Raw genomic sequence first — 72,089 nt, 5'->3', positions numbered from 1 at the left:
ATGAACACCGATGTCAAGAATCCCGGGAGTGAGTTAGGGGAGTCAGCCCCACATTGGAAACAGATGAAGGGAAAAAGCATCCTAAGGGATGTAAATTGGAGACAAGCACCACAGATGTGATGGGTGAGCATATTATAGAGTAGAACCTTCTGCCTGGGGGAGGTAGGGGTTAAGATTGGCACTCTGGAGAAATGAAAGTTGGAAGTGGGGGGGCATCCCAAATTGTGCTGGAATACAGAAAGAGAAGGGGAGCTCAGTGTGCTTAGAAGAATGTATGCGTGGTGTGTGCAGGATCTGACACTTGTGACTGAGGGTCAGAGGACAGCTGCTGAGAAACAGGTTACAAGTGCCTTAATGCCTTGCTCTGACATGAGATAGAGAAACGCCAGGGAGATGGGATTCATCTCAGTGGGGTCAGATAGGCTGGAAGGCAGGGGAGATGTGGAGACACCACTTCCCCGGCTCTGCCCCCTGCCTCCCTTCACTCCGCTGGGTGCCCGTAGCTCTGCAACCGGCTCTGCTGAAATCACAATGTGGAATTTTACCACTGATTAATAATGAGGTAAAAGCCAATTCCACTGTGCTTTCTTCCTGGAGCAGCAGAGTTCAATTTTGCCTACATTGCTTAGAAGCTTTGGGCCACCTCCGCCTTTGCACATCATACACCCTTTTTTTATATTTATAAACTGTGTGATATTTGCATATCTTTACCAGCTTCCCTTCCTGTCTGGCTTCAGATATCTCATCTTTTATTAGCTGCCAGCTGTGGCTTTGCTATTTCATCATCTTCTCCTATTGCCCCACAGCCAGCAGGAACACCTTCTAATTTGTGTTCTACCAACGTGAAAGCAAGAGTCACCTAACAGCCATACTCTTATGATCTGGAGAAGCACAGAAACATTTAGCAATAGGTTATTGAGTTGATTCCAGCTCATTCAGTAGCAACTGGAAATTTTTAGTGTTTGCTGATGGGCTGGCAGCTGTGGGGTGGGACACTTGAGGCTCTTCTCCAGTTGCTAATGGACAGATGTCCACATCATAAGAACACAAAATTAACATTTTTGCTGGCAGGCTCAGCAGGGGACACATTCAGTGGGCAGTGAGGCTGTTTTTACCATGGGGCAATGCTCACAGAGAAGCCCAAGAGTACTGGAATGAATAATTTACAGACCACCTCCCTGTTTGGCTTGTTTTGGGAATGAGAACATTCTGTACTGGCGACTGCAAGTCTTGTTTTGAATAAATAGTGTGATGATGGAAGCCAGAGGGGATATTGCTGGATGTCTGAGACAAACTAGTGGGTTAATGAGGTGTGAAGAATTGTCATAGTTCTCTGCACCTCTTCTTTTTTGTTTCTCATACCTCTGCAGACCCATTTCCATATCTCCTCAGGCTCCTTGACTTTATTCTATTCCACACCATCACTTCCACCATGTACAGTAATGCTCCCTTCAAACATGGAGAATTATTTCACTTCTTTATTTAATACTGCACCCAGCAAGAGCTGGCATAATCTGGGAGGAAATTTCTATAAGACTAGAGAAGTGGATGATAAACCACGAAGTGGGTGGTAAAGATGCTGGATGGGATTCCAGCCGTCGGACTCCTGTGGAGTGGATCCTGTGCCATAAAGATGAAATGTTACAGCAGAGAAAACCACTGCTACAGGTGAAGTGGAAAAGCCTGGTGGTCTGTTGCTTGGGCAACTACCATGAGTCTCTCAGCAGTAATTTGACCCACATATCCTTATTTTTGCTTATCTTATTTTCCTTGTTCTTCTGACATGTACAGCTGGCTCCATATTTTCCATGAAGGACAGTATTTTCTTTTACAAAGATAGCAGGTGCAAGAATTCAACTCAGCCAAAGCCAAATTTTAGCATTAATATTTAAAATTGCAAATCTTTATTTTCATTTTTTCTAGACTTTTACCAATCAATATTGCTTTAAATTCTTATGTAAAATAAGAGTAACATACAGTAGCGTATTACTGAGGAGATGATGTGAAAATACATGTTTTGAAAAATTCTATTCCATCATCTTTCTTCGCCATAGCAAACTGTCTTAGAGTATTTTTTCACCATTTTTTTCTATATTTTTATTCTAAATAGCTATTTAAAATCATTGTCCTACAGCTGACCTTAAAAAGTAGGATAACCGGATATTTTGAATATTTTGTCATTTTGTGGCTTCATCATCATATACATTTAAGAAGAATATATCATGCAGTACCAAAACCAGTAAAAATATTACACAAAGAAAACAGAATGTGTGACATATAACATCACAAAAATGTCTCGATATTGAAATGGAAGTGTTGAGACTGAAATCAAAGACAAAATTGGTTTTATGCTTTTAAGTTACCATATTGCAAGCATAACAGAGGCTCCACAGCTCAAAAAGGCTGTAAGCTGTGACACCACCTGCCACCCCACTGCGGTGGGAATCTCTCAACCCAGCGGCTGTGTGAGCATCATCAGAGCTGGGCGTTCAACAACAGACACTGGAAAGTTGTTTAATTACCTTTATGTGGGTGTTAACAGACTCTACATCGGCATCCACCAGGGATGCTCCAGTGGTCCTGCCCAGTCTCTGTCAGTGCAGTCAAAGGGCAAACATGGTGCTCAGTTCAGTGATCTCCAACCTCAGCAACCTCAGTGTCTGCTGACCATGGGGGATCTCCTCCTTCCCACACAGCGTGGGATGCAGTGCCCAGGGGTACTCCATGCTCTGGCAGCACTCGATGCAATTTTGCTCCCTCCTACCCCATTTCTGCATAGCCATGAAAAAAAATTACCTCAGTTGGTCAAACCACTGCTGCATCAAGAAGTAAATTTTTAAAAACCACTATATTTCTTACTTTAGAAAAAAACCTCTTTCAAAGTGTATGTTCAGTTGACTATAAAATATGCTGTAAGACCTCTGACAGGTTAACATGCTATACTACTTACTGCAATCAGCTGCGACAGGAGGCACCTTTAATCAACTACCCTGCAATTATGCTAAGGTTTCTACCAAATGACAAATCCCAATTGGCTGGGTCAGAGCCCTGCCCTCCTAGACAAGACTAATTAGTTTGTCCACTCACCTGTTCATTCATTCCAGGAAGCCATGGCCTGTGGAATCAGGTAGGTGAGTATTTACTGCTTATTTTGATGTTGCTTAGATTTTTACTATTTTGAAATTTAAATCTCAGAGAGGGAAGGCAAATTTCAGTAGGGCTTTCCAGCGAGATTGTCAGGAATCACGAGGTATAGCAACCACTATTATGAACCATGTGTGATACTGTTACTTATTTTTCTTTTAGTGTGCTTTAACTTTCTTTTTTTCATTCCAAGTGATTCATTGAACTATTACACACACAAAAAATTACTTCCTATATAGCCGTCATAGGTACTGAGTAAAATCTATGTCACCATACCAATCAAATTGCTACAGTAATCTTACTTCAAATAACAATTGTTTCAAACTTTTTCAGTTGTTAACCTAAGCAAATTTTCTCAGGAAGTGGGCATATATAAGAGTAGACTAATATTGATTTTTCTGTTTCTTTGGGAGTTTACTGGAGTAAACATAGGGAGGTTTAATAAGAAGTTGTGAATGCTTCTAACCAGGGATGAAAGGCATATTAATGTTTTCAGCCTTTCAACTCTGGTAAATGATATGTTGCTGTGTAGTAGTTATTTTTTATATGAAGCTATGGATGGGCCAGGCAATCTGCAACATATCCCAGGCAAGAGGTTTGAGTCAGAGTTGCCTGTGAAGAACTGAGCACATGCTGGGCAGCCCCTGCACAGGGGTGGGTTGTCCTGGGTCTCTGCTGCAGCCTCCAAAGGAGAAATCTGAGATGGTGAGGACATGGGCAGTGAGAACCGGGCCTGAATGGCACACACAGAGTCCCAGCTCCCATGGCAAGTGGTCCAAACTCACCCTCTCAATGTGCCAGACGTTAAGGTCTCTTACCCTTAAAAACAGTAGACTTCATTGTGTCTCTCAGCTTCTCTGTTTAGTAAAAATTTGTGAGGGTTTGCAGGTTCTTTCAGCTAGGAGAAGACATGGTGATGAGGTCAGGTATCTTGGCTGTTGGTAGGGACTGCACCAGCTTTGCCTCCCTGGCAGTGGCAGGTCCAACCAACCAGAGTGAGCTCTTTGCTCAGAGCTGCCGGCCTCTGCTTTCAGCTCCCTCTCTGCAAATCCTTTTCCTTAGGCCTTCTCTGAGGGTTATGCTAATGTGCTTGCTCAGGCAGGTCCAACTGCGCTCCTTTCTTCTTTTCATCTGAAACTTAATTCTTTGCATAACCATTTCCCAAAACGGTGCCTGATAACGCTAATGTCTCCTTTATAAATCACCAGTGTTCTGCATAGCTTTGTACTCACCTTTGTTTTGAGACTTTGACATCTGCTTATCCATCTCTCCTGCTTATCTCCAGGGATGGGTGGCAATTACACTGGCTCCTCGGTATTAGTGGGTTTATCAAAATAACAAAAGGCTATGAGGATTGCGAAGAAACAGGAGGTGAACAGGGACACCATAGGAAACAGTAGAAAAGATAGATTATTCTTGAGGGAATGTTCACTTCTTTACTGCAGTTTCATATTTTTCCTCAGATTTTATTTATTTGTATATGATCATGTCAGAGAAAGAAGTGTGGAATGAATTACAATCCCAGGAGATGAAGTTTAAAAAGAGAGAGCATTCAGATATAGCACAAGAGAACTTGAAAACACATGCTGTGAAGACAGATGCTAATACATAAACTTGTACTGAAGTTAATAATACATATTTATTTCTGAGGATATTTCCCTCTGAGGAACTATCTCTGCCCCTGCTCTATGAACTGGTGCTAGTGAAAATCCAGGAACAATTTCATCTGTGCAGGTTGGGTTACTCCAGGGATACATCTGGTTCCCTGCTGTTAAAAGTGAATACCGCTATCATCTTGCTTGAAAAGATCCACTTTTTCAAAATATGAGAACAAAATTTTGTGACTGAAACAGTTTCATGTTTGGAATTGGCTGGTGTGTTCATTTTAATACTGCCTTACTTCTAAGGATTAAGCAAAAACCAGTTCTGTCTCTTCCCCAGATGTTCTCTAGAACAGTATCCTTTCAAAGGCACAGCACATACTTTTGTATGGTTAGATAACTTTGATCGTGTTAATTCCTAGCACGTGGTAATGATTTGCTGAGGGGAAAAAATACATTTTTAACACAGATGTTAAATTCAATCTGCTTTGGCCAAAAATGTATTGCAGTTTTTTCTGTGCTGTGTGAAGGCTTAGAAGGAAAGAATATTGTATCATATTATTGGCTCCTTTTGATACTCTCTACACACTTGTAGGTACAACATCGTCTTGTTTGGAAGAGCTCACTGAGATCTAATAAACTGCTTATGAAGCCTGTTCTTGTACTGCAACTCCAGCTCTTTGTAGAAATGGTCCACAGAGTTCAAAATGGTACTGGACTACAAAACACTTGTGAATAAACAACAAAAAAAAACCACAACAGGGCAGCTTAGGTGGAATTTCAAAGCATTATCTTGATGAAACCATTCAAAGATTATTTCATTTACTCAGTTCATGTCCCCACAGAACAGGGTAATCAATGAAAACTTTGCCTACAACCTCATCAGGTAGTCAGAAGAAGTAACAGGCTGAACATACAGGCTAAACCACAGAAAACAGTGGTTGGTTTTTGTTGTTGTTTTGTTTTTTTTGAAGGCTTCTAATTAGAATTATTAAAGAGGGATCAGTGTGATTCAGTGAAAAAATATTTGATTAAAAACAAGCTAAACAAAATTACTAGTTGCTTTTAAAAACTGGGCTGTTATTTGCCCAATACTCTACATGAGGGTAGTAGTAGTCAACTGTACACCAATCAATATTAGTGGTAGATATCGGATTATATTTTTATATTATATTGGCTAGTAATGCATATTTTTAATGATTTCAAATCTTGCTATAGAGAATATGTTTGGACTCATTTTTCCATAAATACTAGAGATTCAGCAGACATTCTGCAAAATGTTGTCTAACCTTAGCGAGATAGAATAATCTGCAAAGTGATGAACTCGTCATCTTGTCTTGGATTCCTCTGCAACGGAAATTGTCATTACAGAATCCGAGTTCTGCCAAGGCTAATTACACACAATACAGCAAATGAAATTTTCCAAATACTCTTGGAAACATGTCCAGACAGTTTATTTGGTTAACTTGCTAAAAAACAAGTTAGAACATCAATAAACAAGCTGTTAGGACATTAAGAATTTTTACGAACTTGAGAATTAGAACTTGCAAGAGAAAAAACTGAGAAGGAAGAAGATAAGAGTTTTTCCTAACATTTGAAATCAGTTATGGAAAACTACAGTAGTCATTGTAAGACCCTAAAAAATAATTTGATGTATTACCAAAAACAGATAACAGACTCATATTTAAATAATTGAACAGTAACTTGACTAAATCATTTGTGTACACCTTTTTAAGGGGGGCTGTCTACAATCCAGATACTCAGCTCCTGACCCTTATGGCACTGTTGTATTTTGATTTCTTCCACAGGCAGCAATTCTCTCAGTCAGGAAGGTCAGCACAGAACTCTGTTTGGAGGTTTTCCAGGCTTCAGGTCCTCATGCACCCATTGCCCTGCACTCAGAAAAAGAACTTGAGAATGGGAATAAGCAATTGTGAAAGAGCTGATTTGGCAGTTCTTGATAATGACAGGCACAGCACTGGGATGTAGTTTGACAAGCATGTCTTAAGTCAGGTGTGCTGGCTAAACCAGCCAGTTTTGCTGGTTTGTGTAATTAACTACAAGAAAAACCTTCCTCTCATTTATTTTGGCTGAGGTATTTTTAACCTGAATGATTCATTATGTGGCCCCAGAAACAGTTGCCCTAATTCAGCTGAGAAGATTATACTGAAGTGAAGGCAGAGTTTTAGCAACCATTGTCAAAATAAGTGCTTACCAAATTCTGACTTTAAAGACAAGTGCAGTTTAATGCATTCATAAAAATGAGGCTAAGTCCTACCATGCTAAGACCATCCCTCAAACTTAATATTTGATCAGGTTAAACTTGGCATCAGCTGTGCAGCACAGATGGTTCGTACTTCAAGAGGTGGAGCCGCTTTCTGAGGAGACTCCTATTCCTCACAATTGTTAAGGTTATCCTCACAACACTTGCATGGGTTTGTGTTAATTGAGTATCTCTTTAAGAAATGCCAAAATGATCCAAGTGGCCATGGGGAATGCAATGTAACTACAAGGTCATTCTTCCCTTTCTTCTCTGGCTGTTTCTTGACTTTGACACCTGTTAGTAATGAACAAAGTGCCTCTTGCCCAGGACATGCAGCTCTAAAAGGGGCATGAGGGTTTAAATCCTCCCTAGGCTGAAGTTGCAGCAGCAATACTGTTCCCCTCATCCTGAAGAAGGACCCCTCCCAAATGGACAGTAAGAGAATGGGGCCACTTCTCACAACTGCACCAGCTGGGGCACCCAAGGACAGAGCAGGAGGGATGTCAGACACCTTAAGTGTTTTCCACTGATCTGTGAAAAATACAAATGTTGACCTTAGACAGCTTTTTGCTAATTGTGGGCTGCTTTGATCCTATGCAAAGAACCTTAAGTCTATGGACTGTATGAGTATTGCTGGTGCCCTTTTGTTTCAAAAAAATAAATAATAAAAAAAAAGGTAGCTTTGGATTCTGCTTCAAGTTCCAAGTTTAAGTACATTAACTCTTAACTAAACTTAAACGTAGTCTGTTCCTCTGCTCCTTAGGAGTCATGGCTATTTCTCCTTGGGATTTAACCAGTACTGATTTGTTCACAGAAGCTGGAGTTTAGTCTAGACATCTTTTGCAACTTCATATTTTCATAGCCTTCAGATAAAGGAAGATACAAAGCAGCCTGTCCAATGCACTTCTGAAGTTCTAATGTCTAGCATAATATTTTGTCTATAATGTTGGGAGTTATTTTGACACTAATGTAGCCACTGTTTTTGTGAAAATGAAAGAATGGGGACTAAGTTCTTAATATACTGGTCCCCTCTGCATATCTGACCCTGTACCTTTCTTACACCACAACTTTACAGGAATTTGAAGACAAGCATTCCCCTATCCCATAAAACAAACAAAAACCAACAAAAACCCCCAAACAAACAAGAAACAAAAATCACCCCAAAAAACCACTTAAACAAATGGTTCCATTTTCAAACTTCTGTATCTGTCTTTTTCTCAGTACAGGGAAAAGACCAATCAATTCTCTCACCAGTGTTTTCTGTTACTGTTTAATATGCAATAACACACACACAGTTTGCAATGCACGAGAAAACTAATAAACACTTGAAAATCATGTTTTCTATAATAAAAAATAATAGATAATTATATTTATGATCTTGGGTTTAGAACTGTTCTTAGATGCTGTTGTTCAGTCAGATACCGCAGCTCATTAACACTCATCTTCTGCCTTGGAAGTCAGGAAGGCCACCCCTGCTTTCTCCCTGTTCAAGCTAGAACAGAGAATGTGTGAGATTTTATGGACTTCGTATGAAATTTGAAAAGTGTGGTTAAGACCATTAACATAAGGTCAGATACTGGTTGTGCATATTGACTTATGTTTATTCTTAATGTTACTGGCTCTGACTTGACTAAGCTATGTCTACCTATTTCAAGGCTAAATGTGGACTTTCACGTCTAATTTTCAGGAACACCTCAAAGATGAATTCTTCTAACACTTAGTGGCACTTCGCGAATACAAGGCAAACAATATAATCAATGTTGTGGTGCATGACATTTGTGTGAAATTCGAAGGTATGTATAGTACTTCTCTCCCTTTTATTTTCTAACTCTCTTTGCCCAAGTGAGGAGTTTCTTTTCTGAGTGATGTGGCACGGCCCAGATGTGTAGCTACCAAAATATGGGAGCACACTTGCATTTTCATTTGTGTGTGTTTCTGTAGTCCAGTTCATGCTGTGGAAAAACAATCAAATTAATAAACCAATAAAATTTGTATGATTGCCTCTAATACATAACCTTTACAAATGCCAAATTTGGGAAAATCTAAAGCAGTAACTATTTCCCTTGACTAAGGGCATTTATCAGTATGTACTTCTAGTCAGGTAGTCCCAGAGCAATTAGTGTTAATATATTGTAAAGATATTGACTTTTTGACAAAGGCAGCTTTATGACTCAGCCTACTTAGACCGACACTCAAGGAAACTGAAAAGAGTAACATTCATCACAGCTGTCATTGTTAGGCTGGGCCAAAGGCAATCCTTTTAACTGGAAACTATCATGTAAAATAATCTATTAACTTATGCCCAGCAGCAAGATGTGAAGGAGAACCATTTCCCAACAATCAGTTAAACCAAACTTTGCAAGATTAGCCAATAATAAATGAGTTCTAGATAAACAAGTAAATATAGTATTCAAAACAATGCTTTCCTCTTTTCCTCTATGTCAAATCAGCTAATTACTTAAATCCACTTATGAAAAAAGCTTACAGGAACACAGATTAAAATTTGTGGCCTGTAGTTTTCTGGCTTTGATGGGAGGAAGAAATCTTTCATAACCAGAGACAGAGGCATAGTAAAAGCTGGACTACTCCTACACTTCTTTCTGAGGTGACCATATTTTGTTATGACAAAATCAATTACATACAGGATCACTGTCCTGGCAAGTGCCAGCTCTTTACGTGTGATAATTTTATTTCATTTTAATAAGTCGTATTCACATAAATGGGAAATATTTTTCCCCAGAATTTCTGTACAGAATTCATTTAGTTTAACCTTGAAGTCTCCATCTGTACCATCTGAGGAAATGTCAGTTTGGATAACGGAGGAGCAGCAAGGGGAGATGCTCTGTTGGACCTCATAGTTACAAACAGAGAAGCTTGAAGGCTGGGGGCAGTCTTGGCTCCCGTGACTGTGAGATGGTGGAGTTCAGGATCATGAAAAGAGGGAACAAGACAAATGGCAGGATCACAACCACTGACTTCAGGAGTGCACACTTTGGCATCTTCAGGCACCAGCTTGAAAGAATCCCATGGGAGACAACCCTGGAGAGAAGAGGCATCCAGGAGTTGGTTCATTTTCTAGAATTGCCCTTTCCAAGCTCAAAACCGGTCCATCTCCACATGCAGGAAATCAAGCAAAGACAGGAGGAGCTCCTGACAAAACTCAGATACAAAAAGGAAGCAAATGTGAGGTGGAAGGAGGGACTAGTGAACTGGGGGGAATACAGAAACACTATCTGAAGTGTAAGGATGGGGTTAAGAAAGCCAAAGGCTGCCAGGAGCTGAATATGGCAAAAGATGTGAAGGGCTTCTACAGTTCTATCAACAGCAGAAGACCAAGGAAAATGTGGGTCCAGTGCTGAATGAGGCAGGAGATCCAGTGGCAAAGAGGCAGAAGTACTCAATGGCTTTTCCACCTTAGACTTTACTGGAAAGACTGGTCTTTGGGGATCCCAGGCTCCTTAGACCCACGTGAAAGACTGGAAGAAGGAAGACTTACCCTCAGTGGAGGAGGATCAGGTTAGGGAACATTTAAACAAACTGGACATATACAAGTCTATGGGGCATGATAGTGTGTGCCCACAATCCAGCTGAAGAAGCTGGCTGATGTCATTTTAAGGCCACTCTTGATAATCTTTGAAAGGTCATTGTATTTGGGGGAAAGTTCTGAGGACTGGAATAAAGCAAATGTCACTTCTATCTTAAAAAATGATATTTTATTTTATTTTTTTTCAAGAATAACATGCTGGTTACTTCAGTCTCACCTCTGTCCCTGGGAGGCTGACAGAAAATACTTCTGGAAAACATTTCCAAACATTAAGGACAAGAATGTGATTTGAAGGAGTCAGCATGGATTTACAAAGAGGAAATCATGCCTGCCCAAACTGACAGCCTTCTGCGATGACATGACTGGCCTGATGGACAACAGGAGAGCAGCAGATATTGTTGATCTTGATTTTAGCGAGGCTATCCACACTGTCTCCCACAACACTCTCACTGATTAAGTACAAGCTAGATAAATGGACAGTGAAACTGAAAACCAGCTGAACTTCCAGGCTCAAAGGGTTGTGATTAGTGCCAGAAAGTCCAGCTGGAGACCCATCAAAGTCCAGTTGGAAGCCTGTTCCAAGTGATGTATGCTAAGGGTTCATACTGGGCTCAATACTCTTTAACATCTTGATTAATTATCTGAACAACAGGATAGAGTACTCTCTTGGCAAGTTTGCAAAACATGCAAGCTCAAGAGGAGTGGCTGATATGCCAGAGGATCACATGGCCATTTAGAGGGACCTCCACAAGGTGAAGAAACAGCTTGACAGGAACCTCATGAAGTTCAACAAAAGCAAATTCAAAGCCCTGCACCTGGAGAGGAATAACCCCATGCATCAGTACAGGTTTGTGGGTCAGCTGGCTGGAAAGCAGTTGCAGAAAGTCTCTAGGAGGTTGTGGTGGACACCAAGTTGACTAGAGTGAGCGATATGTCTTAGCAGCAACAAAGACCAACAGCCTCCTGTGTGGCATTAACAGGAGTACCTGTCACCAACAGGTCAAGGAATGTGTTTATTCCCCTCTATTTAGCACTAGTGACACCACACCTGAAGTGCTGTGTCCACCCCAGGCTCCCCAGTACAAGAAAGAAATGGACATGTTGGAGCAAGTCCAGCAAATTAAATAAGGGATTGGAGCACTTGTCACATGAGGAGAGGCTGAGAGAGAGCTGAGATTGTTTACCTCATAGAAGAGATGGCTTTTTCTTACTGTCATCTCTGAGTAGTTGGGGGAAGTGCACGAAGCCCTACTTTCTACAAGTCTCATCAAGCAAATGCCATGCAAATGACATATTGTTCCTGTTGCAATTTAAATCAACAGAGCCATACCTTCTTTCCTGGTGATTAGATCTGTCATTTAAGTCTAGCCTAAGTCTATTACATCAGCAGCTTTGGAATGGTGAAATATCTGTACGGATGTCTAGACTTCACTCCAGCTGCTGCTTTTTTAGTGAACACTTGTTTGCCTCCTGTGGTCAATAAGGCTTTTATAAGACAGAAGTAAAATGGGCAATCAAAGGCTAGGTGAGGGAATCCAAACCAGAACTGTGAGAACTCCTGCCTACTGCTACTTGTTCATCATCCCAAGAGAGACAAAGAGCTTGATCATGAAAGAGGATCCAACTTTTTTTTTAATTAATATGAAAGTAACAGGCAGTCATCATATACATCTCTTGAGCCTATGGTCTTGGGTATCTGCAGTTTCACTTTACAGCTCTTGGCCTTTCTGACTGGTAGTTTAGACTTCAGACCCTTGGTTTCCATTTCTTCCAAAACGTTGATGAAAACTTGTCCACTGAAGACAGAGTGAAGATCTTCACTGTAAAGGGCAGGGGTGGGAAGTAAACCAACCAAAAAAGTGGATAACTATATTTGACCAGAACTCAGCTATTTCTGAAAGGCTACAGAGGACTCTTTGCAGATACGTGCATAACACTGTACACACTCAAGCGTGGTGCAAAAGTAATTTGTAGTAATATGTTGAGGGAATGAGGATGACAGGGCCAAAATCCTAGCGGAAAGTTTGTGCTAGTCTGTAGAAGTGCTGGTGGCATTCCTGGTAAAGAGTGTCACATGTGCTTTAAGTTCCTTGCCTTTTGGTCAGAAACTGGGCTCTAGAATCTGAGGGGCAGTGCCACTGAGGAGACAGAAATGCTGCCATGGCTGGTGGGAAGAGGCTGTTGCAGGTCGAGCTCTACTGTATGTTGTACCTCACCACCTCTACTACATTTTACTTCCCTTCCTTACCTGTATTTCATATACCTGCAGATGAGTTCTGAAGGGATGTCTGATACTGTGTGGGTGTACTTTCTGCTCCTTCTACTTATATTTCCTACTCCAGGACTATAAGCTCCTGTTTTGAAAAAAAAAATAAATCCTCCTTTGCTGCCAAACCCTCTTCCAAGAATCCTTGCTACTGGTGCTTGTTTGCCAGTCTTTCAGCTGTGTGTGCTTGTGTCTTTGGGCAGCTTGTTTCATTCAGATGTGCTGGCACCTCTAAGCCAAGAAAATGGAACTGGCTGTTGTTTCCTCCTCAGCTAGGTTGGGAACTTGGCAAAAGGAATGGCTAGCAGCTCTGTGCTTCTCCACTGACATTATGACCAAGAGCTGGCAGCCTGCCCAGGAAGAAAAAGAATAAAAGGGAAAATATTCCTACTGCCTGCTGCCATCAGAGGAGATGGATGAGGAATAACTGGAGTGTCTGCAAAACAGACTTGCTAATCTGGGAACCCAAGTGTCTGGGTTCTGCTATTTTTTTTTTAAGATCCCTGTTATCCAAAACTCCTCCTCTGGGAAAGTCAACTCCCAGAGATCTTCTCCTTCAGTACAACTTTTCCCTTTGTCCTTCATTTCCTCCTAGTCCTGAGAAGAGGCAAATTACCCTCATATGAAGAAGAATCCCAGAATAATCTCTAGGGCATGTGAAGTCTGTGACTGGGGCAGGATCTAGTCCATTTGTTGACAAGGCTCCTTCAAACAACCTTCCCCTAAATGTCTAGATTTCTCTATTCTGGCAAAGTTATGCTGCTGTGCTATCAGTCACACTGCTCTGCCTTCCCCCCTCACCCCTGCAATGATAGTTCCTTGCGCATGTGCTTTTTTCCCATAATCAAAGAAAATTTGGAGTTTTCAGTAGATTCAGATGTGATTAAACTCAGTGAAGAGACAGGGAATCTCACTCTACTATTACTCTAACAATATCTGCTGTGAATCTGGCTTGAGGCTGGATTTCGGAAGGTTCAAGTTTCCATCAGCTTCTCCTTACACTCTCAAGGTTTTCTGGGTATGCAACAATTTGATGGATGGAGGTGCCATATTATTGTAACAAATTAAAAAATCATCTTGTAGCCAGAGGGATGATGAAAAAAATGCAAGTGGATAATAACTGCAACCTGTTGTCTGTATGCAGTATTGAGAGAAGAGAGATGTACAATTCTTTGCCCATACAGCTTATAAATTTTATGCAAAGTAGTCACAGAACAGACAAACAGAGGGAGAGAGATAATTCAAGGTGTAGGGAACAGAGATCTGCAGTTTCCAGTCCCAGCTGAATTCAGTGAATACAAACCAAAATCTTGCTTGCCCTTTTTTTTTTTTTTTAAATATGTCCTTAGAGATTTTACATTTCCAAGCACCATGTGGCCGACTTCACAGTGCCTCCTACATTTTTTTATGCACGCTCTTAATACACTCCTTAGCTACTCCATGGCCTCATCCTGAGGTCTCTATAGAAAGTGAGAGATCCACGTCTGAACCATTTCAAAATCACAAGGAAAGTGGATTCAGGTGAGTTACTGCACAGAGGAATGTTTTAGTTACTGGGTACTTGGTAAAAGTTAATGACCATCACTACTACCATAACGTTCCTGAATAAAATGAAGTGCGACAGCTCATTGTGGGTGTATGGACAACCTCAGTTTTCCCAATGAATTACATTCCTGGGCAAACTTGGACTTTGTGTCACTTATTCTGTAGATCTCAAATGGCCTCAAGCAACATATAGATGGCCATATACCAAGATGATACACAGCTTTTGAACTTCTTTAAAAGGGGTCTGGGCAGAAGATAGAGTGCCTGTAATATTTCAGATCTCACTGAGTTAAATGAGTGTACATGGATTGTTCTGTTGCATGTGTACAACAATTCAAGTTTCAGTTTTGTGTCACCTTGTATCTTATGTGCTAGGAAAATTAATGAATTAAGACCTAGAACTTTACTCTGAGATAGGTAACAAATATTACATATAGATTACTGTTAGGAGAATACATTGTGAGATCGCTCATGTTTATAGACATCAGTCACTGGCACAATCAGGACTACTGTTGAGCATAGTCATTCTGATCCATGACTCTGTGGATATCATTCCACTGTCAGTTTTATATCTACTTTATACACAATTTTATATACATACAGTTTATTTCCTCTATAATTGTCCATTGTGCTTTTCCTTCAGAGGGGAAGTTTACTCAAAGATTACAATATATTCAAAATCACAAATGGTATTTGTATAATGGTTAGAAATATTTATCATCTCTTTATCTACATTTGTTTCTTTTTTCTGCATTAGGCCTCAGAAGTTGTTGAAAGGTTTCCTGCAGATTGAAACAACAGAGAGCCTTGTATAAAAAGGACACCTCTATTTCACATCCAAGGAATGTTGCTTAATAGGTATTAACTGGAAGAAATATATTGTAAGGTAAAGCTTTTGACAGCCTACCAATTTTCTGAACACCCAGAGAGCATTTAATTTTTGTCTGTCACCTAATGTGACTGTACATGTTACAATGGAAACTTCAAGACAAAGCTTTGGTATCGGTGCTACCTGTACGTATCCTATAGCATCCAGTATGGTGTTTGTCACTCTTCTAGTTTCTTGCTGCTCATCCCTGAACATAAGAGCTCGTCCACTTTTTTCTAATTTACCTTTCCTTTCAATCTGGAATGCTCCTACAGAACTCTGTACTGAAAAGGCTGGAGTGCAGCTGGACATGAATTTTTTTTCTCTTACTGGAAGCACACTGAAGACATCTATTGGGCAAAACATCACTCTTTTCTACCCAGACAGGCTTGGATATTATCCTTACAAAAATGAAGTCACAGGAGAGGCATTCAACGGAGGACTCCCCCAACTCTCGCTGCTGGAGAATCATTTAAAAAAAGCCAAAGAGGACATCCAATTCTATATTCCTTCAGATGAACAGTTTGGATTGGCTGTCATTGACTGGGAAAACTGGAGACCTGTGTGGATAAGGAACTGGGGATCAAAAGACATTTATAGACAGGAATCCATTGAACTGGTTCAGCAAAGAGACCTCAGTCTATCAGAAGCTGAAGCCAGGGCTATAGCTAAAACAGAATTTGAAGCTGCAGCAAAATCAATAATGTTGGAATCTTTAAAACTGGGCATAGAAATGAGGCCAAATCGTCTGTGGGGATATTACCTTTATCCAGATTGTTATAATTACGATTACAACCAAAATCCACATAATTATACAGGAACCTGTTTAGATATTGAAATAGAAAGAAATAATGAGCTTAAATGGTTGTGGGAGGAAAGCACAGCACTTTATCCATCTGTCTATCTAGAGACAGCATTAAGATCTTCCAGAAATGCCCAACTCTTTGTTCGCAACAGAGTTCAAGAAGCCATGAGAATTTCGTATGTCTCTAATTCTACTCATCCCCTTCCAGTTATTGTATATACACGTCCAGTATTCACAGATGTCTATGAGGAATATCTCTCCCAGGTGAGTGGAGCTAGAACTTAAATATTTTAAGTTTAAGTGGAAAGAAATTACACTTACTTAGCAAATATGCCAACCTATATCAGAAAAAAGTATACTTTGTATAAAACAATAATCTACCAAAGAAATGTGATCAAATGGAACAGTAAAAGGTCTGTTGTTAAACCTTCCTCATGATATTTATCAAATAGTGTTTTATTCTCTGAGTAGTTCTCATATTTAGCAAAATATTACAAAGCTATAAAGCATATTTAGTACATTAAGTCAGAAAAAAAAAAATTGAGTAACCTCTTCCAAAGAGAATTAGTACAACTGGGCTAGCCTAATGTCTGCTTTTTAGGTTATAAGAAAAAGCAATAAGAGAGTCTTCCTTTTCCTTAAAAAGGGTTTAAATGCTACTGAGAAAATTCTGTACTTAGTCAGGCTCTGGCTGAGATCTAATCATCTTACTGCAGTTCTGGCTACACTCTTCCCTTCATATTTTTATATATACCCACCCCATCAGAGATACCATCAATATGGAGAATCTCTTCCTGGTCATGCAGGCACTGAGGCAGTTCAGAGGTTGTGGTCCTGGTGACTGTGTTGTGTCTGGTGTTCTTGCACATCCTGGACACAGTGTCACCAGGCAGTGCCCCCAGACCATGGACACCTTCAGGAAGCAAGGGGTGCTGCCAGGGTCCTGCTGGGCCCCTAGTTAAATCCTATTTAAATCCTATAATCCTTACATTCTTCTTTTTCATGTGTTGTAAGTTGGTTTTGCCTTGTTCTTTTTCTACCCATAGTCCTCTTCCATCACAGATGGGCTTTAAGATTTTGTTAGGGTTGGGCTAATCCTGAAGTGAGAACTGAACAGAAACAAATTTCCCAGATCAATCTCTGTACAAGGCCAGAACTATTCCCTGGAGAAAAGAGATTCCCCTTGTGGAAAACTCCTTCTCTTGCTACTTTTCTGCTTTAGTACATTCTGACTGAAAATACTGAAAAACTGAAATGAAATTAAAAACCAAACCAAACCAAAAAAACAAGCAAAACAAAACAAAACCCCAAAGAACAAAACCAAACCAAACCCACAAAATAACCACACACACACACACACACACATAAAAACACAACAAAAAACCCCACAAAAACCAAAACCCCACAGGCGGCAGAGGCAGCATTACTGAAACCAGTTGCTACTAATGCTGAAAGGCCAGGAGGCAATACAGCAAAATATAACATTAAAAGGCTGGAGGAGTGTATGTCATATGACTAACCACTGGCTTAGTTTTACAGGCTTGTTTTTCTAACCAGATGACATATATAAAGTGGATATAGATGGCAACATTTTCTGGCATCACCTGTGCAACTGAATCTCAGAATAAAACAGTGTAATTGAGAGCAGAATGTTTGCATCATGTATAATTGTTTGCTCTTCAAAGTAATTATTTTGGATTTGTAGTTTAGGCATTATACCTTTGGCCTTATGTTATAGTTTACCTACACTAGCATGATTTTTTGCACATTTCCTCTCAGGATGACCTAGTAAACACCATCGGAGAATCTGCTGCACTGGGTGCTTCTGGAATTGTCATCTGGGGTGATATGAATTTAACACAAAATAAGGTATGTTAGATTAATTACTATATAACATTTTTTAAAAGTGAGAAAGTGAGAAGGATATAAAGCATTATGGTTACCTACATAATATCTTCCACTTTTAAAATGATGATTCCATATTGCCAGCAGTCTTATCTAGTTAAAAAACAAGCACATTTGAGGTTTATGAAGATTTTCATTGACTACACAGAGTAAGAGTTCAATCTTTGGAATACCAATGTTGGTTCTGAGTAACTGGACAAGCTGCCATAATAACTGTAGGCAAGTTAGCATTTGTTTATTAATAGTTAATTTAAGGAAAGAATTCCTGTATCTTCATTAAAATCCAGTCATGAGATGAATAAAAGATTACTTGTGCTTCCCAGAACAATTTTTAAAAGATCCTTCTGCTTTTTAAAGTGGTGCATTTAATAGTTGAAATTCTAGGAGGAGTCAGTCTGTGAAATTCCAGCTCTAGTCTGTTTTGTATGTTGTAAGCAGCACTTTGATTAATTTCATTGTAAGGAAGACCTGAGTCAGAAGACGAAAAAAAAAAATCCAATTTGTTTCAGGAAGGTCAAATACATAGTTTGAGAAACATCGTTATAAGGATGTTCAAATAAATCTTTCAAACTAGCTCGTTGATACCCAAGGAAGCCAGATACAATAAACAACTGTATGGGAAGACTCTTCTGAAGTCTTCCAAGAGCAAAAACCTGAAACTCTTCAGCACTGCTGGGCTTCCTGTGACAGAAAGAATGGCCAAATAAACCTCTACAGCTCTGTAAGGGTCAAAGACCCAAAAGCATCCCACTTTGACTCTTTTTTTGTATGTGCCTGCCTTCGAAAAAGCGCATCAGTTGCACCTGAAGCTTTTCTGCCCATTACCCCAATGCCAGAACACAAACGAACAACAACTTGTATTGCTTGAATTTCGCGATTCATGTGAACAAACACAACTTTCCACAGTCCAGTCAGACTATGTATTTGTGCACTAATAGCACCTTTTTTTTTCACAGCTATCACAACTCAGTAGCCTTTCAGCAATGAAATATTTCTATGAACCTTACTTTTGTGAGAATTGCATCAACCAAAATTTCTAGGCAGGGTTTTTATATATATCTAAAAGAAAAACACAAAACCTCATAGACCTCAGATTCATCAAAGTGACCTCCATGGGTGTAAATATTAGCTGTATCTGTATGTGGTACTAGGCAAAAGCCCTAAGCAGACACAGTGTCAGAAATAAAGAGTTCACAAAGCCTCTGGTTATCAAACTGTGACAAGCAGATACAGAATATATGCCATCTTCATGATTGATTAGAATAATCAATTCTCTTAGCATACTTTCAATTTGACCATCCTCCTAAAATGCTTTCTGTTCAAAAATGCCATGAAGGCTCCCTACTCTTGCAGCCTACATATTCAGGTTAGGGGAAAATTGAAGAGTCCCACAGAGACGATTTGATAGAAAACCTATTTGTTCAGGTTGAAGACATGCTTTTTTTTCCAAGATCCCTTCAAACAATTCAAGACATAAAAAGGAACTTTGATCCTTCATGCAACTTCTTTAAATGCATCTGACTCAAAATACTACAGGTAATACACAGATAAAATGAAAGCTTAAAGTCATCTGCTTTCTGATGTAAGTGCTTTTTGTAACATCTCCAGAACTACCCAACATGAATTTGCTGTGATCCTTGAACTATATAGCAACTTCTCAGATAAACTTGCTTCCAACAACCAGTTATAACTATTATCAAAACCTCAGGAGAAACATTCATAGATATACACTGCAGTACTGCTATCAGAATGACAGCTTTTTAATAGTTTCTGTACTAAACTAAGCAGATATGATGTGCTTTTCACAGAATACCTGTAGAACTCTGGACAACTACCTTAGGAGGACTTTGACCCCGTACCTCATCAATGTCACCATGGCAGCCAGAATCTGTAGCCAAGTGTTATGCCAAGACTCTGGCGCTTGTGCACGGAAAAAATGGAATTCCAGTGACTATCTTCATTTGAACCCTGAGAATATTGTCATCCGAATGACAAAGGATGGAAAATACACTCTACAAGGGCAACCAACGTTTCAGGATCTGCAAACATTCATAGAAAAATTTGATTGCCACTGTTATGCAGGGCACAGTTGTGAACCTAGAGCTGATATAAATGATGTCCACTATCTCCATGTTTGCATTTCAGAGGATATTTGCATTCAGATATCTTCAAATTCAGTTTCTAATATAGAAGCCTCTGAAGAAAAGATCCCGTCTAATGGAACTGTATTTTCATTTACCTCTCCAAGTAAGGTGACATTATCTACACATCCTGAAATAGAAGATTTCCAATATACCTTTGGAAATAATATACTCCATAAAACAGCTGCAGGAAACAAGAGTGTTGCAGCTGCCACTAGATCTGATTTAGGAGCAAATGATACTCGTACTTTCAGTAGTTCTTCATCCTATAACATAAGGATGTTTAATCTGTTTTGTTTCATTCTAATTTTGAGAAATTTAACATAAATGACCCATGAAAGTGAGAATATTCTCTTCCCTGTGCTTTAAATTCTAAAGGTTTTATCTACAAAATAACCATTCCTGAAAGGCATATGGTATTATCTGTATCAGGTAGCTTTTTCTATACCATAGGTCACACTTCAGCTTGAATAGATTTCTTCAGTTTAGTTCTATGAACTACTATTTGTTGCAAAGATATACTGGTCTGTATATACTGATTATACTATATGAAAGGATAATCCAGAATAAGGGACATTTTTTTATAGTTTACATTTTTAACAGTTATATTTGAAAAAAATACATTTCTTGAAAATGCTGTTTTGTATATGCCAAGCTAAGCTAGTTAAATACATCTGAACCTGGATTTCATTGAGTCTCAGCAGTCAACAGGTTTGATACTCTATGCAGGAATTAATTCCATTCCATGTGATAATTAGCTCTTAAAAATATTTGTTTTAGCTTTAGATCCATGGGACTTTGAAGCATAAAGTGTAGCTGATTAATGTAACGTTTCTCCACTTTTCACAGTATCTACAGGGACACTGTGATTTTTCTTTTAGTTAAATATGTTCATAACTCTCCAAAAGGTTCTAACTTTAATGTTGACTTCAAATATTACAGCTTGATTATTTAAAATTTGAGCTGTAGTGGTTTATCCTTCTTTTCCCAAGCCCTCCCGCTTATGTCAGATGTCACCCCCTTGGCTTTCAGTTTTTTGTCTGACCAATACTCGCAATTCCTCTGACCTCCCACTGCACTCCCGGCCGGCACTGCTCACCACTCCTAGTTTCTCCAGCCAGCCAGCCCTAGCAACTGGCTAGGACTGTCTGTGCCATTTGGACCAAAGCCTGTGAGTGTGAGACCTTCTCTATGCCTGAGTGTTTGGTGGAAACCAGTTTGTTCCTTAGGAAGACTCGGCAGTGAAGGCTGCAAGATGCAGTGATGCTGGGAACCCAGGGCTCCCTTTCTTCCCATCCAGTCCCCATGATCCCCAATCTCAGGACCACCTTTTCGATCCAGTCTGCTGATAGAACTAGGACTATTTGCTTAATATTATTTCATTGCCAAAAGCAACGTAAAAGTAGCAGAGATACCTCAGAAGAAAACCAATCCTAGATTCATATCAAGAGTCCCGTTATGATTTGTGTATAGTCAGTTTATTCATTTAGAAGAAATTAATTGTAGTTCCTTTGATAAAATATCCTTTCCAGATTATTATGTCAGATGTTTAATAAATGGCTGGACTTCTGATGGGTGAAGAGTGGCTGCTGGCACGGATAGATTAAAAAAGTTTCCCTAGAGCTAGGCATGATATGCATAAATAAATCACTACCTTCTACAGATATAACCTGCCTCAATAATGAAAATACCTGGGATTTCAATATAGTAGCCCTTATTTATGAAAACTTAATACTTTAATTTAGCAGAAAACACGTATTATATCCATTGCCTTTGAATTTATAGTCATAACAGATGTGCGCAAAAATAGCTAAAGGCTTTAGATTCAACAAGGAGAAATAATGTTTTATGGATTTTGGGTAACAAATTATCAAGAGGAAGTGACAATTTTCTCATCGCAGATATGGTCTTGAGTCCACAAGTCAAAGCTATTTCTGCTACCAGTGTTCCAAGTAGAATGATGAATAAGAAGTATATGTGTAGCAGACTGTCTAGCACAAAAGAAGCCAGCTGTTTTGATCACCTTTTTAAAATGTTGTTTCTTCACTGCAGCTTTGATTTTAGTTATTTGATCTTGGGTAAACAAAAGTCATGATTATGCCTTCTATATAATACCTGTACCTGAGGTACCTCCCTTTCATACTGGATTTGTGATAACTATCAGAGCATTTCTAAGAACTGGAAATGTCACTGCTAATGCCTTAGAGTATTTCATATAACTCATATGGAGTTTTATTTTTTCAGCAGAATGCTTTAACATGGTTAAAATTTTATGTTGGCACACATCATTTGAGTTCAAAACACTGCACTGCTTTGTTAAATCACAAATTGGGAAAGTTTCCTGAGGTTAGGCTTGTTTGTATCTAGTGCTCTGAAAGACACTGGATCTGTAGCACTTTGTGATAAGGGAGCTTGCAGCTTCACAAAATCTGCAAGTCTTGCCATAAATAGTTTTGACTATCAGCCAAGCAATAGCATGCAGAGCATTTGGGATGAGGAAAGTGTGAATACTCCAGAAAAAGAGGAACGAGAATTTAAAATCACAGAAGAGTTGAGACAGAGCACCCAGGACCTCCCAGTGGATGCAGAGGAAGTGAACTGGTAGGTGAAGAGTGAAGCAGTGGGGAATGTGGACAGACCAGTCCCTTCCCACTCGACAGTTTTTATCTACCTGCGATTTAATACCAACAACCTTTCCCCGAGGCCCATTGTAAAGATAAAGTAATACAATAACTGACAGGGTAGATTAGACCTATCCATCTGATCCCATCTCTTTTTTGTTGAGAGCCATCAGGACCAGAGAAGTACAAGTAAGGTGAGAGGAAAGTAGAATATTGCAATGAACTGTCCACAGAAACATGTCTTCATAAGCGCCATCCATAAATATGTCTTGTGCTCAGATGCGTGGTGCTTTGCCAACCACATTTCTACTGTTCATTTGGGATATTTATGTTACCTATATGTATCTGCAATTCATGCTTTAAGTCCTACAGACTTGTCCTACTGAGATTCAGGCTACCTTCTGTGTAAAATTACAGTATTTTCCAAATATATTATTTTGCTCTGTATTATATTTATCTTGCCTATATTCTACGCTAAAAAGTTACCATGGAGTCAGCGAGGTTCCATGAAGTGAGGAAGGAGAGAAAAAAAGGAAAAGGGGTGCTATGCCTTCCGTTGCTGTGATTGTTTTATGTTCAAAGCCAAACTTTTATTCTCCCAAAGCATGCCCCCCCATTCACTGCATTTCCTGGAATCATACGTTGTCTCTGTAGCTTTATATCTCAGTTTTTTATGTTCTTGTATTTTTCTAAAGATTAAATACTAGTGGAACATTCATTTCACTTTGCCATTCATTATTTTATATTTCTACCACCCAGGCAGAATTCAGGCTGGTTGTACTCAGGGAAATGCTAAAATGGGCTTGATGAAGTGGTCTAAATGAAAGCTGTTTGTGCTTCAATGTCTAGAAATGCTGCTTCTCTACCTGAAGAATTTGGAATGTGTGCTGCTTATTCTGGGAAACCCAAAGATATTGGTACTTTTAAGAGAGATGCCTATTGGCACTCACAGATTCTGAACAGAAGTAAAATCATAGTTTAATCCCTGCCTTATAGTTTTTTGCTTCTCTGTATTAACAATAAGAACATGGAGAGAGATTCTGAGAGATAGGCAAAAGACCACTTTGCAGACAGCCTAGGATGTGACTAGCATCTCAAGGAATCCAGCAAAATTTGCTCTAATCCCTGCATCACACTGGGACATCCTGTTGTATATATATCAGCAAAGAATTGTGTGAAAGATTTCAGACATGTGCAATATGCATCAGGCAGCTCCTAGGCACAGATTAGATTTGTATGTGTACCTATCCATCACTTTTCAATACAAACAACAAGACAGCAAAGACAGTCACATCATTTTGAAGCATATTCAGTTATGGCACACTGATGACCTTTTTAAAAAGACAAGTAAATTCCACCCCTTCAAGCATACACACTTAAAACTTACTTGAAAGGTTTTTCACAGCACGCTTGTGCAAGCCCCTGTCACTGGCAGATACCTGGGCTGCCAAAGCAAAACAGCATTCACAATTAGGCTTGAGATTTCAAGACAGGCATGAGTTTCATTCCAAAGAATAACATTGATACAAAACACTGATTATTGCATGCCCTCAAAACAAAAACAAAAATAAATGAACCAACCAACTAAAAAAAAAAAACCAACAAAAACCCCACCCTGCTTTACTTAACATGATTTCACCTTTCTTAGAGAAATTTATTTTTTTGTTGTTTCTTCTTGGCAGTTTTTCCTCTCCTACTGAAAACCATTGTATACGTGGCTGGAAACAGGTTCAAAAAGCTTATTGGTCTAATTTCATCCCTTAATCCTTCTAAAAGTTTCCTGATATGTGGCTATTCCAGACCGTTCAGTCTATTTTTCTGGAAAGATTACACAAATTTAACCCCACACCATGGAATTTTTCATCCTAAGTTTTTGTGTATACCAGTCAATTATTGGGGTATTCAGAGAACAGTTCATTTTTTGTAGGTGTTCTGAACCTTCCACAAGTACTTTTCATTGTCAATACTACTCAGGACTGTAAAATCTTCCTGCATTTGCTGTCTCCTTACTACATATGAGAAAGTATAATAAAGGACGAAGAGGTAAAGAGCACCTATCAATATTAACATCCTCAAGAGAATAACTCTGGATTTCATTACGTTCGCTAATGTGTTACCACCATCATGGCATATTGATTACAGTTCTTAGCCAGCAGTAATTAGGTGAGATTTTTCAGTTTATGCTTGTATACCTCCTAGTTTATAACTGCTAAGATATTTATTGATTAGTGATCAGACACAAACAGTATGAAAATTAATGTGACTCACTACTTTATATATTCAAGCCAATATTTTGTTTCTGTACATGCAATTCCAGAGCATGGTATTCAGTGGCATATGTATGTGGACATCAGACAATTCGCAGTCACCCTTCTCTTTGTTTTCATCTCCGAAAATACATTTGTTCAACAGAACTTCAAAATCCTGCAGAAGAAACACACCATATGTTGGCAGTTGCCTTCTGGAGCGCACCGCTCCCTCAGGCTACTTGCAGGTCAAGACAAGACAACAGCTTCCCAGTGTCAAGTAATGATTTCCTGAGGCAGGGATCTCCCATTCAAAAGGAGGCTAAGGGCACCCTGTAGTCCCATAAAAATAATATAGTTAATGTCACAACAAAGCTGGAAGTACCTTAATGCTTGGACTAATAATACACAGACTGTCTTAAAGTCCTATGCATGTTTCAGTTTTCACACTGCGTATACCAAACTTAGGTATCCAAAACGGAGAGTTCTTGAGTTAAAAGCCTGTATCTGTTCCACTCTGTCAGTGTAACAATCCTTATAGAAACCTGTTTTCACTCCTTCCTTTACTGGAGCATGAGAAAAATTATTAAGATTCATACTAAAGAGTGTGTGATGCTCCAACCAGCAGAGGGTATGGATGATGCACAGAGACACTGGTGGTCACATGACAATGCTTTCATTGAAAAGGTCAACACAGTCTTCCTGTTCTCTTTAGTAAAGCAGCTGCTTGACTCTGGCTTACAAACAGAGAAGACAACTCATCTCTCACTAATGCCGTGCCTCACTAGCAGAAAAGATGTATGGCTTATTCTACAGTTTGTTTGTTTGGTTTTTTTTCCATCTGGTATATCAGGGCAAACTTGAAAATACCTGAGTAAGACATCATCTCTTTTCATGCTTCTTCTCATTAAGATCTTCAGCTGTCACTAAAATCCGTGCTTAAACTGCAGATAATGTGATCTGATCTCTTTGGTAGAACTCTGAACTAGAGATGTGGGTCCCAAACATCTTGCCTCTACCCAAATGTGGAAATATCTGGATATGCAGTGTTGGTTCAGGTCAAGTTTTGCTCACTATGTATTTATAGCATTATCATCACCGTCATTTGTATCGTAAGATACATTGTATAAATTCTATAGCACAAGTAAGTTTCTGTGATGGAGTAAGCTGCTTTACTATCATATCAGACACTTGGAAGACTCAATATGGTAGGTGCTGCACAGCTCCATAACACTGCTGAACTGGTTCTCAAGTGTGTAAATCTCAATAGGCAAGACAGAAAAATGAAATATTTTATCAGTCATTAAATGTTTCCCAGAAAGATTAAGTAGCTTGTCTACAGTCAAATGGGATAATGAATTGTGACCTCCTGTGCTCCAGCTCTGGCTTTTAGCTACAAGAACAAATGTCCTCTGAGCTGCTAATTGTACCAAGGTAGCAATATTTTTACATACAATATTCTATTACCAAACAGCCTGCAAAATAAAGAATTGCCTTTCATAATCATATAATTTCTCAAAAGATATAACAGAGTTTAGAACAATATAACAGAGCTTTGAACTTGGACAAACCCTCCAAGACTTTTTCTTGTATGATATTTTGACCCCATAGATAGTGTAAAAGATTTCAGGCAGTGTACAGCTGAATTATGTTTTAGAATTTACATGCCCGTGCTCAGCTGGCCTTTTATGAGAATATGACAATTATTTTTTTCATAATGCTACCATATCTTCAATATATAGTTTCTTCAAGCTTCCATCAGTATGAACCTTAAGCACTATTGCGGACTTTTAAAATCCTTGCAAAAATAGTGACTGATCAATTTTGAGTTTTCCCCCGTGGAGTAATCAGGACCACTTCATTCCCAGAAACCACTCCCACAAACGGACTGTCTTTATACCAGGCATTGACAGCTGGGTGATATGTGGAGACGGGAGAAATTATTATATTTTTCAATTTTAAGGCAGCCAGAAACATTTCACCTATTCACTCAAAATATGATAATTGCTTTGGCTGAAACAAGATTTTAAAGATATCAAGATCCATAGCAGAAAAATAAAATAATAGTGTTTTGCCTATAAATTACTTCCTGAGGTCCTTTTACCCATCCAACCAGAATAACTCATTTCCACAACATCAGCTTTTCCACCTCTGTCTCTAGTGATCTCTGCAGTTACTTTTAGAGTAAATGGTAATTGAACAGTAAATTTGTGACCGCTGGCTGAGGTGAGGATGTAAGTATGTACTGAACGACTATCGGGCTGCTACCAAGAGGCAAGTAAAACAGCAGAGTTCTGTTACAGACCCTTCAATGCAAGACCCAATCAACATTCTTTCTTTCACTGTGCCACCAATTTTCAAGAAACTTTGAGAGCTGTACCATGTTCTGAAACTGCTCAAGGTACCATCAATGCCTCAGTTTTAAGACTGGCATTCAAAATTCTGATTTTAACCCAAAACACCAAGGGTAGGGAATAGCATTAGGATAAAAGGACTGCCTGTATCAAGGGCAACACGTCATGCTAGTGGGGAAAAACCTATTTCTTTTTGTGTGTTTGGGACTTGCCACTGAAATCTGTCTGCTTTCCTCCAGTTTTATATTAAGAGAAAAAACGAAAAATAATTCCGTAACATCACCACTGGGTGGCAGGGCCAGTCCCAGTGTCCAGTTTCCTTCTGAAAATGTTCAATTAAATTTACAAGGGTAAATAAATTAGTATATTTGAAAAAAAAAAAAATATAAGATGAGTCATTTTTACTGTATCTACAACCAGGGCATGAAAAAGCATAATTTTTTTTCATCTTTACAGCTAGCCCAGAATCAATTGCTCATGACATGAATGTCACAAGTTTGTGTGGTCTGACTGATGTAACCAGTGAGGTTTGTCACAAATTGCGTTCTCTAAAATGCTGAATAATGTCTGTAAAAATGGCATGAAAAACAAATTTCTAAACGTTTTGATGAATTTCCTGTGTTTCAATAGTAGAAGCACCCACACTAAATTTTTTAAGTGCCTTGTTTACATCTGTGTGAAAATCCTTCATCAACCAACACCACCAGCATTGCAACCTTCTTGAGCATCCTGTGCGACAACTTCAGAGGCTGAGAGATGGATCCAGGCTAAATGTCAGGTCTGCATTTAGGGGGGAACAAGCCTTTCTCTAATGCTGTGCAGCAAAACAATCCATTAATTATCACTTAACCAGTGGAGGCAGAAGATTCCTGGTGAAGCCACCTATCTCATCATTGCCCACTATACAAAACCACCATCACAAGTGTCTCTTGTTGAGGCAAGAAAAGCGCTAAGGGCGACTCTGCAAAAACTGGGGTCCCTGAAGACCCAAATAAAGCCAAGATAAGCCCTGGATCTGAAAGTCAGTGCCTACATGATGAACAACTTGAGAAAAGTTTCACGGGAAGAGTGGAACTAGGGATGTGAAAACTGCCATCACCAGTGGTGAAGGACCTCTAAAATCCGTCCTGTCAAGGAGACCAAGCCCGCCAAGTCCTACAGATCTCAAAAGCCGGTGGTGCACACGCAGCCCCCGGGCATCCCTTGTTGAGTGGGCGGTGCTGGGCAGCCAGCCCATGGCGGCGGATCTACGCCGGGCCACCCGTCCAGCCACGCTCCCGCCGGGACCAGCTGTTCACCTCACACGATCGCCGCGGTGCCCCCCGTGCCCATCGCGAAGCCCGGGCCAGCAGCCCCTTGGAGGATGACACACTCCTCCGCCTGCCGCCCCCGCCGCGGGCCAGGGCCCGGGCCCGGCCCCGCCCGCCATGTCGTGTGGGAGCCGCCCCGCCCGCCCCCGCTGCAGCCGCGGCGCCGTCACCTCACACGACGGGCGCCTCCCTGCCCGCCCCGGCCAGCGCCCGGCCCCGACTCACGCTCGCCCGCCCGGGCCCCGCGCAGGGCGACCCCGCCGCTTCCCCGCCCCTGGCCGGGCCAAGCCAAGCCGAGCCACCCCAGACCCCTCCCCTGTCTGCAGCAAGTGGCAGCGGGAGAAGGGCGGCGGCGCCATCACGTGAGGGCCGTGCCCGGCGCTCGGCTCCCCGCGCAGCCTCGCCGCCGCCGCCGCCGCCGCCCCCCGGCGCGTCCCCTGCCCCGCCGCCGCCTCGCCCCGCGCTGCCATGCCCAGCAGTGAGGCGGTGCCGCTGGGACTGGGCGCCTGCCGCAGGTCGGGGGCGCTGACCGGGATGCTGGCGCTGGTGGCGCGGCTGCTGGAGTGGCTGCGCTCGCTGTTCTGGAAGGAGGAGATGGAGCTGACCCTGGTGGGGCTGCAGTACTCGGGCAAGACCACGCTGCTCACCGTGCTGGCGGTACGCTGCCGCGGCCCGGCCGCCCGCCGGCCAGGCGCAGGGCGGGGCGGAGCGGGGGGCGCTCAGCGCGGCGGCCCGCGGGAGGGGGGGTCGCCGCGGGCGGTGGGGCGGGGGCGGCGGCCCGGCGGCGCTGGAGGGGCCCGCCCGCCCCGAGCCGGTCGCTCCGCGTCGTGTCCCCCGGCAACAAGTGCGGGATTCGCCTCCAGGGCCTGCGGCGGGGCCGCCTCTGGTCAGGAGGTCCGGCGGAGGGAGGGGGGCGGCGGGCGGGAGGCAGCTCTTGCATCTTCTGCAACCTCGACAATTTGACGGTAGGCTCAGGTGGGTGTGAAATCGTTTTAAGAGGAAGAAGAAGATGTCTCCTGTGTCTGACTGCAAAGCGTGCCCCTCTCAGAGCAGGTTCCTGGGCACGGACTCTTGCCCATGATTCAGAGTTGGCTTTTCACGGCCAGTATATCTCAGAATAAGTCAATATATTGTGCATTGTCCAGTTCTCCTATCAGTTGTATCAATATTAATGCTTCTCACAATTCCTTGATAGCTCCCAGGATTCAAGTCTGATTGGCATTCCCTTCCCGTGGTGACTGATGATGGCCTTGCATCCCTGTTCCTCTGTAACATTGACACCTGCCATGATATTTTTCATTTTGCTACGCTGAAATATGTTCCTCATCTTTGTTTGCTGTGCCCTCCACCCTTCTGCATTTGGGTCCATCCAAGAGATTTACTTTCCATTGGAAAATGGAGACAAATATATATGTTAAATACGGTTGATACTGACCATGAAACTTCTCAATGCATACCCTTTTCTGCAAGGTGATCACTGCTCTTAGATGTATTGCAGTGTCACCTGCCGTGAGATATGGACTTCCAGATGTTCTTTGGTCCTTATACTGAAAAGTTACTGGATCAAGAATCAAAACCAGTCTGGAACGTATACAGCTAAAGCCGAAGAGACTAAGACAATTATGAATATGAATATGTGGTATTTCTTGTTTGCTTTCATATACAATTATGGATTAAGGCAAAACCAGGAGGTTAGTGTGAGTGAAGAAGTGGAGAGAAAAGGGAAAAGAAGAATGAGGAAAGTACAGAAAGCAATGAATGTATGCATTGAGGGACATCCATAATCAGTGAACAGAACTGCTACTTTAGTTGGTTTATTAGGTACCCTGGCAGTCTTGGTAACACAGGTCCAAGCTTTGCTTGTGCTTATTGGAAGTGTTCATCTCCCAGGGTGGGCTTTGCTGAGGAAGAGGGAAAAGGCACAACAAAGTTTATTGCCTTGGATTGATTTAATAAACGGAGCGAAGAAGAGCACAACAGTTCAGAGACCTCTAACACTAATGTGTGGTATTAGACTTTGTGTGTGTAAATGTTTGTTTGCACATTTATACTACACCACCTGTGGAATGGCATCATATGTGTTTATTCCTCTTATCCTAGTATCTTTAATAGCAGAGCACTGCTGTTACTGCAGGTTTAATTTTGCCAGCAAACTTGTAACTTAAGAATATTCTATGAGGCATTCATGTTTTCTGACTTGTAGAATGTCACAGATTGCAGGTTTTGTAACTTTTGGATCTTCTCATCCAGAGATGACATGCCATGATAATCACTGTTGAAGCGTGGCTGAAGAATTTGGGAGTAAGGCGATGGATAATAGTGTACTTTTGAATACAGTTGATATGGGGGTGGCAAATAGATTAGGAACTCTGTGCGTTTGTGTGTATGTGGCTAGAGCGTGATGAGATGAAAATAAACGTCACAAACTAGTGACTCCTTAAAATGCAACTGCAATGGATCACAAAAACAAATGGTAGGAAATTACCATTTTTTCCACTTTGCAATAGTATTTAGAGATCTTAGCATGCTAACACCGAATAAACACCCTTTGAGACAATATCCTCACTGAAGAGCTTGAGCCATATTTAGTTCTCTGTTTCCAGTGGAAACCTTGGATAACATTATTGCCTTTTACTATGGATTGTTCACTGATGTAATGAAGTAGAATCTGGCCCATGGTTGTCTATATGGTGGGGGTAATGGCAGTATTCATTGTCAGTTCAATAGTCAGCATCATTTAAAGAGGACATCGCAGACTTCTTAGCCTGTTTCTTTCATCTGTGTCAATATGTAGTCTCTTTTTGACTGAGATACAACAGTAAACTTGTTTGCACATCTTGAATATTCACAAAAACAGGCAATTGGTCTTGTAAAAAACTTCCTTAGCAAGAAAATGAAACAGATTTTTTACTTTATGATGCTTACAGCACCTGAAACAAGACACAGTAATCGGAGTTTTTGGACTAATGTGGGCAGAAGATTCAGTATATTACTTTCTTTGCTTCATTGTGTGGGAAAATAAAGAACCTTAAACATAATACTATCTGATTCCGCTCAACCAGAATGGACAACTTTTTCAAGGAAAAGACTAAAGATGAATAAAGGGGACACTAATTCTTTGCATTTTGTCCCTAATACCAGAGCATTTATGATTTTTTAAATTTTTTATCTTTGTGTTCCAGTTTGGCATATTACACATGCTGTATAATTTGCTAACAAAAGTGGAATCTTGACTTTCTATGAGTTTATTTAAACAACAGCCTCCTGAGTTGGCTGGCTGGTCTTCCAGGCATTCTGATGCTCAGGGTTTCTGTGTTCGCATGTGTTATATGTCTGTCCTTCTCAGATAAATGTACTATATATTTTAACAAATTCGGCCAATACCTGCTACAGGAGATAGTTACTGATTGGCTTTGTCTTACTTTGTCCAATTAAAAATCTCTGTCACTGTCAGGTACATGTGTCTGTACGAAACTTGGATGCAATTGTCTTCACTGTTTTTTCCTTCTGCTTCTTGACAAATTGTTGAAGCAAGGAAAGAGGGGGAAAAAAAGAGACTTTCAGAAATAAAAGACGGGGAAGAAGTATAATACAGAATTTAACAAGAAGGTTCTCACAGGTAAGGTTGGACAAGTATTGTTTCTTGCCTGAAGAGTCTTAATTCTAAACCCCAAAATCTTGTGAGAAGATCAAGTAATTGCCAAAGCTTATGCAGCTTTTAAAGACCCAGATTAAAAGTAGTTTGAGTTTGTGAACACAGACTGGAGGCTGCCTCAAACAGTGGGAAGCTGCAGAAAGCAGAGACTTGGGGTCGCTGGTGGCAAAGTGTGCACTGTGAGGCACGTAGCTGCTCCGGTGCACCCTGAAGCTCATCATCCACTTCTCAGATGGGAGGGCCATGTTGGAGCATGGCTACTTCTCTCCTTATTCACATATCCATATTTTATTTCCCCAAAAATACCGCAGTGCACGTGGGATGATGAGGTAGGTGAAAGGAATATGGGCAGATGGATATGAAAGTGCAGTGGCAAATCCAGAAAGTCCTGCTCTCCTTCCTGGGTGACTAGAAAACCAGGACTACTGTGTACGTTTCAGAGAGTATGAGCCTTTGTGTGGGCATGACTGTTAACTGTCTGCATGTCTTAACGCACTTCTCCTAGGAGACACAATACTGTATTAATGATACGTTTTGAAAAGGAAGAATGAATAATGAGTAATCTACTTAGAGCTGATTTCACCTTTCTCGTCAAAAGCTGTCTGCTGTAGTGGATAGATTTGTGTAAAGTTCACATGGGCAGGAGGACAAGTACCTGTCTTGTAGAAGTATTTCTCCAAACTGGGGGAGGAGGTAGAAATTTGCTTTTATGTTTTGAGTTTATGGTGTGCTGAGTTAGTATCTTGAATTTTACCATCTTAATGGCGTTCTCTTAGCTTCCAAAGGGGGACTCCTCTGCTATCACCTGCTCAGAAGGCTAAAGTCTGTGTGTAGTACTCTATAAGTACTACATGAGTACTCTTTCACCGTTTATTGCATTTTGAGTTAAACCACTGGCAATGGTAGTGAGAAACTACAGGGAAAAATCCTGGTGTGGTCAGTTTTATCATATTGCAGGTTGGACTAGGTGACCTCTTAAGGTTCCTTCCAACCCAAACCATTCTATGGTTCTGTATTTTGACCGTGCTGCTTTCTGGTTTGCTTGAGGATCAGATGAGGAATTATTTGAAGTCTCGTGGTTTCTGGGGTGATCTTTGTCACTGGGGAGAATAAAAGATCATTTAAAGGGACTGAAATGAGCAGTATTCCTGGGCATGACAATGCATTAATTGAGGTGCTGGCCAGTGCTTTTGTAGAAAATTAATGTGATATTTTACTGTGTTGTAAAATAAAAACTTTAGATTGCAAACAAGAAACTTCTCTGTTATTGATCAACTATTTTCTAATAAATACAGTTTTTTCTTTTCTTGTGTGTTCTAGTCAGGGCAGTTCACAGAAGATATGATTCCTACAGTAGGCTTCAATATGAGAAAAATAACAAAAGGAAACGTTACCATAAAGGTAGGTGTGCATGTTTGAATTAATACAAAGTGAATAAATAATAGACAAAGTGATTTCAACTTGGAATGTGAGAGTGTAGGAAATTCCTTTTAAGATGATAGGATCATTTATCTGTTTTTCTAGCTCAAAATTAACTATTTTAAAAGCATGTAGTCATATATTTCTTTGTTACATTAATCTGTTTGATTTCATATATCTATGCCAGGCAGAAGCTTTGCTGCACTCTTTCAGATTAAAAAGGTCATAAATTCTGAGATACTAAGGGAGCTGTGTTGACTCCTGGAGGTGCCTCCCTCTTCCCTTCTCTCTCTCTCTCTCTCTCGTCCTCACAACTGTAAGTGAAATCTGAAGCAACTTCATTCCTGATTTACCAGTGGAGAGCGCAGTTTAGCTCACATAATGTCAATTATGTGGAAATAGAACATCTAATGTAAGTCAGTTGTCAGGGAACCATCTCTTAGACTTACAGAGAACTGTAGAGATTATTGTAGTTTGGTTGTGATTCATGCCATAGGCTTCAAAATAGAGATGAATCGCTCTGGTATCATTAAGGTGCTCTGTGTTATTTGATTAGAAAGAGAGCCTTGTTAATAAGTCTAGATCAAATTCATAACTTCTATCTAAAATTAGGTGAAGAAAATGCAGGTTTTTGCCTTTGCCTTGACTTTTCCCTCCTTTTCCTTGATTTCCTCTCCTTTCTCCCTCAGTTCTAAATATATTCTTTTGCCTCTGATTTGGTATGACTCCTAAATCTAGGGAGGATTTTCTGAAACAACCTATAATGCGAATATAAGCAATTGCTAACTGTCTAACCACTCTCTCTAAACAGTGAGCAGGTAAAGGCTGGTAAAAGGGATAATTTACTTCTGTTGATTGGGAGATGTTGAAGCTGAACTAAATAACCCTAAACCTAAGATGACCATAGGGGTATAGATACTGTGACTGCATGTCTGTTTCTGGTCTTAATATCTTGCTATACTTCTTCGAAATTTCATATGAGTTAGGGCCTTGGACTGTACATTTCACTTGTGTATCTACTTCTGTGTTACAATCTTGCAAAATAATCAGTAGGTTCCTGTAAAACTGTTTGTATGTTAGGGTGCTTAGTAAGCCAGTCTTTTTGAAATGGAAAGTCTAATGTTACCTATTTCCTCTCATCACCTCAACTTTCCTTCCCACATACCCTCTTGAAATTCACATCAGGTTTGGCTGAAATAAAACCTCTTAACATTACCCATGATTTGGTCTGATTTTAATTTTTCAGGAAATTTTGGCAGATTGCCAAAAATACGATGAGTGTCTTGAAACTAGGTCCACATTAAGGACAGTAGAAGACTTAAAAGGAAAATAGAGTAAAATGTAAAATGGAGTAAAACTAAACTGAAGGAGAATCATTATTGCCATGGTAACCTCAACTTTGTGACTTTGTGCTTTATCATTATGATAAGTATGTTATTAGAGCCGACTTTGGGAGAGAATCTGCCCTTACTCTTGTCACAGAGCAGGTGTGCAAGAAGACAAAGTAGCACCATATAAGCATTTTTTAATTGACACATTTCCTGAAAGGAAAATGATTGGTAACCTAAACTTTTTTTTTCAGTGTAGATCATGTGTGTACCCAAACTGTCACATGATGAGCAGTGTGATACTCAATGCAACATAGCCGAGTCTTCTTTTAAGTAAAAAGTGTGTCCTCTCAGGATACAAAAATTTCAATAGAGAACTTTTTCAGTAAGGAATGCCTTTCTGTAGCCTTGAACAACCAGCTTTTGTGTGGTAGAAGGGGAAAATATCCAATTTAATGTTTTAATAAATACAAATTATTATCTTTATTATATTTTTAATTAAAATATATTGTAACAAGAAAAGCACTTACTGCAAGAGTTACAGGGCAGAAACTTCTGAGATTTTGAGAGAACACCTTCCCTATGCACACACAATGGAAGAAGAAATTTTGTCTTGATTTCTTTCTTTTTATGAGTTCTTCTGGGATGAAATGCGAGCTGATTGAACCACTAACACCTACAAATGTGAGTGTGCAATGCCTCTCATTTTACATTTTATTCCCAAAGATCAAAATTTTCAGCATTGTTTTTTGGGATTCGCTACTAGTTGCTTGTCTACTGGAATAGGTGGTCAAGATTAGCATTACTTTACACAGCGGGTAGCTCTCTCAAAACAGGAATTTATGTGGCAATATGAGTAAGCCTGTGTCAGTTGGATTTTATCTGGGAAAAAATGTAGGTGACCAGAATCAAAAGCCTCTCAGATCTTGCAGCCAGCCCTCTATGCTCAGTTTCTTTTGGAGATGCAGGAATCAGAAAGAGTAAAACTTAACTGAACTGGTCTTTCAGGAGACAGAAGTAGCGTACAAGGTGCACATTCTGCGGAGTAATAGTAATGCAGCTTTTTCTTGTAGATGAAGGCTGTTATTTCATGATGCTTTCTGTTAGTTCTTATGAACACTGTGTTTGAAACTGGCAAAAAACCCACAGTATTTCATCGACAATGAGATTTAACTTCTGGTCTTGGCCCTTCTTCACCTCTATTGTCATTATATCCAAGAGCATCCAAGCTGTCCCTCATCTCTGCTGGTCAATATCTCTGTGGCCAGTTCTGCTAATGGTAGTGCATTCTCTACGTGTAAAGTAAGACCGGTAAGGGCAAATTTCAATTTACAGGAAAATCTGCTTTAATTGCAGTAGGGCAGTATTCATGTTGCAAAACGGAGTATTCTGGTCGGCAGAGAGCCGTTTCCTCTCTTTCCTTGCAATGGACTTTACCTTCTGCTCTCCTCATGCCTCTTAGCCTCTCTTCATCAGACGTGTTCTTCTCTTCCACTGCCTGGTTTCTTTGTGCCTCATCCCTTTGCATATGCACATGCACACAAAGACCAAACCCTAAACCACTCATTCCTCAAAATACTGCTCCTGTTCCTTGAAGATGAAGCAACCAATGTCCTCACTTAGTCCAGGACTGATTTTGTCAGTGAAAAAGAAGTTCTAGTCATGAGTCTGTCAGTTGAATATGTCTCAATAACCATCCATGTGTTGCTGAGCAAAGAGCTGAGTTCTGCTATGTAAAGAACATACTTTGGCCTAACGGTAGCTTGATACATTCCTGTTTATCTTCTCCCCAAAGAGTGCCTTTTTAACCAAAATCAGAACTTATGAATATTTTTTTCCTTTGGGGTCCAAATTCTGATTTTCAAACAGAAACTTTTTTGTAAGGGGAAATAAAACCAGTCCTTCTTTAAAGAAAACCACCTCAGAAATAACCTTTTAAACACACTTTCCTGCCCATGGTGGCACTTCGAAACCTCAGTATAATGTTCCTCATGCTAGGGGCAAACTGGACTTACCTTTTGGGAAACCTAAGAGGGAATGAGTACTACCTAGTGTGGGTGGCAGAGATCAAAGGTCAGCTTTTACAGTCAGCTTAAGTAAATCATAATGTGAAGTTTTATATTCTACTTTAAGCCTGGCTGTGCACCATTGCACCCCTTTTCCATCGGCACCAGTCATCACATGCAAAGCAGAAGTCAGATCAGTCAGCTGATCTAGATGAAAGCAACCTCTGAAAAAAACCAACCAAACCAAACCTACCCCCAGGCGAGTTCCTCCCCAGTCAGATTACCTAAGCAGTGTGCACCCCAAACAGCAGCGTGATTGTTGATGCCACCGCAGTGTGGGAAAGCAGGATACAGAAACAGGCAAAATGATGCATTTTGGGGGCAGCCTGAATAGGTTGACTTAGATAGCTGCAAAACACCACATTTAGAGCACGGAATCTGAACAGGAGGATAGCAGTCTCTCCTTTTGGTGAGGAAAAATGAAGTTTTTCATCATCCTTCCACTCTGGTAGATACAAATTTCTAAGTGAACTAATGCAACGTATTGCTAGAGAGCTGCCAGAATGGTGTGTTCAGTACGCACACATAGACTGATTGTGGATTCAGATGGATCAGTGACAATTTTTCAAAAAATAAATGTTTAATGCTATATCGTTAGGATTTACAAATGTTGGATGGTGGTTTCTAGTCCTTATGATTAATTCATGATTCATATTAGTTATGAAAGCAAAATTATAGATAAGTCAATGGGAATTGATATCAGAAGAACAGTCTGATGTGCTAATTGTATAGATTTTCTTTCCCAAGATTCTCCTTTATTATGCACAAGTCAACATGTACACTAGCTATGACAGCAAATCAAATAGCGTATTTACAACAGGAACATCAGAGGTACTGCCTTACAAGTGCAAATGCACCCTAAGGCTATCCCACGTCTTCCTAAGCTCTTATACATTAACTGCAGATGTGTAGGAGAATGGGACCTGCAGCAAAATTATGATTAACATTGTGATATGAAGCAGCAAATGCAGACTCATAAGGAAAAGCTGTTTGTTTCAGTTTAAGTGGTCAAACTGCCTGACGTTTTCACTTATTCAAAGAGGTATTTTTTGCACTGTTTTTTTCAGGTATGCAGGTGTTCTTTGTCTTCCTGCCTGAGCCTTCCATTCTCTTTCATAAGATGTACTGAAGGAGAACCTTTCACTTGAGCTTTAGCAGTGCTTCCCAATTCATCCAGCCAAGGATTCTATTTTCGTTAGAATTATAGAATGGTTTGGGTTGGAAGAGACCTTAAAGATCATCTAGTTCCAACCCCCCTATCATGGTCAGAGACACCTTCCACTGGACAAGGTTGCTAAAACCCCATCTAACTTGGCCTTGAACACTTCTAGAGATGGGACATTCACAGCATCTCTGGGCAGCCTCTTCTGGTGCCTTATCACCCTCATGGTGAAGAATTTCTTCCTTATATCTAATTTAAATCTACCCTCTTTCATTTTAAAGCCATTACCTCTTTTCCTATTGCCACATAACCTGGTAAAAAGTGCCTCTCCAGCTTTCTTGTAGGTCTCCTCCAGGTACTGGAAGGCTGCTGTAAGGTCTCCCTGGAGCCTTCTTATCTCCAGGCTGAACAGCCCCAACTCTCTCAGCATCTCTTCATAGCAGAGGTGCTCCAGCTCTCCTCTGGACTCACTCCAACAGGTCCATGTCCTTTTTATGTTGAGAGCCCCAGAGCTGAATGCAGTACTGCAGGTGAGGTCTTGTGAGAGTGGAGTAGAGGGGGATGATCACCTCCCTCAGCCAGCTGGTCACACTTATTTTGATGCAGCCCAGGATACAGTTGGCTTTCTGGGCTGCAAGCACACATTGCCAGCTTGTGTTGAGCTTCTCATCAATCAACACCCCCAAGTCCTTCTCCTCAGGGCTGTTCTCAGCCATTCTTCGCCGAGCGTGTATTTGTGTTTCGGATTGCCCTGCTCCAGGTGCAGGACCTTACACTTGGACTTGTTGAACTTCATGAGGTTTACATGGTCCAGCCTCTCAAGCCTGTCAAGGTCCCATCTGACTCCATCCACTTCCCTTTCTGTTCATTCCTAAATGTCAGTTTCATACAGTTTTCATCGCATCTGCCTTGATATACCACTGATTGAAGTCCACAGAGTCCACAGTCAATAAAAAAATTACTGCATTCTACCATAGTTCATAAATAATCCATGGGAATAAGAATTTCATTTCAATTCCTTAGTTTTCTGTCTTTTTCATAGAAACAATAAGGCCATGATTTAAAGTTTGTGTAGAGAAAGCATAAGGATAGTTAGAGTCCTATACCGATGGTGCTACAGAATTGTGAAACGTGGAAAAAGATGAGAAGGCTGTTGGTGGTTCATTCAACTAGAGAAACAAAAGTCATATGCAAGTGGAGTCTTCAAAATAAAGTATTTTTTGAGCCAAGATAGTTAAAAGTAGATGAAGGAAGCGACTGATAAGTTTGTACTGCACAGATGATATTGCAAGATCAAGTTCACGCAGGGAGGAGTTATTTGAGTTTCTGTGGAATTGTGCCTTGTTTCACACTTTGATCGCAAAAGTCATGTTAGATATAGTTGTTATAATAGAGTTGTTAAGAATAAGGGGATATTGCTAGCATTATTAATACATTTATTAGTTTCAAAAATGAGACTTGGTTTGGAAGCCAGTCTGCACAGGAAAATTATTTATCTTAACCAGTCTTCATGGTCTCTGCTACAACAGCATACGGTGAAAGTAAGAGGTGTAGGCGAACGTGGCTTTTAGGTATAGAAGCTTATTTCCTTAAAAGCCTATCAAGATGAAGTACTTGTACATCACTATTCCCCTATCTAGTTAAGCTGTTAAAATCTTACAGCCTAGTTGCTAGATAAAGTTTCCAAAATAGTTTTACTGTGAGAAGAATGACATCATTTTTTGGTAAGTTGATGACTGAGGGATGATGAGGGGGATGCCACTTGCTGGAATGCTTTGATGATCTATTTGCAGCCTAGTTAAGAAGGATTCAGAGTGAAATTTTCTTTAACCTGTTTATCCGAACAAAACAGGTTACCTTTCTCATAGGAACATTATAATATCAAACTGTCAACTATTATTGAAATTCCTGGGTAAAGTGCTATTTTACTAAACCTGTTAAGTCCCTCAAACATGGTAAGCAGAATAGGTCTTGCATCTGACCTTTTTCAGAGGTCTCAGGGGACACTGCAAGACAGAATCAGTTAAACTTACTCTGAGTCTGAGAAACCATCTGGGTCAAGAAGTCATCAAATGAAAAAATGGCATTCCAGAAGGGTAAGACTGATCACTCTGGAAGAGAGTTGCAGCACCAAGTAGTAGATGAAACTAATCCTTTATGTGGTTTTTGCCATATTTTGGGGTAGGCCACTGTGAAGGATGTACTGCCCCAGTGCAGTGTCACTACCTGTTTTCTTGACTATGGCTCTATCTCTAGATTCCATACAATTTCCAGAAGGCAACAAGACCTAAGGAGCCCATGATGTTGTTTCTTCGATTATGGCAGTCATTTCCAGAAGCCAGCAGATAGATTCTCGTATTTAGTCTCTAATCCTAGAGTATAGAAATATGGTCACTGGCATGCCTCTTGTGTGTGAGTATTCATCTGAACCACACTGAAAGAAAAATGCTGATTTATACAAGCCACAACATTTCATAGGAAGATGCCAATTTCCTATAGTCTTTAATTGAGGTTGAGCATGATCAGAAACGGAAAGATGTCAGCTTTAATCATGAGTTGTCAGATTTTGTCTTGTCAATGTATTTAATAAAACCTGACACCTATGATTTGTAAAAAAAGAGGAGACAAAGAGAAGAGATTTTGCCAGGCAATATTTGAAATCTAAGCAGGAAGCTTTATGGATTTTGAGGTTGTCGTTGAGGTATTAAATTACAGGATGATTTCCAGCATCAAAATACTTAATGTATTGCAATCGAGGGATCTGTTAAAACTTTTTTGATGAAATTCATAATAAAACTGATGGGTAACACTTTCTTCTGATTAAAAAACATATCACTTGAATTATTTTCAGGGTTTTAGTTCCCAGCAAGTTTTGTTATTTGCTGAGTGATTTGGTTTTGATGGAATTTCTCTATTTTTGGATTACCTTAGTATTAGTAATTTTTTTGCTTTGCTGAGGTTTATTTTTTAACAAGCCAGACAGTAACTAAGAAAATTCTTTAAACAAACCAAATTTCAAGAGCCTCAGAAGACATGTGTCACAAACATTTTAAATGCTTGTGAAGCTCCAACTAATTAAACTTTGATTCTTACAGCGATGATCTTAGAATAGTCTTGGGTATAAAGAAGATATAGAGCAATACAAGATGTGCATACACACAGGCAATGCAGCAGCCTCATTTGCCGTGCTCTTGCACTTTGTTTTCTTAAAATAGCACCACCAGGCAGTTTCTGCCTGACCCTGGATGTGGTGGGAGGGAGGGAGCTGTGAGCAGCTGCTGGGGACAGGATCTGTGGGGACAGGGCTGTGGCCACCCTGGCTGTCATCGCTAGAGGCCAGTGTCCAGCCACGGAGCGGCAGTCTGGGACAGCGCAGGCGGGTCTGCTGGAGTGGGGAACCGAGCTCCTTGCTACTTGCTGTTTGCTCGGATGTGGCAGAGAGGGAGGAGGAGGAGGAGGAGGAGTATCCCGGCTGTGTGCGTTCTTCTTCCAGCTCCCTTTGTTGCAGCACTCCTCCCTCCTCTGAACAGTAGTGTTTCCAAGTCTCCAAACATCCTCATAGAAAGAGAGTCCTCTTGCTTTGTAATGCTTCATCCTGCTGTTCAGCAACAATTAAGAAACATCTTACTTGTCTTGTCACTGTCTCATGTGTCGTACAGTGATACAAGGCTCTGTGTGTACTGCCTGTGTAGCTCCAGCAGTGTTTCAGCAAGTACTGGCTATTCCATATGGCTTGGATCACTCTGAAATGGCTGCACTGTATCTGGGCTGATTTCAAGTCAAAGTGATGATTTCTATAAAGAAAGGACAGAGTGTGCCCTCAACAAGTTTGCCAAAAATACGAAACTGAGAGGAGTGGCTGACACAGCAGAGGGTCGCACTGCCATCCAGAGGGACCTTGATGGGCTGGAGAATGGATCTAGAGGACCCTTATGGAGTTAAAGAAAGGGAAGGACAAAGTCCTGCACTTGAGAAGCTTCCACCCCAGACATCACTACAGGCTGACTGACTGGAAAGCAGCTTTGCAGAAGGGGACCTGGGAGTCCTGGTGGACACCAAGTTGACCACTGATGATGTTTAAAGGCCTCTTCCAGCCCAAAGTATTCTGCAATTGACGAGCAGTGTATCTTTGCAGCAGAGACCAGCAGCATTGCGAACTGCATTGGGAACAGCTTTGACAGCAGGTCAAGGAGGTGATTTCTCCCTTTTACTCAGCCCTAATAAGCCCATATCTGGAGTACTGTGTCCAGTTCTGGGCTCACCAGTACAAGAGGGTTGTGGAGCTACTGGAGAGAGTTCAGAGAGGGGCCATGAAAATGATAAAGGGACTGGAGCATTTATCATATGAGGAGATGCTGAGATATCTGAGACTGTTCAGCTAGAGAAGAGAAGGCTCAGGGAGATCTCATCAATGTAGCCAGAAGATGTAGCCAAACTTTTCTCAGTGGTGCCCATCCTTGAAGCAGCCTGCTCTAGGTGACCCTGCTTTGACCAGGACGAGTTGGACTGTACAGTTTTCAAAGGCTGCTGCTAGCCTCAGTGGTTCTGTGAAAAAGAATTAAATGAAGGTTGGAGAGTGTTTCTGAGAATAAACTAAGAAGGAAAAGTATAAAAGCAGTTTCCCATCTGACAGTTTGGGAAGAGACGCGTTGGAAACTGTACGTGTGCTGGGAGTTGTGCACTGCAGATTGTGAAGCAGGATCCTGTGTTAGATAGGAACGTCTACAGTGGTCTGGACAAACACGTGGAACCAGAAGCCAGTGTCCAGAGTCAGGACAGGCAGTGCTGAATGTCTCAGTGATCATTCCGAGTAACTGTTAGGACTCCTGAAAATGAGAACCAAGAGTTGATCTCAAGGAATCATTTAAACCAAAGTTGTGCTCTGAGGTGAATCAGGTGTTTACCCAAATATCTTAGGTAATTGTTTCTTAAAATGTGTTCTTCCATGAAGAAGGTTCTACAGTATCCCTTGCTTTGTACAATGTTCTTTCACTCTAGATGTTAGAAAGCTTTTTTCCTAATATCTAACATGAGTTACCATCATCACAAAATGAGCTGCTTTTTTCTTCTCCTTTGTATTTGGCAGCCATTTCCTGGGAAATGTTGTGGTTTTGCTCCCCTCTCCCGTCTTGATAGTTCATATTTTCAAAATCTCTTCTCATTCCTTCTTTTCTCACCTGGACTTTTTCAAATTTGTGTCAGTTCTACAGGCTGGTGCTCATAACCAGAACTTCCGTGGCACCGAGGACAGGGCAGTGCATATGTCCAAAATTGTATGTAAGATGCTTCTGCTACCACCTGCTGATTTAAGATCTGCAACACAGTTGAAAGCATAGTTTGTGAAATGCTCAAGCTTTTTGTCCTCTTCCTCTACCTCGTTATTACCCATTTTGTGCTACTGCATTTGGTTCCCTCTGCTCAAATGTAGCGTTTTGAACTTGTGTGTCTTAAATTTCAGCTGCTTTATTTCAGACCATCCCTCTAGTTAGTCCAGATACTTTAGGATTCTGATATTTTATCTACTCCCAGCTTGACCTTATCTGTAGTTTACATAAATGTGTTCCATTTCAACATCCTGTTGGGACACCTGGGAACCATAAATGCAGCCCCTGGTTAGCTCTGTCCTCAGCAGCTTTGCCTCATTGGTAAATGCTGGGAATCTCCAGATTGCTCAGACTTGAGAGCTAAAGAGCAGGGGGGACACATGAGGAGAGTGCCAGGGAACTGTTTTGTGGGGTTAAATCTGTCATGGGAGAGTGTCCTTTTCTTGTCTGATCTACCAATATTAGATTACATTTTCCCAGCATACACACTGTTGCACATCCTCCTGGCTTTTCGCTGCTATTGAGCAAATGCTTACTTTTGCTTTCATGGTTGTGTGTTCTTCAAGGACAAGCAAAATTAATAATCACTACAGTAGTTATTGATCAGCCATTTTGAGCTAGCAGTGTCCTTGCCTCTGGTTTCATTGCCCTCGATCTTTCTAATGCAATTTCTGCCTACAACTTACAACTTCAATATGCTTACTTTCACCAGAATCGCTTGGATTTTGATGTCTAGAGCACTGATTCATGATCATGTGAAAGGAAGGTATAAAGAATTGAATGTGGTCATGCAGAACTGGGGCTTTCTGCTTGGGGAGGACACAATATTGAGGCTAGGATGGATTAGCGCCTTACATTTAGAGGTGTATTACGCCTTGATGGAGGGGATTACAGTCTTACCTCTAACACTGGGTCCCCTGATGCCTTTCTGCTTTAGAACACAATGTGGAGGTAAGCAGCACAAGGTTCAGAAAGCAGTTTCTGAGAACGCTTAACTTTTGTGTCCCGTTTAAAATACACCTGTTGATCCTTTCAGCATTGTACCTTGTGTCTCTAATAAAATGGCAAGTATACTCCAGTCGTTAAGAAATACCCCCTCCCATTAAAATGGCTCTGTGCTTGTTTTCAGGAGTTGAAGACACTCAGCCGTTTTGTGATGCAAATCTTAAGTCCATTTCCAGTTCTTCAGTGCTATGATTAAAATTAAATAATTATAAACTGTGAAGTTTGCATCTAGTGGTTTTTTTTGTACCTAAAATATAATACATAGTTGCAGAAAATGTTTAAAAGTTGGACTTAATCTCCAGTGAGGAGTGACAACAGCATTCTTTACAGAACTGATTTTGAAGAGCATGGTGTTCTGGGAAGTATTGCCTGCAGAAAATGTGGCTATGTGGCATTTCCAGCTTTACAAGCAACTGTAAAGGCATTTCCAAAATATAGGATAATAGATGGGTAATAAGTATTCTAAGGCAGTAATGCGTTCTAACTTCTGTAATAGTTTACATGACTGGTAGTACAAGTAAGGCTTTATAGTTTTGTATCCACAGGGCAATTTATTAAAAATTTTAAGGTGATTTAATTAAGCTCTTTTTATTCTTCCTGTTTATTGGATGGAGAAACTGAACATTCCTGGTTGAAGATTCCAGTCTAGGATAGGTGGCTATTCAGGATTTGTCTCCCTGGACCTCAGCCAGGTGAAAGGGAGGACACCAGCCTAAGCCAGTTGTCTAAACTCAGTGGTAACCAGTGGGTGCTTTGCAAGGCTGGTTCACCTGGTGGGCAAGGTGGGTAAGAGAGATGCAGACATCTCCTTCTGGGGGTGCTCTCTGAGCTCTTCAGTAGCCACAGAGAAATTTTAGTCACTTGAGTTAGATGCCTACATTTTAGGTGGCTGAAGTTGAGGGGAATGAATCCCATGCTTTCCAGTTACTCCCTGTCATTACACATTGAGTTGGCTGTGAGTCCTGTGACTGCTTGCTGTGTATGCATAAGCTCATTTGTCACATCTCAGTATATGTGGACTTGCCTGTGTACAACATGGTGTTGAATGTTGCTGGTGCTACTCTATTCTGCCCAAATACTCTTCTATGTTTAGAATTTCCTCATCTGTTAGTTCAGGTTAGGTTTTATGGCTGATATATTCTGAATACTTCCAAGCAGAAACATATTTCTCAGTTCAAGTATTTGTAGTGTTGGATTTAGCTTGCAAATTAGGATGCCTGAATGTAAACAGCTATGTCTTCAATGAGGGTTAAGCTCCTTTAATAATATCCAGAGGAGCTCTAGCCAGTATTGTCAAGCCTAGAGTGTAATTCTGTCATCCTAAAGAAGACATTACATCTGGTCAGCTGACTAGATATTTAGGCTTCACTGACTACCTCGAGATTCTAAGTACTGAACCAATGCATTGACACTGAGATAAAGATCATAGAATCATAGAATCATTTTGGTTGGAAAAGACCATTAAGATCATTAAGTCCAACCATTAACCTAACACTGCCAAGTCCACCTCTAAACCATGTGTCTAAGAACCTCATGTACATGACTTTTCAACACCTCCAGGGATGGTGACTCAACCACTTCCCTGGGCAGCCTGTTCCAATGCTTGACAATCCCTTCAGTAGAAAAGTTTTTCGTAATATCTAATCAGCCTCACCTGGTGCAACTTGAGGCTGTTTCCACTTGTTGTCTTATCGCATGTTACTTGTGTCATTGTACACCTCTCTCCACAAAAAAAATTTACCCAGCATGTCTGAAAAAAGCCGTGTGAAAGGGACATCTAGAAAATGCTCTTCCGGCAACTTTCTCATTACCCGTCAAGCCTTCCCACAATATAAGCTAATTAAAAGAAAGACAACAATAGTGTTAATGAGCCTTCCTGTAACTGGAAGCTTTCAAAAACCTTTGAACCTGTTCACCGGCTGCATTTTCGCTGTGCAAAAGAAAACGATTTGCTCCTTAAACACAGCTGATAGCTGCAATCTTAAGAAGGAGCCTTAGATCCACATGGAGAAATTGAATAAGACACATATCCAGAGAGGTTCCTGTTTTAGAAAGCTTTGATTTAACAGGTAAGTATAAGCACTATGGTAAATGATGATGGTGATTCATCTAGTTTACAAATTAAAATATTACATTATTTTATGAGAGTGCAGACCTACAAGCATGGGATAAAATTACCTCTTAAATATTATTAGAACTTTATTCCTGAAGGACTAATGAAAGCCATGGGACCAATTTGAAGTCCAGTCTCTTTTTAAAAACACCCAGACAAAATAAACATTTTTTTATAGCTAGCTGTATATTCTGCAGTTAAGCTGTAGCCTTCTGCCTCTCCCAGTTCACATACAGAATATACTTTTTGTCTGTACGTTAAATATTGGGATACAAAAATAAGTGATGTACAAAACATGCGAGACCCATGCAAGACAACTTCTTTAACACTAAGAACTCTCCTCTTTCTTTCCTGGGTGCATCTTGTATTCTCACAGTTTTGTCTGCTCAGTCATGTACAGCGGGAATGGTTTGGGGCAGAGATTTCTGTTTTGAATAAAGTAGTTAACTCTGTCATTGGCTATTCAAAATAGGAAAGGCTATTAGAAAGTTACTACTAGCACCGGTTAAATATCATAGGCAAAGAGGTGAAGATGTCTATTTATTTATTTTCTTTCTTTCCCCGTTTCAGATAATTTTAACTTACTATACTGACATAAACTTGGTTCCCAAACACTATTAAAAACACGTATTCTATCTTGTGTCCCTCATGTAATGTACTTCAATGAATAGCTTTCAGCCTTATTAGGGAAACTGACTGGAAATGACTTATCTTTCCATTGTTTCAAGGTGACTTTTTCTCCTAATGGTAATGCTGCTTGTTCTGCAGTGCAGTTTAATATAGTATATTGTTTAACAAGCACAAAACTGGTATTGTTTTATCTTGTATTATTTATTTTATGATTAGTCCAGGCTATATCATCTTGTAGATTTTCTGTGTCAACCAGGAATAATCACTGTTGGTCTCCAAAAACCTAATCTTACTACTGGCCTTCCCTGTCTTCTTTCCCCTTCTTTATTCTCTGATCCACCAAGAAAGTAATTTAGTTTCTTTCTCCAGACACACACACACAGATGTGCACCAGATGGTTACTGATACTTTTGAGGTCTGATGAGTTATTGGAATAATTAGTGTTGGTGTGAGGTTTGTCATCTAACTGTAATACTGAACTATGTAGTTATTTCTTTCAAGCTTTTAAAATTAAAGTTTTATTTTATTCAGACTTGTGAAACAGCACATCAAATGTCAGTGCAGATAGAAATTGATACCCAGTTCATGGTCAGAAGTTCACTCAACTCTCTTTCATATGTAAAATTAGTGATCTTATAAAAGGGATCAAAGGCAGTCTGCATTTAGGTGCTATGTTAATTTTATGCCAGAAGGAACGGTAAGGTATTAATCAGGGAATGATTTTAATGGTGAATTGGGAAATAATTCTTTCTAAAATATGAACATAAGGTGTGGGAAATGACAGAGAAACTGATACATAAATATTATTTATGGATTGTGGAATTAAAAGAGTAGTCTACATGAGCTGAAAAAGGCTGTATCCCAAGAGTCTACTAAGTCTCACTGTTTTGTGCAAGTCTTTGTTGCCCCAGCAGGTTTAATATGTTTTGATTTATGAAGTACAAATATGAAGACAACTCTTAAGAAAATTTTGCTTCTGTATATGTTACTTCCAAATTTAGTTTGTGCTATAACGGATATGCCTTCTAGGTCTACTGTATGGTACATGCATTTGATAGTTAAATCTGATTAAAATAAGAAAAAGTTACTTCTCTTTGTCCTTGACATAGGAACAGGTCAATTCCTTTTGTTTTTTGGTGTTCATCACTATTTTAATAGGTGTATCACTCATAGCTGTCTTTGGATGTAGCTGCAACAGCTCTGTCATTACACAGCCCTTGCCTGCATGATTTAGGTCCTTTCCCTGGTGTTTTGATCTTGGAAGAAATTTTGAAACAAGATTATTGTCATCTACCAAAAATACTGAATTGGTGCAAACAAAGCAGAATAAATAACTCCTGTACAGAAAAATACTGTGCTAGCCATGTAACAATAAGGAATTCTGTGGGATTGCTAGACACTAATAGCATGCATAAGTATTTGCAGGATTGGAGCTTTATAAAATCCCAAGTAGAATCTGAGTTTCCTTTCCTTAAGATTCACTGATTAATCTCTTCAGGCCTATCCTACACTACTGTGTCCTTTCTGGTTTTGATCAGTTAATCCCTGTGTCTTTTAAAGCACATTTGATGAACGAATGAGAGAGCTGGGGAGGTATCTGAGCTCCCTAGCGTGTGTCAGCCTTTACGTGCAATCAGGCCGCTCTGCGGCCAACTCCTTATTTACTTAACATCTGTCTTCATCCTGTGAAAGGCGTGATGTGTTCTTAACTCTGGTCTCCCTAGCCCTATAAAAAATACAACTTTGTATGATGCTATTCTTTCTGGAGTTCATATTGTGTATTTGCAAGAGTTCACCTTCATATCTGAGTAAGACTTGTCTTGCAGTGAGTGGGAAAGGGTATTGTTGTCCAAATGGACATTTGTAGCTGTTAATGTCACAGGACTGACCTGCCCTGAATACGCTTGTTCCCCTCCCATTGACTGGAAGGGGCTGAGACCACCAGTCTCTTGAGGGCAATCACTTAAAAAAACCTGCCTACATTTAGGCATTGTCAATACAAGCAGCATGCTGCATGTAAGTGTTCTTCTGTTCTGTTAGTACTGTGTAATTCAAAAACATTTTGGAATTGGGGTGTTGTTACTTTTCCAGGTATGGGACATTGGAGGGCAGCCAAGATTTCGCAGCATGTGGGAGCGTTATTGTAGAGGAGTCAATGCCGTTGTGTAAGTTTTCTTCTGTATGCCCATACAAAATGTATTTTAAAATATATATTATTAATATAGATATGCCTTCCTTCCTGTCCACCTCCATCACATAAGAAGACCCAACACAATAATAAGATAAAAGTACTGTGTTTTATACAAGCAGCAACCCAGATATATAAGTAATTTCATGTTGTAGGTCATTTCCCCCCCACAGGCCGTATTTAATTCTTTATTTCCTGCATTAATAAATGCAGGACTTACACAACTCAGGACCGTTCTAATGCTGTTGTCAATGTGAACACATTTTTCACATTTTAGACGTTTTAGTGCAACTTTCTGCAAGTAATGGACAATAACCTAAGTAACTATATTCCCATTGCAGTTACATGGTGGATGCAGCAGACTTAGAAAAAGTAGAAGCTTCAAGGAATGAGCTACACAGTTTGATAGATAAGCCACAATTGCATGGAATTCCAGTAAGTATTTTGATTATTATTCTTACCTGAATGTAGACAGTGTAGCCTAAATCCTCATGAATTGGTTCCTCTGAACTCTTGAAAATACTAGCTTATACACAATGCAGCCCTGACACATTGAGTGTGCTTACAAAAGCTGTTGTGACATTTTTTCAGAGGACTCATCATCTTATCAGTGCTCCAGTGTGTTTGCACGTTTTCTCATCTAAAGGTCAGAATATATTTGGAAAAAATTCATTTTCACGTGTGGCATTATCAGACAGTCATTACTTCCAGTCAGTCCCCTTGTTGGCTGGGTTTGAACCAGTGACCCAGATATATTTCTGGCCGTATCTCAAGGCACGCAAGATGTGTCTTTCTGAAGGCTGGCAGATGCTAACGTTGAATAGTGGCTTCTGTTTCCAGAGATTGTGGATGAACTTGACTTTTAAGTGTCCTGACTTTTTCTCAACTTCTTAGTTTTTCAAACTAAGCTATGTGGAAAAAATGCAAATATGCATCTGTTCTCCAGTAGCAAGTGTCAAAGAATAGTATATTCTGCTGAAATTCTAGTGAGGAATTATGGATGTACAGACTAATGTTATTTAATTAAATGTTATCATCTGACAATGTAGACCTAGTAGAAATCCATCAGGTTGGCACTGATCTTTGATGCTGACAACACCAAGCAGGTGTTCATACAAATCGGGAAGAAGTTACAACTTGATGGCTTTTGCTTGGTGCCTTTTGTGTAAGCAAATATTTGGACACTTGGGCAGTGCAAGTGATCAGAGTCATCTGAGGATGAGTAGACAGTCAGCCAACACAAAATCATTGTGAAAATAAAGTTCTCACCCATCCATTTTTGAAGGAGAATTTTTCCAGTGACTTTCCATCTGTTTTTATAAGGTTTGCTCTTATTGTTCTGTTCTTATGTGTTCCATACCTATTGAACAAATCCCACAGAAATCCAGTCATGCTATTCATGGCAAGTGACATTTTCTGCCCTTTTTACTGTCTTCACATCCTGTTATACTCCTCACTTTTCCTTCCTGAAATGACAGATCTCTCATAACTTCAGAATTATTTAATTAAATTGCGTTCCTTTTCTGTGTTTTAATATCACATTCCAATTGCGCAGCCTGACCAGCACAGTAATTTCCAAGGTGCAGTAATGCACTTTTTACTTACTTCTTTTTTCGTAAGTAGTAACTAGTATTGAACTTCCTTCAATTTATTGTACTCAGGCTTTGGCGTTATAGATTTTAAGGTAGCTTTATTAATCTGAGACTGCAAGTAATGGGTTTTAATGTGTTCGAGGTTCATGGGAAATAATGGGCCAGTCTTGACTCAGAATGGTAACACATCTGGAAAACAATAATGCAGCCATAATTAGAAAAACCTTCCATTGCTTACTTTATCTTAGAAGGTGCTCAACCCATTTATCTGACCTTAATTTATACTTGAAGCCTGAAGTCTTGGGTAGAAACTCATTAAGTTCCAGCATCTAGTCAGTAAATTTTCTGCGTTTCTCAGACTTAATTCCTAATTGCTGCCTTTCTGATTTCTACAATGGATGCTCAGCGTGGAGGGAGAGGAATCAGTCATTTGGCTGGTCCTTGGGTCACATATGGTTTGGATGCCTGGCTGTTTAGTATGTCAGTGTTAACAAGCAGGGGAGCAAAACCGTAGAGAGAATCACGTCTGAGGCTTGAGGACTCAGCCTCTACTGCAGGGGCCCTGTTTTTGATGAACATTATTCTGGACCTGTGAATTGGGTGTCCATTGGTGGCTTGAGAGCACCATGTTCTCCTCCAGATTTAGTTGCATGCAGTCTGACACCATCCCATAATGGCATCCAGAATGGGAAGATTGACTTCCAGAGGAGACTTCTGATACTGATACACTCAGAAATAATTTGATCCAGTTTTCAGAGGGTATGCATCCAATATCTGACCCTGACTAGGAGCAGGATTTTCATGGTGCTCCCACAGTCATTGGCCACTTTGAATATGGCTGCTGTTGTGTTCTGAGTACTTAGCTGCAAGATTCAAAATAATGCCAAGAAACAGTTAGAGACAAAACCAAACTTTTATTGCTCCTGGATTTAACATGAATATTTATTTCAGGTCTTAGTCCTTGGAAATAAAAGAGACCTCCCAGGTGCACTGGATGAAAAGCAATTAATTGAGAAACTGTAAGTAGCTGGCCTGTGTAAAAAGCTGAGACACTGTGAAATTTGATATGTGAGAGAAAATCATTGGTAGTCTATGGCAACAACCAGCTATAACAGATTTCATTTTACATTCTCAGATACTCTGAGCTCTGCTGGCAGTTGAAATAGCAATCTAGACTGATAACTGCAGTAGATTTGAACCTCTCTTGATTTTTGTTTCGGTTGTATAAGGTTGTTTCAGATAATCCTGTTTTTCCACCACTGAAGATACAACCGCTATAGATAGTAATAAGCTCACATTTGTCAGAATACATTGTAGTGGCAGTTTAATGCTTGAATGGCAATAGAACAGAACTGTTCCACACTACTGTTGAGGTTTTGATTGCGGGGTGACAATAAAACAGTGGCAGATGTATTGGTAACTCCCTCTCCCCCGGCTTCCTCTGTTAGTCCCTCCCTCTCCTCCCTTCCCACTATGACAGGTGATTGGGAGGGAAAGAAGGACAGAGAGAAGAGAGTTGGAAAAATCAAAGATGTTTTACTAATGCTACTAATAAGAATAGAGAAAATAATACAAAATATACAAAACCAATCTTCAAAGTCCCAGCAACTACAGAGCCGGCACGTGAAGTCCTGGACTGGACTCTGCAGCCAACTGGAGCTGGATTCAGTCTGTCACTAGGCCTCAGTTTGCAGAGATGACTAGCAAGGTCCTCTCCTAATGTCGGCCATAAAGGAAAAGGGACGAGATCCTTGTGATCTCCCACTTTTATATGAAGTATTCACGTGAATGGGATGTTATACTCCGTTGGTCAGTTTCTTGGTTACCTCTTTCTCGTTGCCCCTCTCGTGAGATATGCATCAGTCCTTATCAATAACCTCACATTCCATTGCTATGATTACCAAAAGATGTATCTGATTTTCCAGGAAAATGCAGCTAATACGAAAGCTTTAGCTGACAGGCAAAATTCGCTAAAAGAGAAACTTGTTTCTAACAAAACTAAGACAACTACTGTCTGTAAATTCAAACAATTCAGATATTTTTGGCATGTATCCAAAGCATATACTTATGAATTACTGAAACTGACTTAAATTGATGCATTGTAAGGGCAATTGTAAAGGAAATGTACAATTTTGTAAAAATGGCCAGTTTAGCACTAATTTTGCAGAAGAGGATTCTTTGTTTCAGATCACATAATTTTAATCAATGGGGAGTCAAGTGAAGTTGCAGTATAGAATCATGATCCAAAGATAAGCAAATAAACTGTAACTTAGGGAAAACACAGTGGCTGAGGTTGGAAGGAACCTCTGGAGCTCATCTTGTCCACTACTTGCTCAAGCAGAGCCACCTGGAGCTGCTTGCCGTGGACTAGACGACTTTTGAATATCTCCAAGGATGGAGACTCTGCAACCTCTCTGGGTAACCCTTGCTAGCGCTCAGTCACCCTCAGAGGTAAAAAGTGTTTCTCTGTGTTCAGAGGGGACTTCCTTTGTTTCAGTTTGTGCTTACTACCGTTTTTCCTGTCACTGGGTTCCATTTTTTGTGCAGCCTGCCTTCAGATCTTTGTTCACATTAATAAGATCCCCCTTGAGCCTTTTCTTCTCTAGGGTAAACAGTCCTGGCTCTCTCAGCCTTTCTTCATATATGAGGTGTTCAAGTCCCTTAATGATTTTAGTGGGACTTCACTGGACTCTCTCCAAGAGCTTCATGTCCCTCTTGGACTAGAGAGCTAAGAGCTGGACTAGAACTCCAGGTATGGCTTTACCAATGCTGAGTAGAGGGGAAGGATCACCTCCCTTGACCTGCTGACAACACCCCCTAATGCAGCCCAGAATACAATTAGCTTTTTTTGCCACATTGCTAGGTCTTGTTCAGCTTGGTGTCCACGAGAACCCCCAAGTCCTTTTCTGCAAAACTGCTTTCATAGAGTCATAGAATGTCCTGAGTTGGAAGAGACCCACAAGTGTCATCGAGTCCAACTCCTATCCCTGCATATGACAACTCCACAGTTCACACTATGTGTCTGAGAACAGACATTTGGCCCCTGACATGTACTGGTGCCTGGGGTTCTTGCTTCCCAAGAGCAGGACTTTGCCATTCCCCTTGTTGATCTGCATGAGGTTCCTGTCAGCCCATTTCATCAGCCTGTGGAGGTCCCTTTGGATGGCAGCACGTGTATCGGCTACTCCACCCAGTTTTGTGTTGTCAACAAAGTTGCTGAGGGTGCTTTCTGCCCCATCACCCAGATGACTGATGAAGATGCTGAAGAGGACTGGGCCCAGTGTTGATCCCTGGGGTACTCCGCTAGTTACTGGCCTCCAGCCAGCCTTGGTGTCACTGATTGCCACCCTGTGGGCCTGACTAGTCGATGAGTTTTCGGTCCACCTCAGTGTTTGCTCATCCAACCCATACTTCTACAGCTCGTCTATGAGAATATTACGATAGACAGTGTCAAAAGCCTTACTGAAGTCAAGGTATACAATATCCACTGCTCTCCCCTCATCTGCTAAGCTATAGATTTCATTGTAGAAGGTTATCGAGTTGTTCAAGCATGATTTCCCCTTTGTGAATCCATGCTGACTGCTCCTGATTACTTTCTTGTCTGTCATGTGCCTGGAAGTAGTTTCCAGGATTAGTTGCTTCATCACCTTCAGGGATCAAGGTGAGTCTGACTGTCATGTAGTACCCTGGGTCCTCCTTCCTGCTCTTTCTGAAGACCTGAGTGAAATTTGCTTTCCTCCGTTCTTCAGGCACCTCTCCCAGTTGCCATTATTGTTCAAAGGTTATCGAGACTGGCTTCACAAAGACATCAGCCAGTTCCCTCAGGACTTGTAGGTGCATCCCACCAGGGCTCACGGACTTCTCTGTGTCCAGTTTGTGTTGACTTGATCCTCTTCTGTCACAGGTACAGCTTCCTTGCTCCAGACTTTCCTGCTGGTCTCTGGTGCCTGGGATTCCTGAAGGCTAATCTTGCCAGCAAAGGTGGCCTTCCATACTTCTGCCTTTTCCATATCCTGTATAACCAGGTCCCCAGTCTCATTGAGCAGTGGGTCCACATTTTCTCTTGACTTCCATTTGTCAGTTATGTACTTACAGAAGCCTTTCTTGTTGCTTTTGACATCCCTCAGGAAATCAAACTTTGGTTGGGCTTTGGCTGTCCTGCGCATGCCTGGACAGTTTCTGTATTCCTCCAGGTTACCTGTCCCTGCTTCCACTTTCTGTACACTTTGTTTTTGCGATTGGGTTTTGCCCCACTTACGCTTCCTGGCTTTTTATCCAGGCTCATTAAGATGGGCTGCTCTTGAGCCTGGAGGTGGTGCTTGAATATTACCCAGCTTTCTTTGCTCTTCTTTGCTACGGGGCCTTATCCCATGAGACTCTACCAAGCAGATCCCTGAAGAGGCCAAGCCTGCTCTCTTGAAGTCCAAGGAGGGTCACTATTTAGTTCTCTTGTTTATTAGAGTCTCTTGTGTGATCTCAAGACTCTTTCCTTCTCGGTGCCTCCACTCCACATCTGCTCCAGGAACACAATATGTTTCCTGTGTGTCTGTGTCACTTGTGTGAGGATAAATAAATGAAAAAAATAACAAAGTGCTCAGAAACTCTGAGGGCAATAGGGAAATTTGCAGGAAGAGAAAGAAGTTAATCAAGAATTAGTTTCTTCCTAAATGTAGAGGCATCCTTTCACTAGGAATCAGATTTGATATAATTAAGTATGATATAATAAACATCCTGAAGATTAATGGTTTGATAATTTGAGTGCTGTTATTTGATTATAAGAGTTATTAGAGGTAAAAACTCTGAATTCTAGGTGAAAAGAGTGAAAAGTGAATGCTGAGACATGGTAATGTTACTCGATTGCCTCTGCAAAGTATTATTTTCAGCTCATGGGTTTCTGTGTTTTTATTATTCACTATTATACTGACTTAATGACAAATCTGAATTTTTCTGAGATGACTTTATAACCTTTTAATCTTTATAGTTTAAGAAATGTGGGGGTTTTGTGTGCAGTAGCATATTTTAAAAATTTAATATCTGAGGATAGAATTGAACCCACTGAGTCAAAAGCAGAAAACACATAATTTGATGGAAATTTCTGTTGCGAGTTTTAACGGCATGATAAAACTACTTATTTTATTATTTTTGTTTCTGTAGAAACCTTTCAGCCATTCAAGACAGAGAAATCTGTTGCTATTCTATTTCCTGTAAGGAGAAGGATAACATCGGTAAGATGCTTTTTCTTACAGCATCATCAGTGTATACTTTTGATCAGATGTTAAAAATGTTAATGATATTTTAATACCTAACTCAAATATATAACTGAAAATCTAAGTTTCTTTGGAAAGATTTTACTGCAAATATTGCATGCAGTTGTGTTTTTTTTTTAACATAGAATTACACATAATTTAAAAGTCGCTTGTAGAATTATTTGGTTCCATGAGAAGCTAAGAAACTAATTTGACTGGAGCCTTGGAAAAGCGTATTTAAAGCCCAAAGTCATTGAATCCCTCACAAAAAATGTGTTACTTTTGACAAAATAGTAACTGGATATGAAGGCCTTCTAATTATTAGGTGGTACTTAAAAAATTGTGGTATTTTACTCCATCCATGATTTTACTTTGAAAGCAGGTCTTACACGTGTGGCTGTATGGTGGTGTTCCTCAAACTGAGGGACTGGTGCTTTTGTTCTTCTGGAGACTCCAAGGCTGTATCCTGAAGTCAGTGAGGGCCTTTAAAAGCTCTGTGAAGTTATATCTTCCATCTGCCTTTGCTTTTTGACCTTTTCTCTCCCCGCTTTCTTCCACTTTCCTGTCCCTCTCCTCTGTCGTGCTCCCCCTTTCCCTCCACAAGGCAGGAGAAAGGGGTGAAGGACGGGCTGAGCCAGCAGCAGCGGTTGCCTGGGGACATGCTGCCTCTGTGCCGCCCTTCCCTGCACACTGCTGAGACAAGTGGTGCTGGATGGAAGGGATCCAGCCTGGGTGGATATTTATAGCTGCTTCTTGAGGGAGCCAGACTCATTAGAAGAGGCGGGCAGCTCTGTAGGGCTCAGCTAAATGAGAGACCATGGGAGCGGGAATGGGAGGAAAGCCAGTTTCTCTCAGCAGCAGGGGAAATCTCCATCCTAGGTACACAGGACCAGGTGTTAGATGTCATGAGGAGGCTATACCATGACACCCAGGCTTCAGAAAACTGTGGGCGATTTCAGGTGTACTCAGGGACACGTTGGGCAGTGAGGACTTCTCTTGGAAATGGTGTACACCATTTGGGGACATTGGTTTGAAGGAGACCACACCCAGCTTTGCTGCAGCTTGGGGTGCACCAGTTATCTCTGACTAAGGGAAATACACAGAATGTACTGTTACAGTAGAGAAGGTTAGACTTTGGGATATAAGGACTGAGGAAGACAACACAGGATTATCTGCATAGGTGAAGGACAGTGAAGGTGAGGTTTTAGAAATGCAGTGCTTGATTCTCATCAGACTGGCAGGACTGCAGCAGAGGACCTCAAAAGTGGTATTGTGACTAGAAACTGATAAAAATAGTTTAATTTCTGAAAGGATCCTGGAGAAAATAGGTTTTGATCCTGGCTCACTTATATGAGTGGTTTAGAGGAGAAAAGTACAAAAAAAAAGCTTACTAACACGTGCAAATGGGAAAGTCATGAAAAGAACAATCACTCTTGTGGAACCATGTAGATCACTTACTTGTGTAAGTCCTGGGAGTGTTGATGAAAAAGACTCAAATCCTAACTGAGAATCAGGCAAGTATCTTCCAGTGTAACATTGTGCCTAGAAAGGCTGAACTGGTTCCTGAATATTTGCCCAAAGAAATAACAAATGGGAGCAGACTGCATAAATCACGTGTGTTTGGAACTGTGCAGGCATTACTGGAGCAGTGTGTGCCATGTTTGAGGAAGACCTTGAGAAACTGAAAAGAGGTTGGGCAAGAACCTAAGGAGATCAAAGGACTGAAAAATATAATGAAAAACTATAATGAAAATCTATTTAGCTTATTAAAGTGATGAAACTACTAGGCTGTTAAGGAGCAGACTGGGAGCTGTCTTCTTCCTCTGCATTTTTGATTGATGTCAGTGCAGTTGAATGAGATGATTAATTTTTCAGTGCAAGCTGCAGCCTGGCTAACTGGTCTCATCAGGAGGTGTAGGTGTAAGGCTGGCAGTTTCTGTGTCCTGAGAGACTGTACAAGTACATAGTTATTAGCTTTGTTCTAGATGCTGCACATTGCTTTTGTCTGTGGTCTCAGTGTCTGAGCTGGTCTGCCAGGATATTCATGGAGTGCTGTCTTAAACTTAGAGCAGATGTGGCAACAAATCTGAATTTGAGGGCTGGAGCTGTTGCTGCCCCCTGACATCCTTCCTTCCTCCCTGACAGATGTTACTACCTCGAGGCAAAAACATCTAATCTGCTCATGAATCAGTTTGTGAACTGCTGCAGTTTTCAGCCCAATGCATTAGGTTGTGTCAGGAGAGGTACCAATTTCAGCTATTAAATTTCAGTCCAGTGTTGCATGTCTTTCAGAGACCTTGGACTCTTGCAACCTACCTAAATGGCTTCTTAATGCCTTGTCTGATGTTTGCCTTCTCTTTCCTTCTGGCTGAGTATTTCTGCCTTTCTGCTTTTCTGTTCTCATACTGCTTTTCATTCTAGTCTGGATTTTACAGTCCATTTCATGGACATCTTAAATCTTTGCTTTTTCCAACAGTTCTTCATCCGTGGCTTAGAGAACTTAATGTCAGTCATCATCTTTCATAAACACAAAATACACATAATTTTAAAACTAACAAAAACAACAGAAAAAATCCTACCGGGAGTTTTAAGTACTGAGTGTTTAATTAAGTGTAAATGAAGGCCTGTGTTTTCTGGATTTTGTTTGTGTGGGGTTTTTTGGGTGTTCTGTTTTGTTTTGTTTATTGTTTTTGGTTTTTTTTAGTTTGTGTTAACCTGCTGGTGTTCTGTAGTCCTTTTACACTCTGCAAGCAGGCTGTTGACATGTTAATTTTCTTTTATCTGTCTTGGCAGACATAACATTACAATGGCTTATTCAGCACTCCAAGTCAAGACACTGTTGAAGAAAACTTTTGCTGGAGATAACTCTTTCCCAATCACTTTGACTTGTATCAGCTTTACACAACTGAAAAGATAAGGAATGCAACTGTGTACTACCAGGACTCACTTTGGTCGTATTTGTTAACAGAAGTAAAACTGAGTTATAGCTTGTCTCTCTATTTTTGTTCTTTTTTAAAAAATCCAGATATTTATCTGCCTAGGTAAAATTCCTGAACGCCTTAATACAAGTGTGACAGAAAATAATACTTTTTTGGGCAGAAATGTTTGAGTTCATGCATGTGAATTGTCAGATCCTTAGTAATTCTTTTCTAATTTGAAACTGAATAAACTGCACAGTGGAAACAGATATGACTGGGGTTTTTTTGAATGTATTATGTAATCATTCATGCAGAATATTTTCCCTACAAGCACCTGTGGTTAAGTATCAATAACCAATTAAAACCATAATTAAAAGCATCTTATTTGAACAAAATGCTGTTAATCAGAACACTTTCAAATACTCTGATTGGTGAGAAGTTATTTCCAAAGTCGTGTATCTGTAGTTATCTAGATTTTCCAGTCACTGATGTACATTTTTCATATTAATATTCTTTGGGAACTGAAAAATAAAACAAATTCTAGACAGTCCTGTCATCCTTGATTGGGATTGGAATCTAGATTGTAGAATTGCAGTGGATGTTTTTCTCTCTTAAACAGAGAATGAAATAAAGAGGGAGAGCAGGTGAGATCATTTGCATCTTTTCTGACATTATTACCCTCCAAATTCCTGGATTTCTTAAGCATTTTAATTGTATATGAAATAACCTTCACAGTGTTTCTGAACTACTCTTCCCATTCCTGAACCTTGCAGTATTTTCAAGTATGCAGCCTAATACAGCTGGGCTTTGAAGGATTAGTTCTTTTGAAAGTGATTGAAGGGGCAATTCACTTCTTAAAATTTTGATGCTTTGCTAACATCTTACAGATACCTGCTGCTTCTGAGTGCTTCACTTAGAAGCACTCTGATGGGAATTCTTCTGTGAGTTTGGAAATTCTATCAAATATGGAGACTCCATCTGAAGAAATAGTAGATAGACTTCAAACTTTTACAAGGTAGATGCTCAGTGGCCAAATGGTTGAAGGACACTTGTAGATCTAGGAGGCAGAAGTTCTGGGATGCTGGTCTAAAGATGTGATAAATGGACTGATTGCTATAGTATTAAAAAAGTCGTAAATCATTTATACAGTTCTTGCATGAACTATAAAAACAGCATCATGTCGTTTTGAGGATGCTTTTAGGCTAGTGGCCCTGATAAGCTGCATAAAACATCTTGCACAGAATTCATAAAATCTTTCTCGAGTGTCACAGGAATGCTACTAAAAGCATGATGGTCAGGTTATTGCACTTAGTCAGTGCAGTATTACATGCAGAAGTCTGGCCAGGGGACTAATTTTTCTATGGTTACATGAAAATAATTTAAGTATGTGTTAAGTGCTGAGTTCTCAGTAAATAAGTAAATGGTGGATGTTCCTGAAATGGGATGTTGGAAATGACCTTCCACAATCTGAAATGTAATCCATCCAGTGACATTTTGTATGCTGAAAAAACAGCATTAGATGGCTAAAGTGATGAATTTTGAACACTGTTGTTGCTCATGGACTTTTAAAGTAGCAGAGCTGTTGGGATTGCAGTCACTATGCATATGATGTGAGAGAAAATTCATTTCTGGAGCAGTGGTCTCAGTATTCTTCTGGTAGTTGTGCTTTTTGATGGTAGTGCCTCATCCTTCCAACCTACTATCATGGCTTGCAAGGTCTTACTTCTGGCATAGGAGCTCCATATCAAATCTTACTGCATCACTTCTTAGTCTGGACCACTCTTGCTCTGTTGCTGCAGTGGGTTTGTGGGGATGGAAGAAACCTCTGTGCAGGCTGATTGGAACCAGCCAGTTTTCCAAGACAGCACTGGTGAGAAAAGCGGTGCTGACTCCTGTCCTTCTCTTGCTTTTTTCAATGTAGTATTTCCTTGGGAGATGACTGAAGAAGTTATCATCTCCCTCTATGTGCTGAACGTGTCCCCAAGTACCAATCCAAGCTAAAGACAACCTGTGGAGGGACGAGGTTAGGTTCCAGGTTGGCTGAATGAATCTCTGTGAATAGGAGATGAGAATGAGCAATTTTGTTATCAAAATTATCCTGTTATACAGCTTTTTTTTTTTTTCTCATTTCTCCTACGTGACCTTGTATCAGAACCTAAGGCAAATCAACGCAGGCACTGGCCTTGCTGTTCCCATTTCAAACAGTCTGTTTGATTTTCAACAACTTGCCTTCAAGTAATTTTTCAAAACGGGTTTAGCTGAAAATGAGTGTTTACTGTCATACTCAATAGCTTTGTGGGAAAGATGAATTGTAGATGACTGGCAACTCTGACGTCTTATTTCTGACACTGCATACGGCCAGGAAGTGTTGCAGAGGTCTGGACCACTGGAGACAGTATTGCAGCAACGTTATCTGGAGAGGTCACAAACTTTCTCTGCAGAAAAGCCTTTGTGCACGGAGTGTCCCCTTGCTGAGACAGCAATATATAGCGCAGTGCCTTGCACAGATCCACATTAGGTGTGTTTCAGAAGCATGGAGGGTGTGGAGGTGCATGGAGTGAGCACTCTGTGATTGTTCTCTGCTTCTCGGCACTCCTGAGAAGCCAGCTGCAGGACAGAGCAGCAGGGGCTGCTGTCGTGCTCTGGCTTTGACTGGGAGGTGGTGATGCTTCATCCCCAGGCGTGTGTGAGGTAGTCTGACATGTGTGCAACATCCTCCAGGCTGGGACCAGAGCAGCACTGGGGAATGTGGACAGTTGAGGAACTTGGACTAGCCTTCAGTTTAGGCACAGCTCATAACCCCAGACTCCACAACATCAAGAGCCTTAAAATAGCACAAGTGTAACAGCGATACAGACATGTTTCCCTTCCCTTTATTCCTTCTCCAAACTTAGGAACAGCTTATCTGTTACTCAGGGCTATACAGAACCACCAGGTGCCAACCATCTGTTTTACTTCCAGCAATTTTATTTTTTCCTGCTAGCGATGTAATTTTCCCCATATTTCTTTTCCATTTGCATTGTGTATTGTAGAAAGCAATCATGAACATAAAATTTTAGTTAAATGATATAAAAAAACCCAAATCTGAGTCAAGTTTTTTACCAAATGCACTATAAAACTTTCTACATTTATTGCAGAGATCAGTGACACATACATAATTTGTTCCTGAATAAGCTATTTCAGAAAACACTGCTACTTCAGTCACCTGAGCAGCATGCTAAATGGAATGCTGCTGTTCTGCACTTTCAGACAGGGCGTACATATCGGCTGTCACAAGACTTTTGATCAGGCCAATGGAACGCATACAATAATTGTGTATAGTGACCCCAAAATTTTAAAGCTTGTGAAACAGAACAGACTGTACCCTTGGCCAGCCTCTTCCCACAAGGCTCTTCTGCCTCTTGCTGTGGCCCAGTCTGGTCTGTAACACGCTGTGATCATGCAAGCACCTGCAAAGCAAACTCTACCTGGCTCAGGCCATGTGGTTGTGGCTCAAAAGAACGTGAGGGAAGTGAGACACGTGTGAAGGGCTGGCTGTTGGTTATTAGTTTTCTGCACCGTGGTTTCCAGGCCAGTCAATGCCTTGGAACCAATATGTGGCATTCTATACAGTATGTCTGCGCAGCACTTCTTCCTAAGGATTTGTCTTACTCCAATGCCTTCAAAGAGCAGGACACATTTATACTTTTCCCTTCAAAGATCCTGGGATACACTGACAGGAGCCATGGTGTTGCTCCATTATATTTTTGTGCTTGGGACCTAATGCACTGACACCCTCTCTTCTGGGGAGTTCCCACAAACCTGGTCGGGAGCCAGAGATCATGAGCACGGAGTGATGCAGAACAGGACATCGAAAGCAAAGTGTGAGGCGAAATATTCTTGCATCCTCCTTACTTATGGGGAAGGATGGTTTTCAGATCTGTGAGGCAATGAATGAGAACAACATCATGTGTCCTCAAATGTGATATGATCAAATTTTATCCCTGGCAAGAGACAGTGTTGTGAAATGATTCATGTCATCCTGCAGTCAGACTAGAGGCACAGACCAGCCAACACTGATAAAAATAAAAAGGTATTCCAGGTTCTCAGAAGCTATGGTCATGTAAAAGCCGCCAGTGTATGGGACAGGGTAGAACAACTTACTTCCTCTGCTGCAGAAGACACTAAAATGGGACATCTGTGAGGAGTCACACACTGCTCTCTCAGCACAGACATAAGGTCTTCATAAGAGCTGGAGTCTCTCATGGACTCCACAATAGACTGCAGTCTCTCAAGTCTAGCTAGACTGGAAGCTCTCCTGCTTTCAGCTTTCAATTGAAGCCTTTCCAGATTTCTTGTGACCTACTAGCAATGGTGTTGCCCTCAAAAACACTGAGCTCTGCCTTTCTCATTTGGCTCCCTGCCAAGACTTCCATCTTCTCTTGCAACTCAGGCAAGTGACCTTCACATATGTCTGTCCTGGCTTTAACCCTTGTTCATGAGCTGTTTGGAGCACTAACAGAATCTAGCATGTTTCACAAAGCTTAGCCTGTGTGAGAGCCAAATTCAAACTTGGTCAGTTCCAAGGTAGGTCTGGGAAGGTCTTGGACTCATTCTTGTCTGTGTTTTGCACAAAATGAACAGTCTATTCTGTTGTTTCCATTCTCTCTGCACTTAACTGTTTCCTGGCAAAATGGGTTTAGTCAACAGTCTTCTCAGTGCTAAAGTCACCTTGAAAGAAACCATCATGTCCCACTTCTTGAGGACGCTCCTGTCTTCATCACGGCATCACATACAGGACCCCAAGAAGAAAAAAGAGTTTGGAACTTGACTAACAAGGAATACTGGATAGGAAAGCAGGATGGGTATCTGAGAAAAAACGAGCTTGTGATATACCATCCGAGACAGTCCCTTCACCAGCCCCAGTTCTCCCAAGGCTATCGATGTGCCTCATGTCATGGCCTGCAGCATTTTGCTCCCTTCAGAACGTGCACATTGTGCTGGAAAGGTTGTTACATGAGCGCTTTTCAGATACATCTACCATGGAAGAATGTCAAAGACTGGGCAGGTATCATTACTGGATTAGTAGCACTGTTCCGTCACAGCAATTTCAAAACAGATAAACAGGGGGAACACAGCTGACCCATGAACTGATGATTATGGATGTTCTCAGCTTAAATATAGAGCATTTCTTTGTCTCCTTTGTCTTGGTCAGCATGGTCGGTTGAGCAAATGCAGATGCATCCCAATAGCTATCTATGCAATATGAGCATTTGCAAGCTGAGTAGCCAAATGTTTCTTGGAAAGTAGACTTTCCATGGAGGAAGACTCTCATGAATCAGCCTTGGTATATGGATAAGCCAGGTGGGAGGTAGGTCTGAGGGAGCAGGCAGAATGTTTGAGGTGAAGAGGTGCCTTATGCTGGCTCCCATCTCCTGAGTTGCTCTAAAAGGGCCATGAAGCCAAACCCTAATGAGCCAAACTGTTCTGCCCTCTGTTTCTGATGTGGTCTGAAGTAGTCAGCACTTGGACTGGAAAAGGAGCACTTCTGTGGGCGTTGTTCATGGTCATGATCTCTGTGGTCAGTGCCCATGATATCAGCAACTTTGGCCTGAAGGAGAATAGTGGGAGCAGGGTGGGGAGAGCAAGTTGAGAGCCTAGCCAAGCCAAGCGGCAGCACCTGTGAGCTGCATAGTGTCCAAACCTCCCACTTTTCTTCAGATTTTTCTCTACCTGTGTGATTGTGTCTTCTATGCCACTTGGCTCTGGCAAATGCTGCCTCTCTTGCCTGTGCAGGTATGGCTGCCGATCAGGTCTCTGCTGGTCAGTGCAAAGGGAAAAAGGCTGATGTCACCACAGCCACAGGGCCAGCTGGTCCTTCGAGGCTCAATGCTTGCTGAGCCTTGCAGGCCCTCTGGCTTGAAAGGGCAAAAGGACAGGAGATGCGCAGCTCACAGCAGCCGTCTGTGGGTCTCTTGACTTCAGAGGGAGAGGGAGCAGAATGAGGAGAGCTATTGCCCTGCTGTATAGTATCTCCCAGGGTGAACTAGGCGCCAGGCTCTTTGTTGCCTGGTTTGGTAATTCTCCTTGCACACACCTGTTGCTGGCACAGGAATCTCTCAGGCTGGTAAAGGAAGGGGCTGGGATCACTGTTTGTGTCTAAGAGACTTTGCAGAAGCACAAGTTTCAGGAGGGTGGACAGGCAGCCCTGTGGCAGCCAGTGGAACAGGCTCTGCCCGGCTGCTGTTGGGTGGGACTGTGGCCTTGGCTTTATGGAGGCGCCTGTGTCAGCAGAAGCATTTTATTTTGCATTGAAAAAAACATTTGGAAGCGTTAGCCACCTCTGTACTGATTTTGCCAATGCCTCTCCAAGGCCATGATAGTGTGGACAAGTTCTGGGGCCTTGTAGCAATTCAAATGTTTATTTGGGCACCTAAGACCTCCTTTGAGAACTGCTGCCCTGGTGATTCTGCTTTTCACGGGCTGTGCTGCTGTGTCCAGCACATCCCATGATGGAGTCAAAGTTCCACATTCGTGAGCTGAAGAAACAGGGAGGCAATTTCTCTGTCATCTCTGAATACCTAATCCTTGCTGCCAAAGACAGCTCATCCCTGGGGCTCACAGACAGGCATTTAGAAAATGCTTTTGTTTTTTGACTGAGTGGCCCAGATTGCACCTGGTGCGCGCAATTTTGTAAAATCGTCCCCAAGGAGAGTATCTCATCTGCTTTCCAGTTTCAAAAATTGAAGCACAATGATACACTTATGTAGGCAGTATACTTTTTCAGGAATAGGGTATTTACAGATAAGTGCACTTATAGTAAGTGGGTTTGTTAAGCAGCATTGCCTGACTCTTTGCTCATTGTCAGCTATAGTGTTTTCACTGAATTGGAAAACAAGTTAATACATTTCCCTAATCCATCCTCCAATGTGAAAGCAATCACATGCACTGCTCACTGCTGGTGTTTAAAGTTATTTACCAATTAAGGGGCAAGGAATGCAAATTTGCAGCGTGCCACTTGATTTGGAGGCTGCATGGTACAGCCATATTGAGCCAAAAACCTTGTTACAGAGATTAAAGAATAAAAGAGCTTTGATGTTTTGAATCAAACTGTCCCCCTTAATGCTGATAGCAACTGCTGAGAGCAATCCCTGAGCAAGGTTCTCCCCCTTGCATGCTATGGAGAGGTTGTCCTCCAGTCTGGAAAAGAGACTAGAGTAGATCCCAAGGCATTCAAGACCATTTATGCAGCATCTCATACCTTCCTTCAGCTGTCTTATCCCCCAAGTTTATGGCAGTAGGACTTGCAAGGAGTGTTTCAAAACAATCAAATAGCTATGTTTTAGTTTTAGCAGGTGTAGTAAAGCCTAGTGGAGAGTCACTGTGCGTCAGCTTCTCTTCACCTTTATATTCTCATATGGACACAGAAATCCCAGGCATGAGTAAAGAGCTGACTTTGTGACTAATGAAGAGCTGACCTGGTGCTTCTGCAATTCAGAAGACAGCATAGGAAGGTATATGTTAGTGGATGAAGTGGCAAAATGTATATCACTTATAGACAAAAATGATTTTTTGACATCTCTTGGATGATATGAAAGTGTATTTTTTTAAAAAATAGCTAAAATGAGACCTTCAGGAGAACAGTCATTAATTTTCAATACCTAGAGAGGTGTATACTGTGTTTTTAAGATTTATGCATTACCTTTATTTTTAAACCTTTAACTCAAATCCGCACACTAGGTCTTGATCCATGCACAGCCCCAAACACACAAACATCTACTTTGACTGGATGTACAACTGTATGTCTATGTACTTTACATATAGTTGTACATGCAGATGGCTAGTTGGCTACCTGCCTATTTGAATAACGTCAAAATTAGTCAGGATAGGTCATCAGTCACAAGGAAGAAAGAGCCCAACATGCCTCTGTAGAGATTAATGTGGATTAACTGTATTTTTGCTGCATTCATGTTGTGTGGAGGTCTGCAAGTGCTCCACAAGAAACCTGTCAAGATGGTCCAAGAATATTTCAATATTTATTATGTGCTGTGTCATAAAATTCCTCTTCCAGATCAGATTAATTAAGAGCCTGTGATGCCACTCCACATCTGATAGCCTTCGATACGTGCCATCCTAGATCAAAGTCCCATTCCTCAGCACTCCAAAACTCAGCTCCCAAGCCATTGCTCTGCCTATTTCCTTGGTGCTTGGTATGCAGCCGATGGAAGGTGCCTTCAGCATCCTGGGCCTGAATGTTAATCTGAAGACTGTCATATTAAGAAACCTTTCATGTTTCTACAACCTCAGCTTCCATACTGGCTGACGGAAAACAGTTTCATCATGCATCTGTTTATCAGACAGTTTATTCTCTCGTTCTGTACAGAAAACTCCACTAGTTTTGCTGGAGGACCTCCTGAGGAGTGGAGAAATGGCTTGGTCAAAAAGTAAGTTTTACTTGCCATATAAAACTGCATAATTTTTGAGAAAGATGAATTGCTGGCACTGTAAAGCGAGTCTGCCATGAAATGAAATGGAAAAAAGTATGTTTTCATCATGAACTACTTGGGAGGGCTGTCTTCTATTTCCAGGACCTGAGAGCTTGATTTTGTTAGTTTTGCTTGTGAGGAAGTCAGATATTCCAGGCAGCTTTTTAACCTTTTTATTATCTCAGGTCCTATCTATTTGACTCTATGCAGTTTTCCCTACACACTGAGATTTTCTCTCAGTGTTTATGGCCCAACCAGTATTGAGCTTCTGAAACGTTACAAATTATGAGTTTCAACCTTAGGGCTTAGCAGCTGCCTCTTTTGTAAAAAGGCTAAATGAAAAGCAAATGGGTATAACATAAAATCTCTGTTTGAGGGTACTTTTTAGTTAATACAGTGATGCTTAAATATGAGCCTGACACCCAGAAGTACTTTGTGTTTTACCCACAACCATCAACAAATTCACATGACCTATTATAGTTATCACCCACATAGCTGCTAATATACTCAGTCTGTCTGGTAATCTAGGAAGTAAAGCTATTTTATCTGCAAAAGGTTAAGGTTAGCATATCAATTCAAGCTTAGAGGTAGACAAGGAGTAAGTATTTTTGTGCTTTGGAAGAATGAAAATCACCTAATGTATTCTTGACCTTTTAAAACTTATTAAATTCTCTTCATTCTCATTTCTCTTATGACTGAAAAGTCCTAAAGCTGTTCTTCATGCATTTGACAAAACATTATTACATGCTTTGTTTGCATCAACTACACAAAACTCAGAGCTGAGTGGCCTGTAAGTGGAGGTAGAATGGTACCTTTAATGCTTCAAGAAAGCCATATTTAATAAAGACTACTCAGAAAGATCTATAGAGCTAGAATCAACCATTCTTTCTGAAAACATTTTGTTTTAGAAATGCAAGAATGGAGAAAGAACATGGAATACATTTATGACCTTTACATTTTAAAGAGATTAGCAATTAATCCTATGCATGTTTGCAGCTTCATTGCGTAAAATCTTCCTTTAGAGTATTTTTTCAAAGTTGAATTATAGTAAGGTCATTAAAGTCCTTTTTGCCTTTGTGTTTATATGATCATCATGAAATATTTTACAAGTGGCCTTATAGGTCTCTGTGAAAAAGGCAAATTAAAGGAACTGGGGAACAAGGAAGACTTTACTGAAAGGAGGAATTATCATTCAAAAGGGCTTTGTTTTTCTAAGAATTTTCTTTCTGGTGTGTATTAATTGGTTTTAATTGAGAATAAAGTCAAAACTGTCACACTCTCTTATGTGTACCAAAACAAAGTTCGAAGTTGTAGTTCAGTCTCCGTTAAACTTAAAGAGGGAGACACTGGCAAAGTATTTCTCTAGCATTTGAACTGTTGAAAAGCTGATTCCTAAAGAAATCTGGCATAGCTGTCAAAATAACCGTGCGGTACATTTGAGAAATGAGGCTCAGAAGTCACATGTAAGAAGTCTGAGCATCAGGCTTTCTCAGTTTACTGAAGCTGTAAACTAATAAATCAATGTCTTTAAAACAAGAGATGAAAGATGAGGGAACAGCAAGAAATATTTTCACACTGTACAGAACAAAATGTTTTGGTATTTGTAGTGCATAGTTTTAATTACATTTAATTGTTGTACTTTAAGCCTTTAACAGGGGATTTTCAATGGGCACAGTAAAATCTTTGCTGTTAGTTTTTAATGCAATAAAATCAAATGCCTGATGCTGAGCTGTTATAAATCAGTGAAACGCCACTGAAGTCACTGGAGGCACAGATACACTGTTTGAGGCTCAAGTCTCTTATTTTAAGCACAGCCAATCTGGTCTATTAGACAGTGTAAACAGTGAGACATGCTGTGTAAAACCTGAAGTGCAGGAATGGCACCTTTCGGGGAGGAGAACTGGAGGTCACCATTGAAGGCTGAGGCTTGCTGGTCCAGGGGCTAATGAAAACTGACAGATTACTCCTCAGGAAAAAAATATCTCCTCACAAAAATAACAACCATGCAAATTAATATGATATACAAAGGGGGCAAAGATTTATGTGACTGTTTCCCTCATCCCTTTCATCTGGCTTCCTTTTTTTTTTTGTGCTGTTCCCTAATGATGCTCATTTGTCTGCTTCACTTACTGCTGCTTGCCCTTCCTCCGACGCCACTCCTGTGTGCCAGGCTCACACGGGGCTGCACCATCCTGGCCTCTCATTCTTAATCCCCGCTGATTTTTTTTTTATGGTGGTTGAGCTGTTGCAGCTGAGAAAGCTCTTTTGCCCATCCTTTCATGCTAATTCTGTGCCAGAGCTGATCTCACATCAGAGATAGTAGGATGGCCCTGCAGAACAGCTGCTGCAGATCACAGCCTTGGTATTGCGTACAACAGAAATGAGTGGCAATTTCAGTTAATGTACCAGGCTGTGAGGTGACTGAGCCATGGGTGAACTGTTTTACTTGACTGGCCTCTGCCTGCCAGGCTTAAACCCCACAGAAATGGTGAGGAAGAGCCAGACTGATGAGGCTTCAGCCAGAGTCTGTTGAGATCAGCGGGAGGATTCCTGCTGCTTTTAATGAAAACAGGACATTGGCTTTAGATTATCCACAAAACTCTATTCTGCTGCGATAATTGTAAAGAATAAAGAGATCCACTTGAGCAGAACATGAGTCACACCTCATTTCTGTCCTATCACATTGTGCACAAATCTCTGCTTAGAAGCAACGTGATCACCTTTCTCTACTTCCACCTTCCCTCTCATAGTCCTTCCCTGTCATCTCTCTGCTCCATCTGAAATGAGATTCAGACTTCTTAGAATAGAGTCCCTGGCTTTCCATTTAGACAGCCAAATGTTAGCCTTTTTGAATGCTGTGAGATTATAAATATATCACGAGGGTTGTGTTTTCTGCACGTAACTGGAGAGTAATTAATCCTAGAAATTTTTCCTTCCTTCTGGAAATGGTACTAGCAGCTATTTCCTGAGGATGAGAGGCAATTGGCAACAGGCAGCCTACTTCATGAAGTGAGATGGATGGTGGCTTTCTCTGAAGATAATGATATTGAGCTGAGTCTGCTTGAGAAAAGAACGCAGAAGAGAGGGAAAGGGAGAAGAACTGAGGAAAACCAGCCCCCTCGTCCCCCAAACGCAGGGTTCAGGAAAAACTCACCCCAAACATTGTTCCAAAGTGGTTGGTTACTGTTCTATCTGCTCTTAATCTAAAACAGCAGAACACAGGTAAAAAATACATGTGCAGGTGCGCACACATGCATGTACACACATATACATAGTATGGTAGTTGGGGCACTTTCTATTTAAATATAAGATATAATGTATTAATGAGCTTCAGCCTGAAGTCTGAGCTTTTCCCAGGACAGCGTGAAGAGCTGTGGGGGTGAAAAGCATCAGCATTAGAAAACTTGCTAAATTCCTTACTCAAGTGTGGGATAACTTACAAATAAATGCTTATTTATTTTCATTTCTGCACCTTTGTAGCTTTGTGTTTTGCAAATGGCGTTTTCTGCTTCCTGTTTAGCAAATGAGCACTTTCATTTGCTTTCGCCTTAGCTTGCCATGAGATAAAGCTATTTTTAAGGTCACTTGCAAAATGTCAAGTCATCCCTTCCTTGCATATGTTACCACTTTTTGAAGTAGGAGACTGGGAAACCTAACAACTCCTTGATTCCTCTGAGAATTGCTCCAGGTTGGAGAGTGTTTAAAAGTGATAGGCAGGTTTTCATATTAGCTGGTCAGGTTGAAGATTACTGGTGTGGGAGTCAAGAGGTAGATGTGTCTTCCTGTGAGTGGCAGAGAGCAGGGAACCTGGCTGACCTATAGCAGGGTGTGAGGCACACATGTAAAGGGCAAGAGTTTTCAAGGTGTTATGGCAATCACACTGTTCAATGTTTGAGAAGGGTTGTGAAATGTGCTGTTGAATCAACAGTTTGTCTGTGTTCACAAAAGATTTGGGAATATGAAGAAGATTTTAAGCAAATGTCACCACAGTTACAGTAAAGATCTCCAAACTCTTCCATGGACTTGTGTCCACTCTCTTTGCAAAGATTTATGTTAAATACTGAGTGGATGCAAAAAAGCCCAATTTACCAGTCCACAGAAAAAAAAGATCCTGTTCATTAATCTCACTAAGTCTTCAGAACCTGCAGATTACAAAATCAAAACGTGCATAAAATGCACATGCTTTTTACAATCAAACAATAATTTGGTTTTGGAAGCTTCAGCAACCCAGCATAAGCTGTTATTTATACCTTTGGGGTTGTTATGTGACAGTCCCATGGGTATTATCCCCTTGATTCAGTCTCTTTTTCAACAAGTCATGATCCTTTTAACACACATATAACATGGAGTTGATACAGTCAAGAG

General features: G+C 40.7%; 2 protein-coding genes across 2 annotated transcripts; both read left to right on the top strand.

The window, feature by feature from the left end:
* Positions 1-15,337: 15,337 nt before the first annotated feature.
* On the top strand, positions 15,338-20,409 carry LOC308038454 (hyaluronidase PH-20-like; the record flags this gene model as incomplete). Its single annotated transcript, XM_080340994.1, has 3 exons — positions 15,338-16,300; positions 17,816-17,905; positions 19,750-20,409. 3 exons carry the CDS (start codon positions 15,338-15,340, stop codon positions 20,407-20,409), a joined length of 1,713 nt encoding a protein of 570 aa, XP_080197120.1.
* An 8,672-nt stretch (positions 20,410-29,081) lies between these two features.
* Positions 29,082-59,184, top strand: LOC308043395 (ADP-ribosylation factor-like protein 8B; the record flags this gene model as incomplete). Its single annotated transcript, XM_080349426.1, has 7 exons — positions 29,082-29,270; positions 33,589-33,669; positions 49,407-49,480; positions 49,845-49,938; positions 52,047-52,114; positions 56,250-56,320; positions 59,135-59,184. The coding sequence occupies 7 exons, from the start codon at positions 29,082-29,084 to the stop codon at positions 59,182-59,184; spliced, it is 627 nt and encodes a 208-aa protein (XP_080205552.1).
* Between the last annotated feature and the right edge of the window lie 12,905 nt (positions 59,185-72,089).

Source organism: Nesoenas mayeri (assembly GCF_963082525.1).
Source record: "Nesoenas mayeri genome assembly, chromosome: 1".
Taxonomy (NCBI): Eukaryota; Metazoa; Chordata; class Aves; order Columbiformes; family Columbidae; genus Nesoenas; species Nesoenas mayeri.
Note: the sequence above shows the minus strand (reverse complement) of the source record. Positions and strands in the feature narration are given on the sequence as shown.